The sequence below is a fragment of the Podarcis vaucheri genome (genome assembly GCF_965113315.1).
Source record: "Podarcis vaucheri genome assembly, chromosome: 17".
NCBI classification, from domain to species: Eukaryota; Metazoa; Chordata; class Lepidosauria; order Squamata; family Lacertidae; genus Podarcis; species Podarcis vaucheri.
In genome coordinates this window covers 35,312,189-35,383,401 of record NC_138755.1, presented here as the reverse complement: position 1 = coordinate 35,383,401, position 71,213 = coordinate 35,312,189, and the positions used below count along the sequence as shown (strand labels likewise).

Sequence of the window (71,213 nt, the reverse complement as noted above, 5' to 3'; positions counted from 1 at the left end):
GGTAGTGGCGCCCGCCTTGTGGAACGCCCTTCCAGCAGATGTCAAAGCGATAAACAACTACCTGACATTCAGAATACATCTTAAGGCAGCCCTGTTCAGGGAAGCTTTTAACGTGTGATATTTTACTGTATTTTTGGTTTTTATGGAAGCTGCCCAGAGTGGCTGGGGAAACCCAGCCAGATGGGCGGGGTACAAATAATAAATTATTATTATTACCCATTTTGCTTTGCTGCAGCAGTCAAGGAGTCAATTTCATGCAAGGCTCCCCATTTTCCCAACTAGTAGGAAGATCTATCAGCAAGTGCTTATCATGTGTCTGTTTTGTTGGCTGCATGTACACCATATATTTAAAGCACTCCCTCCTCCAAAATAAATAAATCCTGGGAGTTATGGTTTGATGATGATGATTTTGAGTTGTGGGGGGCAGACCCCCCCCATCTCTACATTCAGCAAAGGGTCAGATTTTGAACGCACTCATAAGTTCATGAATTTAGCAAGGGCTCAAAATAAATCCCTTCCTTGTGAGGCCAGCCTGGCGATACCTTCTGGGGGCAGGAGTCAATGAAGACACAAAAAGCTTATAATGGTTGGTTGGTTGGTTTCCCCCAATAAATTTTATTGCTTTTCACGTAAATACAAGAACAATGGTTTGCTTGATAATGGGAGCCACCAACCAGGCAGAAGACCTGTGCATGGAGGGGGAGGTTGCCAGGGTAATGGAGGGGAGTGATGTCACCACAGGAAAAAGGTGTCCCTTTGAATTGAGAGGCTTGGAGCAAGGGTTTTGAGGAAGGAGGGGCCAGAACTTTGTTCCTGCTAGCTAGGAGAGGCTGCACCAAGAGACCAGGAGAGATGGCTGGCTGCAGCTCAGGACGCAAGCTTGCTGAAGCTATAGGAGGAACAACATAGGGTGCAATGTTCTGCACTCTCTATCAAAGCCCAGGTTGCAAATACGTGTGAGATAAACCATATTTCTTGAATACACTAATCTCCACTGTGCCTCCTTCCAAAGGAACACAAACCCTAGTTAAGTGCCAAGACCTAGAATCTTCTTACTGCTCAGCAATGATGGGGGTGACCTGTAGCAATATTTATTTGCGTGTTCAGACCCAGAAACCTACCCCCTAAATAAATTCACACTTGATTCAAAATTTTGGTTTGGTTTTTGGCAGAATTTAGACCACAACTTTATTGATTACAGAAAGTGAGTGGTTGCATAGGCTCTGGTTTGACTAGCTCCCTGCCGTGCAGGTAGCGCTGACCCAGGGTTCCAGCATAGGTCAGCCAAGGGTGAACAGCTGGATAAGAGGAAAGCCGGGAACGGGCTAACTCCGCCACCTAAATGTCCCCCTGGACTCAGGCACGGGCACAACCCCCTCTCAGGGGTTGACCAAACCATCAAGTCCCTGGATTCCTTTAATGGAATTCTCTTCACATAGGGATGGCGAGAGTGTTCTCCCATCCCTATCACCTGAACAAGAGCCTATCCGCAACCTTACAAGTTGTGACGATTTGCTACGTGGCAGGTGAAACCCAAATGGCATCAGCCAAGTGGGGAAAATTCCTGCCGTGCCCCTGTCCCAATGACAGATGACACACGACGGCATAGCAAGGTCAAGCGCAAAGCCTTAAAAGTAGGGAGAGGTGGGCGGGTGTTCCGAATGCACGTGCCGAAAGAGGAAGCTCAAGGTCACGTGAATGGGCATAAATAGGTCCCTCGAACCCTTTGGACTGCATCCCATTGGCCCAGACTGTACCCAGCTTCGAGGGACCTATCAACCGGGTGTTGTGACTGACCAATCGCACCCATCCACAACACAGGGTGTTGGTTTTCCAGGTCTCACCGCAATACATGCCCTCTTTAAGGGAGGACCCGATATCCCGCCTGGTCCCCAGATGGGGACTGAAGGCAGCTTACAGATAAAATAGTGGAGACCTTTGTAAAAGCCTCCTCCAGACGACCTATTTATTGAGCATTCATGTGTTCTCAGTGGCGTAGCGTGGGTTGTCAGCACCCGGGGCAAGGCAAGTAATTTGCGCCCCCTAACCCGTGGATTTGCGCCCCCTAACCCTAACCCCCAGATGTTGCACCCAGTGCAGCCGGGCCCCCCCTGCACCCCCACGCTACGCCAACTGTGTGTTCTCATGTTTGTGAGGCATTTGTATGTTTTCCTGTTGGTCAGTTTCTTGTCCCACACTTTTTAAAACCGCAAGGAAAGTTTCTTTTTAAAAGTGGATCTTTGGTGCTAAGGCCCTGGGATGCTTTTATCTCCTTTCATTGTGCAAACTTACATTTACGATATGCACTTGAATCCCAATAGGCCCAAGGAATTTGAGCTTTTCCTCTTTCCCTCTAGCCCCGAAGGAAAACCCCTTCTCTGAAGCTGGAGTCTGCACTGGGAGGAAATCCCCAATTGACCCACATTCTTGAGGCATCACAGCTTTCTCGCTGGCAAAGCATCTCTCCCTTTGCACTGCCCGTACATGCCGGTCTGTGACTCCCCCTTCCCCTCTTTAGCTTACTGTCTCCTGGGTCTGTCTAAACAAGCATGGTGGGGAAGTAAATGTTGCTGATTTCTTTGGGGAAAGCAACGGCTTCTCAGTTATGCGGAATTCGGCTGATGATTCATATTTGTTTTTGCAGGATTCTTCAAGCATTTTCTAGGAAAGAACGGGGACCTCAAAAAGCGACATTCTGCTCATGTTCCAACCCAGAGTGTTTATTTACTTAGCTGAAGGCGGCTTTTCCCCTTAAAGGAAAGCCGTGCCTCAATGCCAGCTCTTTCAAACGTGCAAAAACCACCTGCAATCAGAGAGAAAGTGAGAGAGAGGAGGTTTTCCATTCAAACAAAACCTGGACCTTTTACTGGGGCAACTGTTGTTGATGTTAAGACTGGGAAGGGGGGGTTGTTGGATCTTGGAGCTTGTCTGATCTTCAGAAGCCCCATTCAAAGTGTAGGGCGAGTGGGTGCTTTAAGAGGAATGTCCGTTGACTGGCAGTGCCAGAAGCCTTTCAGCCAAGCCCTGCCCTTCCCTGCCCCACACCTGACAACAGGTGTAGAACAGGTGGGTGTGGCTCAGCCAAAATGGCTCCACGGGCCAAATGGGAAAGTCTGGCAGACCTAATTAGCCGTGTGGGCCAGAGACTCCTCACCTCTATTCTATACCTGCGGTGCATTCCTAGAATCATAGATCACAGAACTGTTGGAAGGGACCACGAGGGTCATCTAGTCCAACCCTTCAATGCAGGAATCTTTTGCCCAAAGTAGGGCTCAAACCCATGACCATGGGATTAATAATAATAATAATAATAATAATAATAATAATAATAATAATAATAAATTTTTATTTAAATCCCATCCTCCCCAGCTGAAGCCGGGCTCAGAGTGGCTAACAAAAATAGAAGTAACACAGCATTCTAAAATCAATTCATTCTAAAATCAATTCAAAATCAAATAACCGTAATGGCAACCATTGGACTAGAGTTCTGTGAAGAATTACCAAAGGCTGTGCCTTGGCCAAAGTCCTGGTGGAACAGCTCTGTCTTGCAGGCCCTGCGGAAAGATGTCAAGTCCCGCAGGGCCCTAGTCTCTTGTGACAGAGCGTTCGACCAGATTGGGGCCACAGCCGAAAAAGCCCTGGCTCTGGTTGAGGCCAGCCTAACCTCCCTGTGGCCCGGGACCTCCAAGATGTTTTTGTTTGAAGACCGTAAGGTCCTCCGTGGGACATATCAGGAGAGGCGGTCCCGTAGGTACGAGGGTCCTAGGAATCTCATGCTCTATCTACTGAACCATCCAGATTTTGTCGTACTAAAACTCCCATCATCCTTCGCCATTGGCTGTAGTGTCATGATTCCCTCTAAGAATTCTGGCCAGCAGTTGGAGGTGATTGAATGAGAGGAAGGTGTGGGGAGATGAGACAAGAGAGCAGCCAGATAGTAAGGCCATGGGAGCCCCAAAGGCTGCTTTTTCTCCGTGGAGAACAAAGAGGGCTTTACCATTGAGCTCCAGCACTTCCCCTAAGTCAAGTTTCTTCGAGCCTTAAAAGCCTGGCTCCTCTGTTCCTGAACTTGTCCGTGACATGCCCGGCGTGACACATGACAAGAAAAACCACGTGCTTCTTTCTTAAACCTCCCTTCCAGAGGAAGAAAAATGCATGAGAGCTCTGCGGAGAAATCCACTCCATTGTATCCCTGGGAGTCAGAAAGTTCATGCATTGTGGATCAGAGAAAGGGCGGGTGCACCTTGCAGGAAATGCACTGACAATGGTTAGTAAACACGGCTCAGTCCGTCAGAAAAGGGGAGCTCCCATTATGTCAGGACAAAGAGGAGATGGCATGGAGGAATAGGACTGGCGCTCTCAGACTCCAAGAGTAAAACAATCTGACTCTCTTGGTTGCCTGGGTGTTCCTGTTCCATGACATCAGGACAAAGCGCTTCGGTGAATAATCCTCCTAAAATACCTGTGGCAGATGGCACAGCCAATGAAGCACCCTCCTTCCCATCACTCTGAATGGGCTGGATAGGTTTCAAGACCTTGCCTTAATCCCTTAGATAACTGAACAGCCTCTCCTTGCCTGGCTGCTGCCAGGGAGATGAGAGTGGGGTGTGGCTCTGTTCACCGCCCACAGGTCCTCCTCATTGCCGTGGCTCATGCAGAAGCCCCGTGGACACTTGGAGGGCACGCAGAGTTCACCCCACATCAATCCAAGCAGTTCGAGGGATGGAAAATGTCTTCTCTCTTTTTTCTTCTTCAATTTTTTTTAACGATTTTCCAAAAAAACAAACAAACAAACAAACATAAATCTCAACCGTATTTAAACCAAACTTAGTAACATTGTTAAGTGACTTCCTCGTATCCCCCTGGTTGAATTTCAGTGTATATCATTTTAACCAATATTCTTATAAAATTAACTTAATCACTTAACATCTTTTCCCCCCCTTTCCAGTTCAACATTAAACATATTAATTCATCACATTACATATTTAAATCCTAAGCCTCTCTTGTATTTGCAAGCTTCTCCAATTAATTTAACTTAACATATGGTAACTAAGTAGTCTTTAAATTTCATCCGTTTTTCCTGGTAATCCTCCTCCTTCTGGTCATGGACTCTTCCAGTCAGGTCGGCTAGCTCCGAAAAATCCATCATCTTTATCTGCCAATCTTCCACTGTTGGTACTTCTTGTGTTTTCCAATTCTTAGCTAATAAAATTCGAGCAGCAGTTGTGGCATACAAAAGTAATTTAACATCTTTCTTGGGCAATTCCAAACCTATTATTCCAAGAAGAAAGGCTTCTGGTTTCTTGATAAAAGGGATGGAAAGTGTCTTCTCTACCATGCAAAAGTCCATCTAGGTCAGCCTTTGCCCAACCTGCCACCCTAGAGATGTTTTGGACTACAACTCCCATCAATGCCGGCACATCCTGCTCTCTGGGGCTGATGGGAGTTGTAGTCCAACATGTCTAGAGGGCACCAGGCTGGTCTAGATATTTAATCCAGTGGCATTTTATCCTTCCCAACATCTCTGCAGATCCTGGACATGTTCACCCCTCTCAGGGCTTTTTTTCCAGCCGGAACTATCTGGAACTCTCAGATGGGCACTACTGCCATTATAAGAGAACAAGGGAGGCATTTGTGGTGAATTCCAGCACCTCTTTTTCTAGAAAAATAGCACTGACCCCTCTCAGACGCCTTGTTTTGGGCTGTCTCTCTTCTCCTTATTTCTCTAAAGCAGTCTTCCTCAACCTGGGTACTTTTCAGACGTTTTGGACCACAACTCCCATTGCCCCAGTCAGCCTGGCCCTGTCGCCTGGGGCTGTGGGAGTTACAGTGGTGCCCTGCAAGACGAATGCCTCGCAAGACAGAAAACTTGCTAGACGAAAGAGTTTTCCGTTTTGGAGGTGCTTCGCAAAACGAATCTCCTATGGGCTTGCTTCGCAAGACGAAAATGTCTTGCCAGTTCCTGCTGGTTTTTTTCCCTCTCCCCCCCTTTTCTAAGCCGCTAAGCCGCTTATCAGCTGATCCGATCAGCAGATAAGCCGCTAAAAGCCGCTAATAGCGCTAATCCGCTAATCCTTCAATGGGCTTGCTTCGCAAGACGAAAAAACCGCTAGACGAAGAGAATCACGGAACGGATTCTTTTCGTCTTGCGAGGCACCACTGTATAGTCCAAAGCACCTGGAAGGCCCCAGAATGGAGGAAACTTTCTTCCAGCCTCCCTTTCCTAGGCCTCTGATTCTTCTGCTTTTCTTTCCCTAGGACCTTCTGTCTGCCCTTTACTTCTCTAAAGTCGGACCAGTTCATCCACTGGCAGCTGTTGAGATGACAAAAGTCCCCCCCCCTCACACAGTGGCATAGTGTGGGGGTGCAGGGGGGGCCGGCCGCACCGGGCGCAACATCTGGGGGTTAGGGTTAGGGGGCGCAAATCCACGGGTTAGGGGATGCAAATTACTTGCCTTGCCCCGGGTGCTGACAACCCACGCTACGCCACTGCCCTCACAATAATGTTTATTAATTTTCATACAAAAGCGTAACATAACAAAAAAGAGAATAAACAATAATAAAAGAAAAAGAAAAAACAAAGAACATAAAATACTTCCCACATCCCATATACTGCCACATACACTAAAACTTAATTACCGTAGTTAATTAAAATCCATCTTCATAAACATATTACTTGACTTCCTCTGATCTCTTCCATCTGAATTTCCTTGTAATTAAATGTAGCAGTTCCCATTATCATTATTTGAGATGACAAGAGTTTAGCCAATAGCAACTAGAGATCTAAAGAAAGAACTCAGCCAATTGGTGTCAACGGCGTTCCTGGTTGCTACTCCCTTTGTGACAGCTAGGCAGCTCAGCCAATCACTGTTACAGACCACATTGCCACCACAAAATCCGGTAGTTATCTTACAGCATCTCTTCCTTGAATCCTTTTGATGTGATTTACACATTTTATTAATGCACAAAATTCATATAGGCCCTACCTCTTCCTGCACAGTCTCCCAAGTAACCAACAGCTGCTTAGCTGAAAGAGTCCTTTATTGGTGACTATAGTGAACAACAGCAACTTAGCACTGATTTAAGTGCTCTTTCAATAGTCAGAGAGAACAACTTGCCTGGTGATTTCACCTGTTAGGTTTGAGGCATGGACTGTATAAGCCAGGGGTCTGCAACCTTTAAGACAAAAAGAGCCACTTGGACCCGTTTCCGAAGAAAAAAAAACTGGGAGCCGCAAAACTCGTCATTATAAAAATAACTTTTTTGTCACTTTTTAATTATTTCTTTGTTTGACCCCTCAGAATTACTCCTCCTCATAGAAATAAACGTTAAATTAACAAGCTACCTTTTTGTGTGTGTGTTCTTCACTCCCCTTCAAAACAGTGACCAGCGTACATGCCCCCTTTCAATGCAGTGACCAGCGTACATGCCCCTTACAATGTAGAGGGCGGGCAGGCGGGAAGGTGACGTCGGGACGGTGCGTGACTAACACACGCACTGCCCCCATGCGATGTCACAGCCAGTACAGCGCCCCCCACAGTGAGGAGTGTCGGGGCGCACAATGCGCCTCCTCCCCTCGCTAGTATCCGCCCCGGAGCCACGGCAAAGGTGTAAAAGAGCCACATGCGGCTCCGGAGCCGCGAGTTGCTGACCCCTGGGATAAGCTAAATTTTACTTTAAGTGCATATTTTAATTCCATACTTGGCAGGTGCTGGCTGGAGCTGATGGGAGTTATAGTGCAAAACACCAGGGCAACACCAGGTTGAGGAAAACAGCTCAAGGATCACAGGAGGTGGCAGCCAGAAGGATGGGGAAATCCCAGGGTGAAGGTTGCCCAGAGGCTTATGGATGGGGTATGGCAACTAGCCTGTTATCCAAATGCATCAACACTACCCCCCCCCCTTAGTTACTAGGTAAGCGTCAGATTGGCTGTGCCCCAGGCGAATAAGCCATCAAGGGCATGGAAGTAATAGGTACCATTATTCCCTGCCAGGCTCAGTCTTGGTGGAAAATAAAGTTTATTCACTTGGGACTACAGTAGCATCCTCTGTAAAGACTGTGCACACACACAACACACAACACACAACACAACACACCACAACACACACATGGCTATACTCTTCAGATTCATTCATGCTGCAGATGTTATTTTGGAACTGTAATAGGTATGAGTTACTCGTGCGTAAGCTGGTGCCTTTCTCGGTTAATTTGCCTTGTTAAACCTTTCTGACTGCACAGCCCCTTCTCATCGTGGCTGCCTCAGTCACTGGCAGAATCCGTCAGTGGGCGTTTCTTGAACCTCTTCCAACATAAAAGTTGTTTGACACCCAGTCTCCTCCTCCTCTCACTGCGCGGGAGTCTTCTGCGCAGGGAAGGCGTGGGTAGCGGAGGACCTGGGCTCTCCTCACTGATGTCCAGTGAAGAGTCCTGGAGCCCTCTCTCCACTTCCCCCCGTCTGCCCCCCTTTATCCCTGGTGTTGCGCTGATTGGCTTCCCCTTCTACTGAGCTGTTTCTCCCCCAGCTGCTGGGTCCTTCGCCAGCATCATCTGGGAGCCTCCCTTTCGCCTCTCGCTCCGATGTCAGTTCCCTGACAGGAACATTACTTGTTTCTTTTTAAAAAGAGGCTGCATCAGCATCATACATTTAAAGCATCCCCCTCAACCCTTGGGAAATGCAGTTTCTTAAGGGTGCTGGGAATTGTAGCTCTGTGATGAGTAAACTATAGTCCCTAGATTATTTTTTGCATGGAGTGCTTTAAATGTATCTTCTTCTTCTTCTTTGGCGATCACTCGTAGCTGAGTAAGTTTGTCTTCCATGAACACAGTCTTAACAGTGAGTCCGTAAGTGACTGTGGAGGCCAGGTCTGGATCCACACATCCTTCCACAGTGGGGACATCATAGGTTTCCAGGTGGGAGTTGATCATGCTGAAGATTTGCCAAATGTGCCTTCCTCTAAGCACATTCCTCCCTTTTGTCCTGAGTTTTAGCATCTTCAAAGTCCACGACACCTTTGGTAAAGGCTGTTCTCCAATTGGAACGCTTGCAGGCCAGTGTTTCCCAATTGTCGGTGTTTACGCTACATTTTTAATTTTGCCTTGAGAGAGTCTTTAAACCTCTTTTGATGACCACCAGCATTACACTTTCAGAATAGAGTAGTTGCTTTGGAAGATGATAATCAGGCATCTGAGCAATATGACCAGTCCAACGAAGTTGATGTTGAAGAATCATTGCTTCAACGCTGGTGATCTTTGCTTCTTCCAGTATACTGGCATTAGTTCGCCTGTCTTCCCAAGTGATGTGTAATTTTTTCCCGGAGACATTGTTTATGGACTCTTTCAAGGAGTTGGAGATGGCGTTTATAAGTGGTCCATGTTTCACAAGCATACAGTAATGTTGGCAGTACAATAGCTTTGTAAACAAGCAATTTGGTTTCCCTGCAAATGTCCCTGTCCTCAAACACTTTGCACTTCAATCTGGAGAGAGCTGCACTCGCAGAGCTCAGGCGATGCTGGATTTCGGCATCAATGTATGGTGTGTATACAGCCTCTGTTACTCAGAGTCAAAACTGTGGCGACAGAATAATATGAGAATGACAACCCAAACATCCAGTAAAATCTAAAAGGTGTATTTTGCTGTGATTCCTCATGGGTGTAAACTGACATCGCTCTAAACCTTTCTCTATAGGGAAAACCCTATGTAGTTTCCATTGGAAATTAGTTCAGCTTTAAACTGGAAGTGCTCAATAAAATCTGCAGTGGTTTTTGCCTCTGTTTCTTTCTATATCTTTGTGCACAGCCTTGCTAGCGGGTGCCGTAACTCAGGATATAACATCTCTTTTAAACCAGCAACAAAACTTCAAACATCCTGAGTGAGCTATTAACAGTTTCGTGCATGAATCAAGGTCTGAAAAACTGAGAAACCCAAAACATGTACTGATCGTGTGACTGTTGTCTGGGGAACACTCCCTCCCGCTCGCTTGAAGAGAGGTTTTTGCAGTGACGCAAGTTTGTTGTGATTTCTGACTTTCAGTGCTGTATAAGCTATTCTGAATAGAATGGAATAGTCCTTACAAATGCACATTAAGGACTGTGGATTTTAACAGCCTTAAATTGTATTAAGTACAAATACAGGTATAAAGAACACAGATAAGTATCAATACTCAACAAAGCCCACTGTAGTGAAATAGCGCACTTTCAAAGAATAGCACTATAAATACAGTGGCTGTCTAAGAGCCTAGCAGCATATTACCATACCCTCCAACATGTTCCCATTAAAAATAGAAATGTCCTATTCAACAACAACAACAACTTTATTATTTATACCCCGCCCATATGACTTGGTTGACCCAGCCACTCTGGGCGACTTCCAACATATAAAAATACATTAGAAAACATTAAGCATTAAACAACTTTCCTATACAGGGCTGCCTCCAGATGGCTTGGGGGTCAGATAACTCAATTTCTCTGATGAAAATAGGGACAATCTAAGGAAAAGCAGGACATTCCGTATCAAATCAGAAACTGGGGTGTCTTCTGTAAATCCAAGACTATCCCTGAAAAATAGGGACTGAAAATAGGGCTTGAAAACAAATTTCTTCCATCTGCTATGGAACATCTGCTGACTCCACTACCTAGTATTTTATCTAGAATTTCCAATTGGCCAAAGTGATTTAAATTTACAAAGCAGGAGCGTGTGTTCTCAAGTTCCTTTAACGAGTGGCTAATGGTGCAGCAATTCTGCACCCACGTGCTTCATTTTATGCCATGTTTGTGGCGCAGTTGCCTGGTGTGCTCTGCAAGCTGAAATTACATTCCAAGGATTAAAAAATTAAATAAAACCAGTTTGATCAAATGCTTGCGAGAGAAGGCACTGTTCCGAACCACTGCACTTATTTGGAGTCAGTCAGACTTCACTAAGTACACAGAAATGTGTATCCTACATTTCAACAGCTGAAACAAGAGGGCTACAGAAAAATGTAGGCGCAGCCATTTCCCCCACAGTCCTCTCTAATTAGATCCTTCTCTCCCCCCTGCCCCCCCCCAGCCAAAAAAAGTCTCAGAGACAAGCCTATGTCTAATCTCTCTCTAACCAGTCAGTACATGCACTTATCAGGAACCTTGGATCTGGTGAGTTTCACACTTTTCCTTCTCTGGGTGTGTGATTAAATTAAACCTGCATTTGAATTTAGCAGCTATAGTTTTTTTTATTAAACAACCCCATCACTTCAAGCTTTTGCACCTAAGAAGACAGGCTTCATTAAAGGCATTCAAGGCAGCGGCAACTAAGGCCATCGGAGTGGCTTATGAAATTAAAAAATGAAGGTCTTATATGTATAATAAATATTCATAAATGTACCAGTCAAACACGTACATAAATATATAAACCACATGTCTGAAGCAGCACAGGAAAATAGCCCTGAAAACCATTTTGACTCCCAAACTGACCAAATGATTTCTCTGCAAAGTCAAGGAAAATTGAAAAGCCTCCCCATTGTCTTTTCATTCACAAATCATGTCTTAAGGATATGTCTGTGTATGAATAGGGTGAGCCTGTGACCTGGCTCAGGAACTAAGTATTTATCATTACAAAAGACTGGCCAGGCTCCCCAGGGTATCCAATCAAGTAAGCATCAACAGGTGACCTGCCAGACAGGAGGTAAACAATGCACTCAGATTTCTGTTGTAGACCGCCCTTTCTGTGATGTAGGTATGATGTATCGGGGGGGTGGTCTTTGACTCCAGGGTGGGCAATTTAAAATGTCTATATAAGGGCGGGCACACCTTCGTTCAGGGTCCTCCTCCTTTCCTGCGGGTGAGGGGAGCACCCTGTTGCAACAGTTCAATAAAGATCAGGCTTACTAGCTGCTTTGCTTCTCAATATTCTCTGGTTGGCCTCTGTTATTTTCTCCGACCGATGGAGAACCTGCAAAGGACTCTATAAGGGGTCTTGTGTCCCCCATAAGGGAATAAGGGCAGATTTTCATTTATTACACTTATGACAAAGTGTATATCAAATCATAACTGGAAGCAAGTTACACGAAGTTTGAGTGTCCAAAGCATACCCTGTACTACCCTTACAACAATCCTTCAAGGTAGCTCAGTATTATTATCCCCACATTGTGGTTGGGGCTGGGGATTTTAAGGATGAGAATGACTGACTTACTTAAGCCACCTGGTGAGTTAATGGCAGAGACAAGCATCAAAGGAAGGGGTCAGTGTCTTGCATTGTTTACTCAGACCTAAGTTCCACGGGTTAAACCACAGAGCCTAGGACTTGCTGATCAGAAGGTTGGCGGTTTGAATCCCTGCGACGGGGTGAACTCCCGTTGCTCAGTCCCTGCTCCTGCCAACCTAGCAAAAGCACGTCAAAGCGCAAGTAGATAAATAGGTACCGCTCTGGCTGGAAGGTAAACGGCATTTCCGTTCACTGCTCTGGTTCGCCAGAAGCGGCTTAGTCATGCTGGCCACATGACCCGGAAGCTGTACACCGGCTCCCTTGGCCAATAAAGTGAGATGAGCACCGCAACCCCAGAGTTGGCCACGACTGGACCTAATGGTCAGGGGTCCTTTACCATTACCTGTAAGTTCCACTGAGGGAGCTTATCTCCAGGTAAGTGTGCATATGATCTGTAGACACGATGGCATACCAGCTCTTTGCACCCCCTGGTTGCTAAGAAAATATTATTCTCTCTCATCCCTAAAGGCAGTGGCTTTCAAGCAGTGCGCCGTGGCACCCTGGGGTGCCTTGAATGATGGCCAGGGGTGCCGCGGGAGGACGGGAGGAGAGAGGCCCAGAAGAAGAGGCGAGCATAGGAGCCAAATCCAGGGGGCCATGGGTCCTTCGGCACCCACAATCCTGAGGGCGAGTTGGCACCCATGGAGATGAGTCTGGCTGATGAAGAGTCACAGGTGTCTCCCCCTCGCCACTGTCTCCCAGAACTAGAAGAGACGTGAAGAGGGCGGAGGAGAGATTAGCGACACCATGGCGCAGTCTCCGATTGTTGGGGGGGAAGAAACCCTGGAGAGGAGTGGATTTAGACAGCTGTGGGGAAGTGAAGATCTCCAGTCTTCTTTTATATACAGTGGTACCTCGGGTTAAGAACTTAATTCATTCTGGAGGTCTGTTCTTAACCTGAAACTGTTCTTGTTATTGTATTTTAGTGTTTTGTTGGAAGTTTTGTGGGAAACCCAGCCAGATGGGCGGGGTATTAATAAATTATTATTATTATTATTATTATTATTATTATTATTATTATTATTAACCTAAAGCACCACTTTAGCTAATGGGGCCTCCTGCTGCCGCTGTGCTACCACTGCACGATTTCTGTTTTCATCTTGAAGCAAAGTTCTTAACCCGAGGTAATATTTCTGGGTTAGTGGAGTCTGTAACCTGAAGCATATGTAACCTGAAGCGTATGTAACCCGAGGTACCACTATATATATATATATAGTTTTTTTAACATAACATTTTCAACAATTATTAAACATACTTTTATATCTTATACAATATTTTTGACTTCCATCAATCACATCTTAAAATTTTCCAATCTTTTCACTTAATTTACATTTCTTACTTTCACTATTACATTTAAATATCATAACTGATGTCTCTCTTCTTCCTCTTCTTTGCAATATTTCATATATTTCTCCTGACAAAACTTCTTGTAGTCCTACTAGCATAATTTGTTGATTACAGTTGCTCTTCAAATAGTTCGTATATTTCTTCCAATCTTCTGTAAATCTCTGGTCCCGCAGGTTTCGAATCCTTCCTGTCATTTTTACTTGGTATTATAAGTGAGGATATTACAATAGACAGGATGTTAAATTGTCTTTATACGCAACAACAGCAGCAAGAGTATTGTTGGCCCAGAAATGGAAGCAAGAAGAAAAGCAGACGAAAGAAGAATGGCAGACAAAATGAATGGACTACGCAGAAATGAATAAAGTGACAGGGAGATCTCTAGTCTCAGCATCCGCTTCATGGGGGCAAGACCTGCTGGGCTCAGTAGGCCTAACACTCCTGTGCCGATTGTGTTTTTGCTAATAGAGAGTTAATTCCAACTTGCACCCTGGGATTTACTGCTGGCCATAGCTGTCAACTTACAGATTTGAAAATAAGGGACCAGCAGCCTCAAAAATAAGGGATCAGCAGCCAAAATAAGGGATTTTCCAAGCACGGGTATGTTCAACTTCTGAGCCCTCCGAGCCAAAGGCAGAAAGCCCAGCCAGCAGCCAAACAAAACCTCAAGCGGTGGTTCCCCCGGCAAAGGGGATGCAGCAAGGGAAACCACCGTCACCTCTCCGCTGGGAAGCGCTGAGCAAAGGCGAGTCCCCAGGCAACGCGGCCGATTTGATCGGCACAAGGCATGCAAGCTCCACCCTCCCCCAGTCGTTCTTAGACTCCTTATTGGGTGAGCAACGCAGCCAAGCAACACAGTTGGAGCCGGCAGGGAGGGAGGGAGAGGAGCTGCTTCCTTTGAAACCCGGGAAATTTAAGGGACATCATCAATCCAGGACAGCAGCGGGACACAGCGCTGGGATAAGGGACTTTCCCACCAAATAAGGGACGGTTGACAGCTATGCTGCTGGCTCACTCCTGACACTGCGGCATCAGGGGCTGGTGCTGGGTGCATGTGCAGTCTTCTTTTGCGGTTGCCAAGTTGCACACCCCACCCTTTTGTCACCTGCTTTGCCGCAGTCACCAACCCAGTACCCTCCAGATGTTTCGGACCACAGCTCCCATCAGCCTCCTGCCAGCCCTGGTTGACAAAGGCTGCTTTACAGACTGATCAGATGATGAAGAGATGAGAGGGAGCGATTGCATTCCCATCATCCGCCAGCCTTAAAGCCTCTCAGCTCACAAGCAGCAGAAGCCGTGGCCCGATCAGCGCCACCTGCTGCTTTGCAACAACAACAACAACATTAAAATAAAAATGCACCTTTGACTTTGCTTCCACTTGGGGGCTGTTTGTGACTTATATGACCAATCTCATGGTTGGCACATTCCCACTAAATAGGACTTTATTTGGCAACATTCATGATTGTCTGGTGCGTTTGGTACTGACATTAACCTTGCATTGCACTATGGAATGTATTTTGTACCACTCATTCTTGTTTAAGCTTTCTGTGATTAGGATAGTTATTATTTTTCTAGCATGCAATTTTATTCTTCCTGCCTTTGTGGCTGTGGTTGCTTCTAGCTTGATGTTTTGTTTGTTTGTGGGGGGGAATTGGGGGGGGAACAAAATAAAATAAAATACCCAGACATAGTAACCAATTGTGTGTAAGGAATAAAGGCTTCTAAAAATGACTTTGGAGGCCAGATATGGAACATGTGCCAGTCCTGCTTTAAAACTATAATTCAGTCACCTTTGGAATAGTGGGTCCAGATGTAGCTACCCACCTAAAAAAGCTGGAAAAGGCACCAGAAAGGGAAATTATAACTATAAAGGCACTGGAATGCATCTCTTTCACACACACACACACACACACACACACACGGGAGGATGCCTAAAACACTTGGAACTTCTTAATTTAGAAAAACAGTTGACTAACGTGGCAATCCTATACCAGCCCCATTGAACTCAATGAAGTTTCCTTTTGATAAGATTTCTCTATCTATATCTATACAGTGGCACCTTGGTTCTCCAACTTTATCCGTTCCGGAAGTCCGTTCCAAAACCAAAGTGTTCCAAAACCAAGGTGCGCTTTCCCACAGAAAGTAATGCAAAATGGATTAATCCATTCCAGACTTTTAAAAACAACCCCCAAAACAGCATTTTAACATGAATTTTACTATCTAACGAGACCATTGATCCATAAAATGAAAGCAATAAACAATGTGCAGTCATACCTTGGGTTCCAGACGCTTAGGTTGAGGTTTTTGGGTTATGGACCGCCAAAACCCGGAAGTCCCGGAATGGGTAGTTCAGCAAAATCTTATAACAATTTGTGAATCCGGGATGTATGGTTGACATACCACATAAATGGGCACCATTTTGCATAAGATGCTCCTTTTGCAGAGAGGAGAAGGTGAACTCTCTTCTCTGTACATATTCCCAGACTCAAATTTCCCCACCCAAAGGTGCTATTAGCTTCCCAGAGGATAATACACAAACATATGCTGTTTCACCTCTGAAATTTGTAGCGAGGGGTAGAGGAGGATCTGTATGGGTGCTAAGTCTGATTGTTTTGGGATGTTGATCATGTAAAAACGGAATCCTTGGTTTGAATGCGCCCACAGTGAACTTGCCCATCAGAATGCAGAGGCCTTGTGCAGCAGGTTTATTATTATTATTATTATTATTATTATTATTATTATTATTTGATTTTATAAGGTAGGTAACAAACAGAGATAACAATTATAACAATGGGCAAAATTTAAAAGATGAAAAACAAAACTATAAAATAGGCACGTAGAATGAGCAGTTGCACATGCATTAAAATAACAAAGTCCAAGTAAAGACTATCACAGACCCTCTAAGTGTCCTTATTTTCCAGGGACAGCCCCGGATTTACAGAAGCCATCCCAGTTTCTGATTTGATCCCAGAATGTCCTGGTTTTCCTTAGGACATCCCTATTTTTATCAGAAAAAATGTTGGGGCTATGGAGTTATGCGACCCCCGAGCCAAGGAGATAAGTAACTATGCAACCTTTAGAAGACATCTGAAGGCAGCCCTGTAAAGGGATTTTTTTTAATGTTTAATGTTTTATTATGCTTTTATAGATGTTGGAAGCTGCCCAGAGTGACTGGGGTATAAATGAGGTATAAATAATACGTTGTTGTTGTTAAAAAGGATGTCCCTGTTTTCACCAGAGAAATGTTGGAGGTTATGCCAACTTTTTCAGATCATCAAGTGCAGCATCAATCTGTTTCCCTCTGCTAATAGGTAAAAAAAAAGGTAAAGGACCCCTGGACAGTTAAGTCCAGTCAAAGGTGACTATGGGGTTAGAATCATAGAATCATAGAGTTGGAAGAGACCACAAGGGCCATCGAGTCCAACCCCCTGCCAAGCAGGAAACACCATCAGAGCACTCCTGACATATGGTTGTCAAGCCTCTGCTTAAAGACCTCCAAAGTAGGAGACTCCACCACACTCCTTGGCAGCAAATTCCACTGTCAAACAGCTCTTACTGTCAGGAAGTTCTTCCTAATGTTTAGGTGGAATCTTCTTTCTTGTAGTTTGGATCCATTGCTCCGTGTCCGCTTCTCTGGAGCAGCAGAAAACAACCTTTCTCCCTCCTCTATGTGACATCCTTTTATATATTTAAACATGGCTATCATATCACCCCTTAACCTCCTGCTTGGCAGGGGGTTGGACTTGATGGCCCTTGTGGTCTCTTCCAACTCTATGATTCTATGATTCTATCCTCTTCTCCAGGCTAAACATGCCCAGCTCCCTTAGCCGTTCCTCATAAGGCATCGTTTCCAGGCCTTTGACCATTTTGGTTGCCCTCCTCTGGACACGTTCCAGTTTGTCAGTGTCCTTCCTGAAGGACACTGACAAACTGGGTTGCGACGCTCATCTCACTTTCAGGCCGAGGGAGCTGGTGTCTGCGCACAGACAGCTTTCTGGGTCGTGTGGCCAGCATGACTAAACTGCTTCTGGCAAGACAGAACACCATGACGGAAACCAGAGCGCACGGAAATGCTGTTTACCTTCCCGCCACAGTGGCACCTACTTATCTCCTTGCACTGGTGTGCTTTCAAATTGCTAGGTTGGCAGGAGCTGGGACAAAGCAACAGGCTCTCACCTCATCGCTGGGGTTCAAACCCACAACCTTCTGATCGCCAAGCCCAAAAGGCTCAGTGGTTTAGACCACAACGCCACCCGCGCCCCTTTTCCTCTGCTAATACTGGGGCAGTGATGTCATTCCACAGGAGAGAGGGAAGAAGTGTAGCTCATGGTACAGCAGATGGACACTAAAAAAATATCTGAGGTGACACTCACAAAAGCGGAGTCCCTAACCAGGCTGTTTTGTTATCGATGGGAAGGCTTGAGGAAGTCAAGATTGTTCACAAAGACTTGGTGTTGCATCTTCTCGTGGCAGCAGCATGCTCAAATTTTTTTTGCATGACTGGTTTGAGATACCGGTAATATGGGATGCAAACTCTGCAGCAATACAACAGAGTCCTAAAAGACAGGGCCGGATGCGACAGTTTTGCTGTTTTTGAAGCACCTGTATGTTAACAAGAACTGTCTCCAGCATCTCATGTCAAGCTATGGAGAGTACTGATTCAAAGTAACACCTAAAATGTCCTTCCTAAAGAGAAAGAAACCAAGAAAATGTAGCAAAATCTGTAATTTAAACAACTTCATTTTGAATGGTCCACAGTCATAATTGTACTCTGTGTTTTTAATTTGAATTTTTTTATGTTACAGAAATATAAAATAAAAGCATGAGTGTTGTTGTTTTAAAAAAGAAAAGCACACTCCCATCTCTAATCCCCTTGACTATCAAGCAAAGGGAAGAGCAAGACACTGGGAGACTATAGGAATTGGACTACAATGGTACCTTGGCTTTCGGACGTCTCCATTAATGAACATTTTGGTTTTCGAACGCTATAAACCCAGAACTAAATGCTTTGGTATTCAAACACGCCTCGGAAGTCGAACAATGCCAGGCAGTTTCTGTTGAGTGCAAGCCTAGCTGTCGGCTATTGAGTTTTCGGTTTTTGAACGTTTCAGAACTTGAATGGTCTTCCGGAATGGATTATGGTCAAAAACCGAGGTACCACTGTATTTCGGTTGCTTAGAGGGTAGCATTTTGCTGTGAGATTTGGAAAATACACGCACGGATCTCTTTTGGTGTCAGAGTAAACTGAAGTGAATCCAGAAAAGAAGTGATACTTCTGTCATTTGGGGAAAATGCTTTAAAATTGTTGTTGTTTATATTGTATCATAAGTAGCATTTAAGGAAAAGGGGGGGGGGAGAGAAATTATCTGCCCCCAGAAGCTTGCATTCTACATTTCAATAATGGAGGACAAAAAAGGAGTAGAGGAAGGAAGGAAAAGATAATAGTGACAAATTACTGAGCAGTATAGGATTGGAAGAGTTAAGTATAACAAGGGATGAGCGAATGCCAGGACGAACAGGGTAAAGTAAACACAGCCTGTCAAGTTATTAGTCACTTCACTGATATAATTATTGCGATCATGCTCTTTTGTTTTCCACATGTGCTGAATTGATTTTGTTTAAAATAAAAGTTCAGCAATCAAATGCATACAACTTGCAGACCAATCCTGTAGTCAATAACCTAGCTTTTCAAAGTCATGTAATTAAATGTTTCTCCTTTTGTACACACATGCTGCACCCTCTTTTGTGATGAAGTGCGTTGAAATCATGGCAGTCTCTGAGAGGACCACCCAGAGTCAAACGGAGGAATGCTTTCACACAACTGACAGCCTCTGGGCTGCTTTTTTTCATGTTCCTTTCAATCTGTCATTCATAAAACAATAGATTCCTGTACTGGTGGCAAAGTTCAGTTTTCTGCTTATTCATGCTGTTGACAAAAAAACCCAACAACCCCCAAAACCCTACATCAAGATTCGGGGAGGGGCATTTTTCCAAGGAGAACTTGACTGGGGTAAGATTAGCCAGCTACTAATTTATTTTCTGAAGTTAGGCCACAGCTGTACTCTTCAGAATTGCAAACAAAGGCCACACTTCAGCAAATCCACAAACTGCTAGTCAGTGTTTTGCACATGACAGTGTTGATATGTTGGAGAGGCCCAAAAGATGTTAGCAGATAATATGGCCTGTCGCTTTTCTCAGCTTCTGTAAGACCTCCCCTCCTGGTCTTATTGGCTTAGCCCATACATTATCAACGTGATTCTGTTGATCCGCTGTTCTGTTGATACCACTGCATTGCCATCCCCTAATTTTATGTTTGTATTAATTAAAGGAATAAGTGTATTCCTGTCTGCTAAGAGCAAGGATGCGGAAATCCATCATCCTCCAGTTGTAGTACAGCAACATCTGGAGCAGCAGAAATTCCTCATCCCTTGCAAAGAGCAGCAGGATAGCTCTGTGCTGATGGATAGCTGAGTTGGTTAGAACGTGGTGCTGATAATGCCAAGGTTGTAGGTTCAATCCAACTGCATATTCTGCATTACAGGGGGTTTGGACTAGATGATGTTCAGAGTCCCTTCCACCCTTCCAACTATGATTCTATGAATAGTATCTGAAGAAGTGTGCATGCACACGAAAGCTCATACCAAGAACTAACTTAGTTGGTCTTTAAGGTGCTACTGGAAGGAATTTTTTATTTTGTCTATGAATAGTCTTTAGCTTATTCAGACTTGGGGCCTGTCTTTTATCGAAACTTGTACATAGTACCCACTTTTAAGATTTTTGCCACTGCATTTGCTTGTCTCTCCCCAACTTTTCTTTCTTTAAGAACACCCTAAAGAAAAGGAATGGGAGGTGATGCAGTTGACATGCTTCACTGTAGACCACATCCCAACTCACAAACTGAAAACTTGTGTTCTAACTTGATCAGTTCCTCAGGAAAGAAAGAAAGAAAGAAAGAAAGAAAGAAAGAAAGAAAGAAAGAAAGAAAGAAAGAAAAGCTTCTGCTACCTTCCAAAAGTTTCCTTTTGGAATGTGGGATGTAATCCACTGGGAGCAGTCAAATACAACATTGCTTGTTTTGCTAGAGTGGACATGCAAGGGAATGTTTGGTCCAGCCAGTTAAAACTTCCTGTTCCTCCTGGCCTGGAACATCCTTGCTTGCATGTGACTAGTGGGTGGGCCAGGAAAATATTAGAACCCAATTCAGTCTGGACAACCCAGATTGAATTGCACGTTGTCTTAAGGATCTGGCAACTTCTGTTTCAGTGTATCTGAAGAAGTGTGCATGCACACGAAAGCTTATACCAAGAACTAGCTTAGTTGGTCTTTAAGGTGCTACAGGAAGGAATTTTTTTATGTTGTCTTAAGAAACTCACACGAATTTGCAACTAGTTTCCTGCTGTGTAAAGGGGAATGCACTCTGCTAAGTAAAGGAAGTTGTGAAGGATATGAATAAACAATATATCCTCTCCTGCAACCCTGAACATTCCCACATGGAACTGCCATTGGGGTATACATATGTGATTTCCGAAAGAAATGAGCTTAAAGTATAAGCTCATTTGGAAATCTAAAGATTTCATTCATACAGAATACTCTGAGAAATAAAGCCTGGAATTGATTAGAAGCCGCATCATTCATGATGGTGTTTGATGCCACTAAAAACAGAGAGGAATGGCTTATGCCCTTGGTCCTGATCTTGCGAAGAGTTGCTGTGTTTCATCGGCCTGGGTGTCCCTGCCGGACTGTACCACGACCAACTGCAAGAGGGGACCAAAGGTCTGAATTATCTCTCTTGCTAAAAAACAATAACACAAAACCTCCCACTGCGGATGTGTGCCTGGTCTACTCAGACATCATGTTAGGGAGAGGGCAAAGATCCTGTGGGTGCACGTGGATGTCAGCTCCTAGACCTTGGGGTATAGAAAAAGCGTAGAATGGAGTTGTTTTTCTTTTTTCTTTTAGCAGAATGCCTGCATTTCAGTACCTGTGTGGCATTTTGTCACAGTGCCCAAAGAGTTTTGGTCTAGGGAGACTGAAAGGCAATCTTTGGCAGCAGCGATTCAACTAGAAAATCACAGCTTTCTTACTTCCCGGATTACCAGCTGACAACGAGAGCGTGCTGAGTACTTCGGTGGCAGAACAGCAAGCACTGACGCAAGGGTTCATGTGTGTGATGGAGAGGGAGGGAACGGGACAAGTGAATCCCAGCTTTTACCTGACTCAACCTCCTGCCACTTTCTTGTCCAGAGATGTTGAAGCACCTCCCCTGATCTACTGGAAAGTGATTACGCTGGGATGTAAAACCCTGTTGAATAACAGTAATAATAATGACAAGCCACACAGTGGTGTTTTTTTCTTTTAAAAAAAAAAGACACAAGGCATGCTCACATCCTGCCATGTCCTCCTGTCGTCTCCTGTGATAATAACAAAAATAACAAACTTGCATTAAGGTTGCCTGTCAGGGAAGAGTGCCAGTTTTTTTGCCCTTGAATATTTACACTTCAGTTTTACTCGCATACCTCGGCTTTTCAGTTCTGGGGCAGGAGCTTTCAACACTTGACGTGCTTCCTTAATTGCCCATCTATCAGCCAAGTTCACAGACAATAGGTGGGAGATGATAAATGAAGCAGAAAGACAGCAGAAAGACTACAAAATGAGCCTTCCCACCAGGTGGCAAGCAAAGCCAAAATATATTGGAATAGGCACCGTTTATTTATCTAATTAATTCAATTTCTAAACCATCCTTCGTCAACTGTGATCACAGGGCAGTTTGCTGCAGAGGCACCAGCCTTAAAACAATAACTTTCCATAAAATAACAGGAAAGCAATAACTAAAAGTAAGTCATCTTAGCAATACCAGAAAACAGACCTCTATCAATCTATAGCTGGCCAGGTCAAATCGACTTTTTCCAAAATCCCAGGTGAAAAGGTATGGCTTCAACTGGCACCAAATTGACAGTGATCCCAGTTGTACCTCCAAGGGAAAGGAGTTCGATAAATTAGGTGCCACCACAGAGAAAGCCCTATCTCATGTCTTCACACACTGGCAGGACATCAAGAAGGGCTTCCCCTGCAGATCTTTATATATGTGGGCAGGCTGCTATAGGAAGAGATGCTATTTGGTTCCTAAGTCACTTAGGGCTTTGTAAGTTAACAATGAATTGGGCTCAAGAGTATACAAGGTGTGACCGGAATGTTCAGTGAATGGTCACAGAAATCGGACAGCGAGAAATATTTGAACACACATATCTTACAGGTCTTCAAAGTAGGCCCCCTCTGATACAATGCACCACTGACAACGTTCGTAGAACTGTTGAAAACTTCTGGATAAGTCCTCTTTTTGTACTGCTTTCAGTTCCCTCATCACAGCAGTGACGTGTGAAATGTTGGAAAACCTGTGCCCTTTCAGTGCAGATTTCAGTTTTGGAAAAGAAAGAAATCTGGTGGGGCCAGATTGGGAGAATATGGAGGGTGGGACAACTCAATAACCTTAGTAACGATTTCACGTGGAAAATGCAATTCTTCCCCCATCTTTCAGATAGACAAACGCCGATCCCACATCAATAACTCACGAACTCTGTCGTCATTTGCCGCCGTTCTGCTCGTCAACGGTCTGCCAGATTGAGGGTCATCTTCAATGGTTTGCCCCCCTTCACAGAAACGCTTGAAGCACCCATACACTGTCTTTCGAGTTACAGCTTCATCTCTGTACACAAATGTGAGCATTTCGTGGGTTTCTGATGTTGATTGTATGTTCGAATATTTCTCGCTGTCCGATTTCTGTGACCATTCACCAAACTTTCTGGTGATATCTTGTATAAACGATCAGTACAGATCCTGCAGAATCCATACTGTATAACTCTGATGAGCAGAACAACTCAAAATTCTGCCAGTTGCCGGTTCTGAACTGCTGTTGTTATTAATTTAAAATTTTTTTAAACCCCCCCCCCCACAATTTCACAGAAATTTTTAAATGTTTTCTCTGTGCAAATGGCACATAAAATCTGACTAATAATTACTGAAACCCTATATGGCAGGCCAAGTTATTATTAATAGTAGTAGTACGAGTAGTAGTAGTAGTAGTAGTACCCCGTCCATCTGACTAGGTTGCCCAAGCCACTCTGGGTGGCTTCCAATGTATATAAAAACATGACACATTATGTAATTATGTAATTAATTCCAAAATAACTTAATCCACATGTTGGTGATGCTGGGACTTTTAAGGCAATTTGCACTCTGAACCCAAAAACTGTAGTTGAAAACATGTTCCATTGACATCAATTAGACTAATTTCCAAATTACCTTTTTTTGCTCTATAAGACTCACTTTTTCCCTCCTAAAAAGTAAGGGGAAATGTGTGCGCGTCTTATGGAGCAAATGCAGGCTGCGCAGCTATCCCAGAAGCCAGAACAGCAAGAGGGATCACTGTTTTCCTCCTCCAAAAACTAGGTGCATCTTATGGTCTGGTGCGTCTTATAGAGCGAAAAATACGGTGCCTTTCTGGAAGCCAGAAAGAAATGCCATTATGTTGTATGGGGATAAACGAGGTTTCATTAAAAATCTGGATCATTTTAGTTCACATTGAACTGCTGGTTAGTATATGATCACCATTAAGGTACATGAGTAACACTGTCTGATTACAAGCATTCATGTATTAGAATACTGTACTGATCTTATGACCCATTGCATTTGAATCCCTATGTTTGGATCTTTTAAATTCAGTACTCTCAACTTCCAGTTTAGTCAAACAATGTGTTTCCTCTCACCTCACGTCAGGTCAAACAAGAACAAACAAAAAACTTCAGTCCTAAATACAATTGCTGTCCATTCCAGCACCAGTTTTGCTCCTGAACTCAGTGAAACTTACTCCCAACTAAATGGGCACAGGGTTGCAGTTTAAGGCTATTATACCATCAATTCTACATTTGTATGAAAACTGATGTACAATTCCACAATGCTTTTAGCGCACTCTGCTGTCTGTTGTCATGAGTGCCACACATTTATTTTACCTTCCTTGCCCTAAGCTACTGAAGGTAATGGGACCCTTTATATGTCCAGCTGTCCTTTGTCAACAACAAATTGTCGCTGTTTTTTGTGTTTAATATATGCTATATGGTAATTTATGGACCTAATAGGTATGTAACACCATTTGCACATACGTAATGTAGGCATCCTATACAGTGGTACCTCGGGTTAAGAACTTAATTCGTTCTGGGGGTCCATTCTTAACCTGAAACTGTTCTTAACCTGAGGTACCACTTTAGTTAATGGGGCCTCCTGCTGCCGCCGTATGATTTCTGTTCTCATCCTGTAGCAAAGTTCTTAATCTGAGGTACTATTTCTGGGTTAGTGGAGTCTGTAACCTGAAGCGTCTGTAACCCGAGGTACCACTGTGTATAGAAACGAGCAAACCAGTGATATTTTAGGGAGCGGACTAGCAGGTGGGGCCCATTATTTACATCAAGGGAGCCTAAACAACACAAGACACCGTTGCTGTATGTAGGTTTTATTTTATTTTATTTTTTATCTTATATTTTGGAAATGTACATTCAGGCTTTTTCCTTTAAATTTTTTGGGGGCCCCCAAGAGAGTGGAGCCCTAAGCTATAGCTTGTTTAGCTTATACGTAAATCCGGCACTATAAGGTGGCCATCCAACCTATGGACCGTGTTTCATAGAATCATAGGACTGTTGACTTGTAAGGGATCCCGAGCGAGGATCATCTAGCTCAGACATAGGCAAACTTGGCCCTCCAGATGTTTTGGGACTACAACTCCCATCATCCCTAGCTAACAGGACCAGTGGTCACGGATGATGGGAATTGTAGTCTTAAAACATCTGGAGGGCTGAGTTTGCCTATGCTTGATCTAGTCCGACCCCTCCATCCAATCTGAAACCATACTTTACAAAAAGTGCTAGTAGTTTTTACTGCTGCACCATCTTTTCTTGAAGGTGGAGCCCTTCTGCTGCTCAAGCGCAGCCACGGTATGCTCTTGATTGATACGGCTCTCATTTGTGCCTGAAAGTGTTGTTGTTGTTTAGTCGTTTAGTTGTGTCCAACTCTTCGTGACCCCATGGACCAGAGCACGCCAGGCACTTCTGTCTTCCATTGCCTCCCGCAGTTTGGTCAAACTCATGCTGGTAACTTCGAGAACACTGCCCCACCATCTCGTCCTCTGTCGTCCCCTTCTCCTTGTGCCCTCCATCTTTCCCAACATCAGGGTCTTTTCCAGGGAGTCTTCTCTTCTCATGAGGTGGCCAAAGTATTGGAGCCTCGGCTTCAGGATCTGTCCTTCCAGTGAGCACTCAGGGCTTATTTCCTTAAGAATGGAGAGGTTTGATCTTCTTGCAGTCCATGGGACTCTCAGGAGTCTCCTCCAGCACCATAATTCAAAAGCATCAATTCTTCGGCGATCAGCCTTCTTCACTACTGGTAAAACTATAACTTTAACTATACGGACCTTTGTTGGCAAGGTGATGCCTCTGCTTTTTAAGATGCTGTCTAGGTTTGTCAGTGCTTTTCTCCCAAGAAGCAGGCGTCTTTTACATTTAAAAAAAAACACACCACACACAAAATAGTCCTCTGAGTAGGAACGAGGAAGTGGCGTCTCTAGGGACGGCCGCCTCTATCCTTTCGTACTTCTACAGTCACGGAAGTAGCCGAGCGCTTCTAAAGGGACGGCTTCCCTCCAGGAGCATGCGCACACGGCTTCAAGAAGCCAAGCCTTTGTGTGGGCAGGTAAGGGTCCTTTTTCCGGTCCTGTTGATGTTTTCTTCTCACTTTTGCAGAAGGGCTGAAAGCGGCTGGCAAAGGCAAGTCCACTTTCCCCCTGCAGTTTGATCTGGGCTGGAGTATTGTTTGTTGGGTTTTGTGGTTGTTTCTGCTGTTATTCATATTTTGCATCTTTTTTTAAAAAAATCAAAAAATCTCATGCTTTTATTTGATATTAATATTTTGATATTAATATTTTTAACCTCTTATTACGTGGCAATTGCTCCATTTTGTGGACTTTTCGATGTGTTGTACTTATTGTTTGTGACTGCTTTGCTTTTGTAATTGCGTAAGCTGCTTTGTGCATGGCCTGAATTATACGAATAAAATGATGATCTACCGGTTTGGTAAGCGCAAAACAAGCACTTGCTTTCAGATCTGCTGTTGGGACAATTGCTAGGAAAGGTCTCGTTTCACGGTGCAATCCCACACCCTCTTCTACCTGAAAGTCCCACTGAATCAGGGTGGATTTGATTTAAATCAAATCGATTTAAATCATGATTTAAATCACTACTCAGTAAGACTTGATTTGATTTTGATTTTTTTACAGAAAGGCATTCCTGCTGGTATAATCTTAATATTTACAACCAGATGAAGTTTTCATTTTTGGAACAATAACTTTTAAGAGCAGTTTTTACAGTTATAACAAAAATGACTGATTTGGTTATACTATTAGAAATACATAGATAATTATGAAATTATTGTGAGGTTTAGTAAGTTAACTATTTATATATGGACAACTTTTCTGCTGTACTTTATTGGAAGGAGGAAAATAATCAATTCCTTAATAACAATTTAAACAATTTATTTCACTAATGCAATAACGTTATAGCATATGTATCCATGTTTGTTAACTGATGTGGTTAAACATTTTTTTAAAAAAAATACTTAGACTGATTTTCAGCACACATGAAAAACTTAAAACAAATCCTTATTTCCTGGACTGTAATGTAACTTAAATAGAAAGCTATCTTTAGAACGATATTTTCCTCCAAAAAAAATTTATTTTAAAAATCTGATTTTTTAAAAAAACAATCATTGATTTTTATCCACCCTGCACTGAATTCAGTTTCAGAAGTCATGCCTCTGAGTAGCCATGCATAGAACTGTATTGTTGGAGACTTGGAATTTTTTTGGCGCACGAGGTGTTGAGGACTTTACCAGACACATGAAGTTGCAGATGGTCCGGAATGATAGGACCAACACCTGCTGCCTATTCCCCTGGTTGGTAGCTAGCAATCCTTTTGGCTACTTTTATGATTTCCACCTCCTCCGTTATCATTATTATCATCGGTGCTTTTTTCCCAGGTGGAACTTGCTGCAACTCTGTTCCAGCACCTCTCAAGTGGGCGCCATTGTAAGAGAACAAGGGAATGGATACAAAAGCTTATGGGTTATGCAGAAATGGCGAAACTTACTGAAAAAATAAGAAATCAAGATAATGAACTTTTTATAAAAGAATGGAAATATTTACAGATAAATTGTAAACACAAAAAATTAGCAGGATTAATATAATAACCTTCAGTTTTATAAGAGTATATATTTACTTTAGATTATTAAACGAGCAAGCTAAATGAATATGAAGAAGATATTAAAAAATGATTTTAAGGAACCGCAGAAAGAGGAGGAAGTCAAATTTTGAAATGTTCAATTGATTGTAAAACTAATGAAATGTATAAATTGAAAAATTAAAAAGAGAAGAAGGGAGGCGTTCATGGTGAGTTCCAGACCACTTTTGATAGAAAAATCATTCTTATTTCAATTTAGAGCAGATTTATGCCACAAGGTGCCGTAGGAAGGCACTGGACATAGTAAAAGATCCATCGCACCCTGGTCACTGTCTCTTCGAGCTCTTGCCGTCGGGACGGAGATACAGGACGATGAAGACAAGAACGAGCCGTCTTAAGAACAGCTTCTTCTCCAGAGCGATCTTGGCCCTGAATGGGAAGCCCGGACTTTGAAAGTCATCTAATCTCCCTTGCTGTATTATACTGTATTGTTTTAATTAGTGTTTTTATGGAGCAGTCAAGTAATTTCGTTGTCCCCGAAGGGGGCAATGACAATAAAGATATTATTATTATTATATTATTATTATTAACCTTTCTAGGTTTCCGTCTCTGAATCCGGCCATGGAATCTTCTACTCCTGAAGGGGAGAAACCCGCACTCTCTGCCGCGATGAGGGCAAAGATAGAGCGGAATCGCCAGCGGGCATTGATGCTGAGGCAGGCAAGGCTGGCAACTAGGCCCTACCCTCCTACCGGCGAAGGTTCGCTTGGCACTGCAGTGTAATACACTAAGGACAGGTCCAGGTAGCTTGTGCAGGTTTAGCCTCCAGCTGGTCAGAGAGGCATGTGGATAGGGAAGAGGGAAATCTTAGAATTTTGGAATGGGAAGGGACCTCCAAAGCTCATCTAGTCAAACCCCAGCAGTACAGGGTTGATGCTGTGGCCAAAGGGCAAATTCTCATGCTTTTCGACCTTGGGCTTGCCTCTGAAGCTTCTGCAGTCTGAGCCAGTTGTGCAATTTATGGCAGTTCATAAAAAACTTTTTTTTTAAAAAAAAGCCTGCTCCAAAGGTCTTCTCTTACTACACTAGGGATTATATAGCTAGATCTGAAATTTCACGCACATCAGTTAATATCTTGACCCTGCTCCACTGAATTGAAATTTCAGCCTTCACGACATAGGAAAACGTCCAAGTAAACAGCTATTTTCTTGAAATTTCAGGCCTTTGGGGCAGGCATTTTTTTAAAAAAAGTTTTTTTATGAACCGCCCTATCGTGCATATGGCTAGCAAAAGTATACTGGAAAGTAAAAGGCCCATTACGATGGGAAGTTGTGGTTTTCCTTTGTGGCTGTGTGATGCTGAAGTCTGTGAGCTCCTGAAGGAGGCTAATGCAGTGCTCCTTAAAAACATTCAGGCAAGAAGGGAAAGCCTTCAATCTGTAATGCTACCAAGCAGAAATCTTAGGTGGTTGCCACCAGCTTTGGAGTTATGATCCAGGGATAGAAAATACCCGGGGTGATCCTTGATGTCGACAACCCAAAAGGAAACTTTTCAGCGGCCTCAGGCCCATCTTCCCTCGTTAGTTTTAGCAGTCTAATCCTTCGTCGTCTTAAAAGTGAATGGGGATCTCTAAATGTATAGAGAGCCAGTTTTTTTTAAATACTTTATTCGGCTATAAGCCCACAGGGTAAAAACCAATCAGTAAATAAAATAGCATTTTACATTCTAAAATATCAACTAAAATATTTCAACGCATAATCTCCTTCACATTACATACAGTCTCTAGATGTACCATATTGTGGCCTTGATTGTAAAGGTGGTGGATAGAGTTTACTAGATTTTAATAGTCATGCAGCATTCCATGAAGTCTTTTATATGAAAGAACTGAATTCAGGAATCTGGCAACCTGTAATGTTGTATAAGAATCAATGTCCTGGAGTAGATAGGCTAGATGTGATTCAGGTGGTTTTGCAAGAGTTTCCAAAATGATTGAACTCAGAATCCTTGATCGGGGAACAATATATAAAGGACAATTAAACAAGATATGATGAAGGGATTCTATTGATTTGTTGTCACATGCGCATAAAACAGAGGTTTTACCATTAGAAAATCTATTGTTCAGCACATTTGAGGGGAACACATTAAATCTGTCTCTAACAAAAGCGAATCTATGCGACGCAACCGACAAGGTAGACAAAGGTAGCCCTCCCTCCGAAAGAACAGTCGGCGATGATGCAAAGATTTGACACGCTTAAATCTCAGCTTTTGAAAGTCCAACACAGAGGGGAAGATACTAACGATGCTTCAAATAACCCCCCTGGGGCTCATCGGACAGAAGTGGTCGATAGAGAGCCAGTGTGGTATAGTGGTTAGTGTCAGACTAGGATCTAGGATAGGCCTTTGGACTACAATTCCCATCATCCCTGACTACCGGTCCTGCTAGCTATGGATGATGGGCTGTAGTCCAAAAAACCCAGTTGGAGACCCAAATTTGGGAAATCCTGATCTAGGAGACCAGGGTTCAAATCCCCAAATGGCCTTGAAGCTTGGCCTTGGGTCAGTGACCAACCCTCAGCCACACAGGGTTGTTGTCAGAATAATATGGAGAGAGGGAGAACCAAGGATGCCACCTTGGATGAAATATAGGATATAATAGGATATTAAAGCAATGCAATAATAATGTATTGGATTTCAATAGATACTCCTTTTTTTGGATTGTGGGCTGCTTCTTAACATTTGAGCAAGGTTAGACATGGCTGCCTCACCTACCCATAGACTTTATTACATTAGTGTCAGGTACTGATTGCAAAGTTTATTTTTGTTGTTTGTCTCTGCAGGCAGTTCCAAAGTGAAAGCGCCTCCAAAGATAATCGATACCGGGGGAGGATTCTTTCTTGAAGAGGAGGAGGAAGAGGAAAACACAGCAGAGAAAGTTGTGCATCTCCCTGGTAAATATGGCAGTGAGGAAACGCCTGCTGTTGTAGTTAGTGGAAGGTGCCACGATAGGGGAAAATGGGAACTGAGCCAAAAGCGAAATTCCTTACTTGCAGAGACATAAAAATATTTGTCTGAAAGGCTGGTACAGTGGACGCTCAGGTTGCGAACATGATCCGTGCGGGATGCATGTTCGCAACCTGCAGTGGCAGGTTGCGATTTGGCGCTTCTGCACATGCGCAAAGAGTGATTTAGCTCTTCTGTGCATGCGCAATCGCCGAAACCCAGAAGTAATCTGTTCCGGTACTACCGGGTTTTGGCGGTCCGTAACCCGAGAAAACGCAACCTGAAGCATCTGTAACCTGAGGTATGACTGTACAAGCACACATTGCAATGTGTTCTTCTAGAAGAGCTGATGAACATTACAGTGGTACCTTGGGTTACAGACGCCTCAGGTTACAGCCTCTGTTAACCCAGAAATAGTACCTCGGGTTAAGAACTTTGCTTCAGGATGAGAACAGAAATTGTGTGGCATTAGCGGGAGGCCCCATTACCTAAAGTGGTACCTCGGGTTAAGAACAGTTTCAGTTTAAGAACGGACCTCCAGAACAAATTAAGTTCTTAACCCGAGATACCACTGTATTGTGCATCAGTTCATAATTATCTAACAGTCTGGTCTTGCAGGGCTGGGAATGTAAAGAATGTTAAAAGGAATATGAAGGCTGCATGCATAAATACTATATTTAGCTGCAGGACAGAGTCAGAAGTCCTTTTATTCTTCTTTCTTTCTTTCTTTCTTTCTTTCTTTCTTTCTTTCTTCCTTCCTTCCTTCCTTCCTTCCTTCAGGTTTTCCTTTTTCTTGTCTTTTCTCCTTTCTGCCTTTGTTCTTTTTTAGACTAAGTAGCTGTTTTATATCAGTGCATTATAAAAAGATACTTTGCAATGGGTATTTTTTGTGTAGCTCTGAATAAATATCAATAAATAAATTTAAAATTAAAAAAAATACTTTTGCTATCTTGAATGCACTTTAACAGCTTACGCCCTGTTGTTGTTTATTCTTTTTTTAAACAGGGCCTGTGTTAGAATTTGATTACATTGTTTGTGAAGAATGTGGTAAAGAATTCATGGATTCCTACCTCATGAACCACTTTGATCTAGCAACATGCGATAATTGCAGGTATATAGCAAACAAAGAAAGGGGGAAATAATGGCTTGTATTCAATGCTGACCTTTAAAGCCCTAAACAGCCTCGGTCCAGTATACCTGAAGGAGCATCTCCACCCCCATCATTCAGCCTGGACACTGAGATCCAGTACTGAGAGCCTTCTGGTGGTTCCCTCAATGCGAGAAGTCAAGCTACAGGGAACCAGGCAGAGGGCCTTCTCGGTAGTGGCACCTGCCCTGTGGAACGCCCTCCCACCAGATGTCAAGGAGATAAGTTACTATACAACCTTTAGAAGACATCTGAAGGCAGCCTTGTATTGGAAAGCTTCTTATGTCTGATGTTTCAGTGTGTTGTTTTGTATTCTGTTGTAAGCTACCCAGCGTGGCTGGGGAACCCAGTCAGATGGGCAGGGTGCAAATAATTGTGACCTCGTTTCAGAGATGTTGAAGAAAAGCATAAACTCATAACAAGGAGTGAAGCCAAGCAAGAGTATCTTCTGAAAGACTGCGATTTAGACAAGAGAGAACCGGTGCTAAGATTTATTCTGAAGAAAAACCCTCATAATCCGCGATGGGGTGACATGAAACTTTACTTAAAGCTACAGGTACTGAACTTTCTTCAATAATGTGTGATCTCTCTAGAAAAAAACACCCAGTTTTTATTTACAGTAGGGAAGACAAAATGGAGGGTGTGACCCTCCAGAAAAGGTAATTGGGTACCTGGCGGTGAAAGAGCAGTGGTGGTTTCACCCAGGGGGCACCGCCAGGTGGGGCTGCCCTCACGCTCTGGTCCTCAAACTGAGGGAAAAACAAGTTGCGAAGTGCTGGAGCTAATTCAGCTTGTTTTTCCCTTAGTGCCCGGGCACAGGGGGCAGAGGGAGTCCCTCTGCCGCTGGTGCCCCGTGTGGAGGAACAAAATGAATTGGCTCACTGGAATGAAATTGCCAATACTCCTGCCAAGCAGCTGAGGCAGTTTCACCCCAGCGCTTCACGGGACTGGGCCCATTGCAGCTCATTCCTCACTTTGCTTTTCAACATCACAGTGTTTGGCTGGTGATACATCACGATGCTGAAAAGCTGCTATCGCCAAGCCCTATTCTGAACACTTAGGGACACGGGTGGCGCTGTGGGTTAAACCACAGAGCCTAGGACTTGCCGATCAGAAGGTCGGCGGTTCGAATCCCCACGACGGGGTGAGCTCCCGTTGCTCGGTCCCTGCTCCTGCCAACCCAGCAGTTCAAAAGCACATCAAAGTGCAAGTAGATAAATAGGTACCGCTCCGGCGGGAAGGTAAACGGCGTTTCCGTGCGCTGCTCTGGTTTGCCAGAAGCGGCTTAGTCATGCTGGCCACGTGACCCGGAAGCTGTACGCCGGCTCCCTCGGCCAGTAAAGCGAGATGAGCGCCACAACCCCAGAGCCGGCCACGACTGGACCTAATGGACAGGGGTCCCTTTACCTTTACCTATTCTGAACACTTGTGTACATTCCACAGCATCCCCTCCTTTACATGCAGGAATCCCTTCTACATGTTAATTCAGAAGGGCAGCATTGTTATAAATGCCTTTGCTGGATACAGGTTGTGTGTCTAGTTTATTAAATGTCACACTACTTCTGTACCAACATGAATAAAACTAATGAGGTGGGTATCTGCATAGTTTTGTGTCCCATTTTTATAGTGTGGAGGGAAACAGAGGAATTCCCTTGGAACAGATCCATGCAGGCTTGAGGCCTACACAGATCAAGCCTCTGGGCGTAGACCACAGTGCGCTGCAACAGAGATCAAACTCCGAGACCGCTTTTTTGTTTGTTCAAATGTCTTATTCTGCAGGTGATCAAGCGCTCTCTTGAAATCTGGGGTAGCGAAGAAGCGTTAGAAGAAGCGAAGGAAAGCAGACAAGACAACAGAGAGAAGATGAAACAAAAGAAGTTTGATAAGAAAGTTAAAGGTGAGTGTGAATTGAGCGTTCTCTGGACCACCCCACCCCACAAACCTACCAGTTAAACAACAGGTGTCTTCATCTTCTAGCACACTGAACGGCTTACTGGGTACTTGGACAACGCGGGTGGCGCTGTGGTCTAATCCACTGAGCCTCTTGGGCTTGCTGATCAGAAGGTCGGCAGTTTGAATCCCCGCAACGGAGTGAGCTGTCCCAGCTCCTGCCAACCTAGCAGTTTGAAAGCACACCAGTGGAAGTAGATAAATAGGTACCACTGTGGCGGAAAGGTAAACGGTGTTTCTGTGTGCTCTGGTTTCCATCACAGTGTCCCGTTGAGCCAGAAACTGTTTAGTCATGCTGGCCACATGATCCGGAAAGCTGTCTGTGGACGAACACCAGCTCCCTCGGCCTGAAAGTGAGATGAGCGCCACACCCCAGTTGCCTTTAACTGGGCTTAACCACCCAGGGGTCCTTTATCTTTTTATCTACAAGGGGGGGCGGGGAGGGAGTTAGTCCCATCTATGGGATAGTTTCTCTGTAATTTGGTCCTCTGGAATATTTCAGTTTGGTATAATTGTTTTGGAACTTGAAATGTTGGGAAGACTTCTGCAGTTTTTCTGCCCCTACAAATTCTGGATTACAATATACAAATCGGGGATCGTGGTTGAAAGCAGGAGCCAATCTCCAGGACACAAAAGAAAAACTTGGAGGCTTCTGGTCTGCCTTGAATAATTATCTTTTTCTGTTATCTCTTTATATATCTGACTTAGTATCTGTATCTGGAAAAAAAATGCAATAAAAATATTTTTTTTTTTAAAAAAAGAATAATTATCTTCTTCATTTTGTATTAGAACTGCGTCGAGCTGTAAGGAGTAGCGTATGGAAAAAAGATACAAGCGTTCATCAGCATGACTACGGGGCTGAAGAAATGATAGATGAAGACCTGTACAAAAAAACCTGCACGACGTGTGGTCATGAATTAACATATGAAAAAATGTAGTATGTTCTTAGTGTCACATTAAAATGTACCTTTTGTAATTTTTTTTAATCCAATGAACTAAGTTCTCAGCGACTTTTTTTACACGCAGTCTTCCTCATCCACAACTGAAATGCAATGTTAAAAATCTGATTTAATGGGAGAACTGTGCAGCCTGCTGAATCATGTAAGTATTGAATTGTATTGTGTATCACTGCTAATAAAATAAAATAAGTGAAAACAATGGTATTCTCATCCCTTTATCTTTCATTGCACATTATCTTCAGTAATTCCTGCTGGATATTCTAATAGCGTGATACAAAGTGTTAAGACTTCCACTGGGTGTACATCCCAATAGCATTTTGTTCATTTGGGACTAAAGATGCTACTGAAGTAATTTTCTAGGGCTTGGTAAGGTAAAGGTAAAGGGACCCCTGACCATTAGGTCCAGTCGTGGCCGACTCTGGAGTTGCGGCGCTCATCTCGCTTTATTGGCCGAGGGAGCCGGCGTACAGCTTCCGGGTCATGTGGCCAGCATGACTAAGCTGCTTCTGGCAAACCAGAGCAGCGTACGGAAACGCCGTTTACCTTCCCGCCAGAGTGGTACCTATTTATCTACTTTGACATGCTTTCGAACTGCTAGGTTGGCAGGAGCAGGGACCAAGCAATGGGAGCTCACCCTGTTGCCGGGATTCGAACCGCCAACCTTCTGATCGGCAAGTCCTAGGCTCTGTGGTTTAACCCACAGCGCCAGGGCTTGGTAATGCTCTACAAAAGTTGGAATTACAGGAAGTGGCCCCCCCTTAAATTATGCACGTGTATGGTTTCTAGTTTTGCTGGAGAGGAAAAGCCAGCAGATCCCTTCCCTTAACCACTTGAGATCTTATTTAGCCGGCAGTCCTTAGCACACTTAAGTACATGTAACTTTCATTAGTTAAAATGAAAGCTGAGAAGCAGCAGCTCAAGTGCGAATCCAGTGGCATCTCACATACGTACACAAAGCAGTGATTTTATGTCCACCACAGCAAGGGCTTTTAAGCCAAGACAATCTCAAGCTTTTCAGTTAAGAAACAACTTAAATGGTGAAGGCATTCAGTAACGAGGTGTGTAGAGAAACCAGATGCAAATTAAGTGCTTGGGGAAATTAATCAGAGAAAAATGGTTCTGTGCAACGAGGAAAGGTAGGAACACCTAGCAACACTTGGGACTGCAAATACTGATGTACACTCCTGTGAGAATGCCTCAGGAGGCAAACCTCTGAGACAAGTTACATAATTTTGTTAGATCACAAATTCATTCTGAATCCTTTAAGATACCATTCGGATCTGGCAATCTGTCAGTTTTTCAATGCAGCCTAATACTTTGTTTCTTGTCTTAATTTGTCCGACTCCATTCCTGAGTTAGTCAAAGATTAGGAAAAAGCTAATTTAGACCCGTAATTTAGGACTGCTAAAATACTCTTTTCTAATATGAGACAGTAGCCTGTCCAGTCTTTACTATCACTCTCAAGTTTTGCCTATCCTTTATAGTTGTTCATGGCAAAGATGATATAGGTGAGAAATACAACAGTATCACTGAATTGCAGAATGTGAGGTCTTCGGAAAAACCAAGTCGTCTTCACACAGTCCTTGGGCAGAGAAACAGGTTCATAGCATGTGGGAATACAGTTAAGCCCTGTGGTGGATCTGGATAGGTTGTTTCTCCCAGAGCCAAGAGGGGTGTGACCAAGATGCCTTGCAAAGGCATTTCTAACTCAGCACTTCATCCTGGCCAAATTCCTGAGCAAGTAATGAGCATTTAGGACGATGCACAACATGCATCGATGCTTTATAAAATTTATTATTATTATTATTTTACAGCAGACCAGGCTGCTTTCTTCTTCACAAAGTGAGATGGTCTGGAGACAAGGTTCTTCCCAGTCCAGCTCACAGTCAATTTGCTTTTTTCAGAAAGTTACCCTGTAATGGTGGCTGGAGCAGAACACACTCCGGAGCTTGGGCTGCCAACTTCTGCTAAGTAGGTGAATGCCACACTTCCCACTGTTACAAAGTCATAGGAGTCAAGGGCATCCTGATCAAATTTGCAGATGACACCAAACTGGGAGGGGTGGCTAACACCCCAGAGGACAGGATCACACTTCAAAACGACCTTGGCAGATTAGAGAACTGGGCCAAAACAAACAAGATGAACTTTAACAGGGAGAAATGTAAAGTATTGCACTTGGGCAAAAAAAATGAGAGGCACAAATACAAGATGGGTGACACCTGGCTTGAGAGCAGTACATGTGAAAAGGATCTAGGAGTCTTGGTTGACCACAAACTTGACATGAGCCAACAGTGTGACGCGGCAGCTAAAAAAGCCAATGCAATTCTGTGCTGCATCAATAGGAGTATAGCATCTAGATCAAGGGAAGTAATAGTGCCACTGTATTCTGCTCTGGTCAGACCTCACCTGGAGTACTGTGTCCAGTTCTGGGCACCACAGTTCAAGAAGGACACTGACAAACTGGAACGTGTCCAGAGGAGGGCAACCAAAATGGTCAAAGGCCTGGAAACGATGCCTTATGAGGAACGGCTAAGGGAGCTGGGCGTGTTTAGCCTGGAGAAGAGGAGGTTAAGGGGTGATATGATAGCCATGTTCAAATATATAAAAGGATGTCATATAGAGGAGGGAGAAAGGTTGTTTTCTGCTGCTCCAGAGAAGCGGACACGGAGCAATGGATCCAAACTACAAGAAAGAAGATTCCACCTAAACATTAGGAAGAATGTCCTGACAGTAAGAGCTGTTTGACAGTGGAATTTGCTGCCAAGGAGTGTGGTGGAGTCTCCTACTTTGGAGGTCTTTAAGCAGAGGCTTGACAACCATATGTCAGGAGTGCTCTGAGTGTGTTTCCTGCTTGGCAGGGGGTTGGACTCGATGGCCCCTGTGGTCTATTCCAACTCTATGATTCTATGAGTCTCAACCTCCATCCCACCCTCCATCCAGAACATATGTGAAGCAGTAAGAAATTGTTATGTATTGTAGTTATTTCTTACAGGATGTTTGCGACCCAAATAGACGTTTCACCTATTCGTTGCGACCCAAAATAAGTACAATAGGCAGATTTAAAAAACATATTCTGATTGTATTTCAACCATGTTTCATACAACCATGAAAATTAATTTTGATAACAAACATATACTCTAGGCTACTCTGGAGGCTTGACCTGTTTAGCATTTCACATGTCCTATGCTCCTGTCCCTCAGAGAGTTTAATCTTACTCACTGGGAAGCTGCTCTTCAGATTCACAAGTCTTGATGCTTGCTTCACATTATTATAATGAGGGAATTCATTCTTATGTAAGGGCCAAGCAAAGGTAACCAATCCTATTTATTCCCTATTTTTATTTTTGTACAAACAACAGAAGGGGACAAAACAAATGCCATGACGAAGCCAGCATTCAAACCATTTCAAAATTAGAAATCCACACATTATTCCATTCCAGTCACCTAGCAGTCGTAAAACAAGAGTTAGGCCTCTACTGCTAAAAGAACTGCCCCGTTTGAGTGCCGAGTAGCTTATCTACGACAGCACGGCAAGCTTGTTTTCCAATTAAAAGCTTCTTTCCTCCTCTTCCCTCATCAATTTTCCCATTTTTGTTTTAAAAAGGTGAAGTCAATTAAGTCCTGTACAAAAACGAAGTTTCTCAGGCCTGCAGTGCACAGAACTGCTGAAATACAGCCAATATATGATGATCCAATTCTGCTGTGAAGAGAAGATTCTCCAACGTCACCATGTACTGATGGATGATCTGGTGATGCTGCAGACAGAAAAGAGCTGTCTCAGTTACTCATTACTGGTCTTGGCAGAACATAGTGAGAGAAAGCACATTCCCCCCGCATTCACTCGGCAGCTGAGGAACACCAGAAACTTATTATGAATGGATAAAATACACCGAGAATGTCGCCTGCAATTCTGGTCATTCCACTTAAAAAATAATAATAAAAGAACCCGAGAAGAGCAGCCAGAGACAGGGAGAAGAATAGTATAAAAATGGTTGAAGGGCTGGACAGTCTTAATCACGGGTAGGCAAACTAAGGCCCAGGTGCCGGATCCGGCCCAATCACCTTCTCAATCTGGCCCGCGAACGGTCCAGGAATCAGTGTGTAGAATGTGTCTTTTTATTTAAAATGCATCTCTGAGTTATTTGTGGGACATAGGAATTTGTTCATTCCCCCCCCCCCCGGTCTTAATCACGACAGTGACAAGAACAATCAGTCAGTTTAAGACAAGCAAGATGTGCTTCTGTATAGAAAGAGTAAGTGAATCCTGCCCCAGGGTTTATATTGGATTCTAGTATAAACGATTTTGAAAAAGCCCATTTATACGGACTATCAGCCGAGTATAGCTTCCTCCTGAACATTTACCTCAAGCAAGTACTTGCAAATGCAGAATTATCATTTCTGTGTGACCACATTTCTATGCAATTTCTAGTTACCACGTTTGTGACTTTGGAAAGGAATGAGACCTACCTGTAAGAAGATCTGCTGCAGCCTCTCTATGCAGTTCTTGTACCAAGGTGTAATCACATCAATGCCTCCCGTTTCACAGCGCACTAAGTGCTCCGTGAGGATCATAATGAAGCGCTGGAAAGGGCAATATTAGCAACATCTTTCAAATACAGGGAAGTCAACGTCCACAGACAAGACGAGAGAATGAGGACATGTGAGAAATAGTATTTCTGAATTAAAGAATGGAAATTTCATGACAGAACAGCGCCACTTAGCACAGAATTCATCGCTAATTTCCGGAGATCTTTTCCCGGGTTCAACGAGCGTGAGAACACGCCAGCACAATAGTTCCACTTCTTGAAGCTGGTTGTGCAACAGTATGAGGGCTATAGCAATCTGTTGCTTAACTACAGCTATGAGACCATGCTGCCGCCTTCCAGAGCTTCTCCAGCACAAGCCATTCTGCTAGCACATGGGTAGAGGCAAACTAAGGCCCGGGGGCCGGATCCAGCCCAATCGCCTTCTAAATCCGGCCCGCGGACAGTCCAGGAATCAGCGCGTTTTTACATGAGTAGAATGTGCCCTTTTATTTAAAATGCATCTCTGGGTTATTTGTGGGGCCTGCCTGGTATTTTTACATGAGTAGAATGTGTGCTTTTATTTAAAATGCATCTCTGGGTTATTTGTGGGGCATAGAAATTTGTTCATTTTTATTCCCCCCCCAAAAAAAAAATATAGTCCGGCCCCCCACAAGGTCTGAGGGACAGTGGACTGGCCCCCTGCTGAAAATGCTTGCTGACCCCTGTGCTAGTACAACTAGCAGTAGAGTTCAGGGACTTTAACTTAGCACTGCAATGAATTCCTCCTCAAGTTCCCAAATACTTGGAATTGCTTCCTCTACTTGAAACTTTTCATATCATTTCTTTGGTTCCATTTATGAATCGCTTCCCTTAAAATATCTCAAGCAATTTCACACCAAAAACACCCACAGTAAAACTGGTTAACTTAAAGGGTTAAAATACAAATTATAAAGTTTTGCAAAGCGGAGGTTCATAGCTTCCCCAACACTTAACAGTCCATCTTCTATTACCGTACTTTTCCATCTATAAGACTAGGTTTTCTTTACTCTAAAATAATTTTTTTAAAAATGGGGGTCGTCTTCCCGCATTTTCATAAATTTCAGTCCCCCAAAATAAGGGTCATGTTATACACGGAAAAATAGGGTAACTCGTTTTCTAAAAGCCAATGAATATTTCTGCATTTACCTGGAATATTACAAGGAAGAGGTTTTTTTGTTCACTTTGAGCCGATTCAACTTTTTCTTGCAGGCGTTCGATCTGCTCTTCAAGGGGTCCATCTTCCCTGTCACTACTTCGATCGTCATCATAGTCATCATCATCACTGTCTCGCTGGGGAGGAATAGTTAACATTTAACAGGGGGATCATAAGTGTGCCGAGACCAAAAGGTTAGCTAGGGCACATTCTGTTCATTCCCTTTTTTAGTTTATAGAGACCTGTCCCACCAAAGTGCTGAAAGCTTCTCTCTTCCAGCTTGAAGTGAGCTACAGTCATGGTTTTAGCATGCATCTATAGCATTTACTAAAAGAATAAATGCATCGTGTAAGATATAAGAAAACAAAAAGGTACTGCTGCATGTGTTGCCTGAAGCCATGAAATATTGATCTACAGTAAAGATAAGCTGACCCAGCCCAGGAAACCACTTGGGATTCCCAATATAAGCTGCTCTGGGGTTCTCAGGGAAAGAACAGGGGTTGTCACAGTGGTAAACAATACAATGAGAAACTCAAGTCACTGCAAGCATTTCTGATCTCTGCATGTCCTATTAGATTCCTAGCATAATTTAGGCCAGTATTCACTGCACAAACTTTCTACCAGTGCAAGGACTTTTGGCTGGGCAACAGAACTTCCTCTACCCTTGAGCCCCCTAACTCTGTTCTGGGGTTTCCCCCAGCCCCATGGAGCAGATCTGGGAGAATGCACAGAGTGTGTCAGAGGTGTATGTGTGTACTGTGCAAAAATAAATCTTGCACTGATGGAACGAGTGGTTTGGCTACTGCCCAATGTTGCAGCTGCAGAGGTGGCCAATGTCATCGGGAACAGCGTGTGCAAGGCAGGAGTCTTAACGAAAACAAAAGCTTGCACTGGCATCAATGGGAACTTCTCATGTAAGCCTCATAGGTAAACTAGGGTGCAGCAATTTTAGTCAGGATCGCTGCTAGGAAGGAATGGGGTAAACCTCTCCTCTTTGTATGTGTTCCTGATCCACAATCAGTCAATTGTGCCTGCGATTAAATAAAGAAAAAGCTCAGATGTAGCTGCTTGCTACACAATGAAAGTAACGGCCTAATTTGGTCCTTTGTCTGCCAGACATAACACTCATAATCAACATATTGCCTCAAGGTGTGGTGATTGCTATTTGCTTGATGGCTTTTTAAAAAAAGGAATGGGCACATCCATGGAAAAGAGGTCTACCAATGGCTATTTGCCAGGCTCTCCCCCATTTTTCAGAGGCAATGTATCAGATGATGGAGACAAACACACGATGACGTTTACAGAAGCCTCTGGCTGGCTGCTGCTGAAAACAGAGTGTTGGGACTTTTACACAGTATAGCAATTCTTTTGTTTTTATTGTTGGTGGAAAAGAGTTACAGTACTGCTGGTTTATACACATCTTTACATCAAGTAACGTTCTTTTCACAGCCCTGGAAAATGGTTACCTACACGTTTGTGCTGTTTGGCTAATCTCGCTTTGGCCTCCTCTAGCTCCTTTTGGATCATCACCACATGCTTGTTCATCTTACGGATTGTTGAGTGCAAGATTTCCCAGATATAAAACCTAGCAGAGAAAGAAACAGATGCTCTAGTTCAGACAATATACTTTGGCTCGTTTCAGTCATAATGCTAATGTACACATCGTATATGCTCTCTTGTAAAGCTGGCTATTGACTGCAAGATACAGGAGGCTGTGGATTAGGAATAAGCATCCTGTACCATCAATGAATCTTCCCTACAATTCATTTTAAGGGGCATTTCATAAATGATGTCTTAGACGTGCAGTAAAACCTCAGTTGTCAAACTTAATCTGTTCCGGAAGCCTGTTCGGCTTCCGAAATGTTCAACAACTGAGGTACAGCTTCTGATTGGTTTCAGGAGCTTCCTGCACTCAAGCGGAAGCCGTGTTGGACGTCCAGCTTCCGAAAAATGGTTGAAAACTGGAGCATTTACTTCCAGGTTTTCGGCGTTTGGGATATGAGGTTTGACTGTACTGTAAACCACATCTCCTGAAGTATCAAGCATGAATGTAACAATTCTGTTTGCAACCTGGAGTGCATTGTAGATGTACATGAGAAAGAACTGGCACTGGCTGTGGCCTATTGTCATTTACACACACTGGCAAATCCAGGTTTGTTGCAGCACAATGTGTGTGAATTGGGCCCAACGCACCAGGATTTTGCTCCCTGCCATAAACAGAAATGGTTGAATTACCAAAAATTCTGTAATTTCTTCATGTGAGTTTTGAAAAGCTGAGTGAAAGGCTGTTAACTCAACGCGAGTATTTTGAGAAAGTTAAAAGGTGACCTGCTGCCATCATCATTCAAATCACAACCCAAACAATTAAAAAAGGGGGGGGGGTGGAAGAGGGAGATTTACATCTAGTTACCTAGTGAAATCATGAGCCAGCTCTGGAGAGAAAATCCAGTTTGCTACTGCAGCACAATCCACAATCTGTGTGCGAATCATCTTATCCACCAGCACAGCAATCATCTATGTGAAAAGGGAAGCAAAGGGTTTCTGGATCAGCTTATCAAAAGCAGGTGCTTATTTGCTACTGAAAAGAACAGATTAGGCAAAATAAGGGCACACCCCTGTCTCTCCTGCTCAACTATCTTATAGTAGTGACAACTCAGGAAGCGTAATCTAATGCTGCTTCCTAAATTTTTGAAAGCTATGGTACACTTTTAATTCAGAATAAAAAAAAGTTTCAAAACCAAAACCGTGAGATGAGCTTACTCCCCTGTGCTTTGGTGCCAGTCACAAAAGAGAGTTCACGGTGCGTCACTTAAGAGAGAAGTCTCTGCATTGGGAGGCAATATTAGTTGTGTTATCCCTGCTGCCTGCAATTTAAACCTAAAGAAAACTACACTCCAAGTAACAAAATAGTACCCTTAATGGTTAAATCTGCATGCAGGGTTTATTCCAGCTTAATTGCTGTACAGAAACAGGTGTCTAGGGCACTTTGTCTAATTATTCAAAGATTGGGAATCATTGCTGTATGCGGTGATAATGAGCTATCGTGAAGATTACAGGGAAAATGCATGTGGAATGTTGTTTAATCCTACAAAAAAGGTACAGTGGTACCTCTGGATGCGAATGGGATCTGTTCTGGAGTCCTGTTCACATCCTGAAGCGAACGCAACCCACTTCCACGTGTGTGCGTGATGTCATTTTGACCATCTGCGCATGTGCGAGCGGCGAAACCCGGAAGTAACGCGCTCTGTTACTTCCGGGTCACTGCAGCGCAACCCGAAAATACTCATCCCGAAGCTACTTCAACCCAAGGCATGACTGTATTGACCCGACTACAAGCCGCATCCGCAAATAAGCAGCACCTTTAAAATTCAAGGCTTATTTGCGGGTGTGGCCTGCCTCCTGGCACTACCACGCTGAATGGGGGACGGCCGGCGCTTTGTGCACTGCTCCCCAAGCCACATATCTTATCCCAAACGCATCACTGATATATTCTAATGTACAATCAATGCAGAGCCTGCAAGAGAAAGTGAACTGCAAAACGGGCAGCGGAAAGCGAAAGGCAACACTGAAATAATCTCCCACGGATTTAGGGCAGGCTTTCTCAACCTCGGCCCTCCAGATGTTCCGAGACTACAATTCCCATCATCCCTGACCACTGGTCCTGCTAGCTAGGGATCATGGGAGTTGTAGGCCAAAAACAGCTGGAGGGCAGAGGCGGAGCTTCATGCTCCAGCTCCGGGGGGGGGGAAAGCAGGCGGGGGCGGGGCTGGGGCGTGTTCTGGGGGCGGGGCGTACTGCCTGAGGGGGCGGGGGCAGCTGCACACTCCTCTTCCTCTGCCAGTGCTGGAGGGCCGAGGTTGAGGAAGCCTTACTTAGGGCCCGGTGCAGCAGCACAGACTTTACACCGAGATCAATCGATGGAATGTAAATGTACTTTTTGGATGAGTGGAAAAAGGAGGAAACCTGTAAGTCCATTCACTCTCACCTGTGGATGATTCTTCCACACTTCATACGTAACTCTGAGCACATGCAGCTTCCCTTCATCGCTTTCCGCCAGCGCTTTGAAGACTTCCCGGAATCTTATCAGAACAGGGAAAGATAGCAATGAAAGGCCGTTAAGGAGTAAAGTTATATTGCCTGCTCTTTCATCGGCTGTGACCTGACATTCAAAAGCTGATTGCTGAACAAGGGCTGCAGCTCACTTTGGACCTACAGCTGTTGTGTGGCAAGGAAGGCTGAGAGGGTGAGAAGAAAGCTAGATGATTCTGTCCCCTCCATTTTGATTCATACAGAGCAGAGTCTCTTTCAGAATGGGAGGAGGCAAGGACTCTGAGCTCTGGCAGTCTCCCACAGGGATCCAACATGCACTTGCTGTTGTCAACTAGCAAGGTGATTTGGGGGAACACTCCACCTCATCTCAAGCATCTCCTCCGCAGCCCACCTGCTGGTTACAGGTAAAATAAGATAGCGCAGCAGTGATAGCTTGTCTGTTACCAGGAGCACCGCACAAGGGCAGATAGTCCTGCTAACCAAGGCACCCATAGGTTCAGCTGACTGATAGTATGATAGAAAAAGAAATATGCCTCTCATCTCTCCATACAAGTACAGTGGTACCTCAGGTTAAGTACTTAATTCGTTCTGGAGGTCCGTTCTTAACCTGAAACTGTTCTTAACCTGAAGCACCACTTTAGCTAATGGGGCCTCCTGCTGCCGCCGCACCGCCGGAGCACGTTTTCTGTTCTCATCCTGAAACAAAGTTCTTAACCTGAAGCACTATTTCTGGGTTAGCGGAGTGTGTCACCTGAAGCGTATGTCACCTGAAGCGTATGTAACCTGAGGTACCACTGTAAACAATAATGATAAATACTTTAATTGAAGGTTTTCGCAAAACCGTCTGGCAGTTTCTGCCTTCTTGTGAATCAACTCCAGGCAGGCTCTTCATAAAGTAAGAAACAATTAAAACTGGTTATATGAGCCAGTAGCAGTGTGCTATTGATAGCACCGGCAACTTTGTGGTTATACTTACCTTCCCAGAGCGCTGAAGGAGTGACTGAATGACTTTGCGGCCAAATGCAGCAGTGTCTGAACAAACACCTCTATTTTTAAAGGATTAAAAGAGAAGCCTTCATCTGGAAAATAAAAGTTACATTTGAGTCAGTACTTCCAGTACAGCCTTTGATTCAGCACCCACATTTTTCTGCCTTTTTTTTTAATAAAAAAAGGACTATGCCTATGTAACCAAAGGCAAGTATGATCTCTCTGTGTGTTTAACTAAGCCTAAGCGTGTGTACATGAAACCGAAGAGGAGCCATTTTCTTCCCCAATTTTTCTCCATGGGAGGGTCATTCCATATCAAATGACCCATCTTTTTTACCTCATGTCATCCAGTTTCCTTAATATTTTGTACACTTGTTGAATGATGGAAACTAAGTTTAAATCTATGCATTCAGAGAAGATGACGTTGCAAAGTAGCACTTCTACAGAACAGTGAAAAACAGTGGTGCCTTGCAAGACGAAAAGAATCCGTTCTGTGATTCTCTTCGTCTAGCGGTTTTTTTCGTCTTGCGAAGCAAGCACATTGAAGGATTAGCGCTATTAGCGGCTTTTAGCGGCTTATCTGCTGATCGGATCAGCTGATAAGCGGCTTAGCGGCTTAGAAAAAGGGGGGAGGGGAAAAAACCTGCAGGAACTCGCAATACATTTTCGTCTTGCGAAGCAAGCCCATAGGAGATTCGTTTTGCGAAGCACCTCCAAAACGGAAAACTCTTTCGTCTAGCGAGTTTTCCGTCTTGCAAGGCATTCGTCTTGCGGGGCACCACTGTAAGCTTAAATACGGAAAGAACTAGGAGCACCTGACTACAGCTATCAGAAGTTCTTACCATCATCATCATCCTGATTAGGGTTGGGCACATCCTTCAAAATAGTGAAAATCTCATCGTTGCTTGCTTTGTTTTTAATGGCGATGTTTAAGCAGAGCGCAACGTTGTATCCTGGAAGAGACTCTACAAATAAACAAAGAAGCAAAGTTACCTTTATTATTATTTTTTTAAAGCCCTATTTCCTCCTAAAAGCCAAGACAGCAGAAACGCCATCATCTTGCAAACTTCCAGAATGAACAACCAAGTCAAACTTCACAATCCATTTTTCTGCCACCAGCTTAGATGTTAAGTTTTAAAACTTGTTGAGAATGAACACACTGTTCATTCCAGAGTGCCTGCACACTAATAGGCTGGCCTGGTTTTCTGCTCAGCAGTTTGCCAGGCTCCTCGAACTCTTTTGAAGAGCTCCAAACATAAAAACTGAACTGCCATGCAGGAAACTGGCAAATACAGTAGCACCTTGGGTTCACAAACGCCTTGGTAACTTGGATGTTTTGGCTCCCAAATGCCCAAAACCCGGAAGTGTTTTTGAAAGTTTTTCAGAAGTTGAACATCCAACGCAGCTTCTGTTTGCGTGCAGGAAGCTCCTGCAGCCAACTGGAAGCTGCACCTTGGTTTCTGAACATTTTGGAAGTCGAACGGACTTCCGAAATGGATTACGTTTAAGAACCAAGGTACGACTGTACATCTTTAAGGGCACCTTCTGCTATCATATTCTTGAAGCAAAGCAGATGTGGACCTGGACTGTAGATTAGGAGCTGCTTGTAGGCTGTTCTGGACCTTTTAGAGCAGCCTTTCTCAACCTGTGGGTCCCCAGATGTTGTTGGACTACAACTCCCATCATCCCTGAGATCTGGCTTTGCTAGCCAGGGGTGATGGGAGTTGTAGTTCAACAACATCTGGGGACCCACAGGTTGAGAAAGGCTGTTTTAGAGGAAGCTCAGGCTATTAGTATAACAAAACAAACAGTGCTAAAGAATTTCCTAGTTCTCTTGTAATCCTTACAGTTCTCATACTGCAGATGGAGGTTGTAGCTTTGAGAGAGTTGCTTGCTCAAGAATGCCTGTTGAGTCTATGGCAGGGGCCAAATTTGAACCAGGACCCCACCTCAATCCATAGCTCAGCCTCTCACCCACTAGACTACACACCAGCTCCCCAAAGGCAGATTCAAAAAAACTAGTCCAACTATTTAAAAATAGAAAGAAAACACTGCAGCAAGTGCATAACCCATATACATACTGTTGCTTTCATCTCCGTATTTATAAATACATGCTGGATTTGCAGGAGTTAGGACTGAAAAAGTAGCAGGAACAATATCCACTATTCGTTGGTGGTAGGAAAGCCTAGGGAAAAAAGATTTTGCATAAGATGAAGAAGTGATACTCCTATCACGATACAGGTCTATGGACAATACCCAGCCAAGCCTGAACCCTTACTCAGACTCAGTGAATGCAGATTATAAATCTAGATATGGCAAAATCAAAGTCTATGCTTTACACTGAAACAGGAAAGGAATAGTCCAAAGTACAATTATGCCCCTAACACCCAGCTCCTGAACATATTTACACAGAAGTCAGCTCCACTGATCTGAATAGAAGTTACTTCCCGGTAACTATCTGGGTTCATTTATTTGTATGCTCAATTGTTTTCCATTTAGTCAATTTTGTTTTTGTTGTTTGATCATTAGACATTACAAAACAAGGAATTAAACTGAGGGATCTAAACTCGGAGAGAGAATTTTAAAAATTCATTCAAAAGCACTATTTTTATTTACTGAATTTTCTCCCAGCAGAATACTTCCAACTACTGTTCCCCCTCCTGTTAGCGAGACAAATACCATCCAGATGATGTCTTAACTCATAATGAGTAAGTGCCCTATTCCTGGACAAACATACAAAGACTAAGCAAATACTATTGGTTTGGAGTGGGAGCTGATATTATTTCTTCCTCACTTTAGCAACTGCATTAAGTTGGAAAAATAGGCTAAGAATACTACCCCTTCTGCAATTCTGATGCCTCACTCACCTCATACACTTTTCCAAAACTTCTCTTACGAATTTAGGTCTGGGTTTGTCAAGGTCCTCAGAAAGACAATCTGACCTATCATTGGAACAAAATTGTGCAATTGCCATTACCCAGAGAAGCATATAAAGGCTTATTTGTCTAATATGCAGTGATTTAGGAAGCTTCAATCTTCAATGTTGTGCTTCTTTGGCTCTCTGCAGTGTCAGAGCCACTAGGAAGCAAATTCATACAGTACTGGGGATTACAGTTTAAGGCAGCAAAGCTTACATAATTTCACATAATGACATTTTAAACCACAGATACCTGTGGGCTATCTAGTCTTGCACAGAAATCATTGAAAATATATCACGTTTGTAATTTGACATTTGCAGAATTTAGCACCATTTGGATATTTCAGAAGGAGATAATAAGAATCACTGAAAAATTACAAAAGTATATGTGAAAGCAATTGAGAAACTGACAAGAAATAAACTTACCAGTCTTCCCAGCTCCAACGGAATTGAAAATTATTCAAATGGTGGGAAAACCAATTAATGAACCTTCATGAAAAAAGAAGGAAACTGTCACTAACTCCCAGATGACCAAACCACAGCCATTCACAATGACATTATTCACACTATATCCTAGCCATTACAAAGAATGTCACAACCCATTTTGTTGAAATGGATTCTTGGAAATACTGGTTATGAAGCGCATGTAAATACAGAACTCTTAAAAAATTAACATTAAGGTGCAGAATGCCCAAAGCTGTCAGATAACTGGATCTTCTGTAAGTTCTAATTATCTTTGAAGTTAGTAAAACAAGCTAATTATACAGTCATACCTCTTGTTGTGTTTGCTTCACATTGCGGTTTTTCGGGTTGCGAATTAGGCAAACCCGGAAGTGTATATTTCCAGGTTTCGCCACGTGCGCATGGGCAGAAGCGGTCTATCACACTCCGCGCTTGCGCAGAAGCGCCACTCTAGTTGCAGACTTTTCGGGGTGCAAATAGCGCCCCGGAATGGATCGTGTCTGCAACTAGAGGTATCACTGTAGTTCATATATGGACGCTTCAGATAATAGTTTTGTATGTAATACTTGAAGCGTATTTTCAGGTGTTCCTGGCTCGTCTTCCAAGCTAAGATGTACTTGGCTACCCCCACTCTTTGATAATCTCTGTGACCATAAAACAGGAAGCAACAGCTATAAATTTATTCAGTTCAAATAAGCTGATGCCACAGAAACCCACCTATCAGTAATCACACAGCTCAAAAATGGAGTTAACTTTTTATTAGCACAAAAACACGATCTCCACAGACTTTGTTGAGTTTCAGGCCTAGTGAGCAGAGCGGCTCATTCCCCGCGGCCTTCCTCCATGACAATCAATTGCCAAGACTGAATGTCCCTGCCTTCTCACAGCTGTCTTAAGTCCCCTGCTCTCCAGTGCTTTCCCGAAGCAATCGGAGACGGCATCAGCATGCAGCCAATTTCTCCTCTGCCCTTTTCATGCCTCTTCTGGTTCTGGGAGTCAGGGAGAGGGCAGACACCTATAACTCTTCGCCAGCCTGACTCATCTCTGCCTCTGGGCCTCCCTCTTTCCACTCTCCTCCTTCAGTTTCTGCCGGATTCTGGACTTCCCCCTGCCAGACTCTCCCAGATCACTAAGCCCTGTTACCTCTTCAGCTTCCAATACCTCTTCCTCCAAGTCTTCTCCCTCTGACCACTCACCGTTGTCCCCACACCCCAGGTTCTGAGCCTTCTTCCCTTGGCTGATTCCTCCCACCATTCCTCTGCATCCAACCGCTCCATGACCTCTGATGAAGCCTGCTTCACAAACTTCTTGGAAATCTAAAGGTAGGTGCACTTGCTTACCTGTCTATGCAAGTAGTGTTCATTGTATCCAAGCGCATGTACAGCATTTCTGTGGCTTGTGCAAGCTGCAAGATTCCATTTAAGGAATAATATGGACGAACCTTTAACTCTCCCTTTGTTAAGAGAGAAACTGTATGTGCCCAAACCTAGGGTGCTAGGCTACTGAATCAGACTCAAATCAAGTAAAGTGGAACCTCGGTTGTCAAATATCTCAGTTGACGAATGTTTGGGAACTTGAACGCCGAATACCCGGAAGTAAATGCTTCCATTTTTTAACGCACCTTGGAAGTCGAATGACTTCCACTACGTATTTTTCAATTTTCTCAACTGAATTTGCTGACAGCCCTTTGTGCCTCGGTCGTCAAACGTTTCAGAAGTCGAACGGTCTTCTGGAACAGATTACGTTTGACAGCCGAGGTTCCACTGTATCTTGGATTTAGACACTTTAAGAGGCAGGGCAATATTTTATTTGCCATGTAGAATTATTATAATTGTTATTTTAATTCATTACCTGCCCTTTACCCATAGGCCTCAGGGCAGGCTACAACCATTACGCTTCTGAGTAGCCTTCCTCTTTTCGCCTGATGAGTAAGATTGGTTACCAATGAAAACCTGTTTAGTCACAACTTTCATTTCAGCAATTAATCAAAATAACCTGTATCAGCAACCAACCGACTTCTAATACAGCTGTGAACAGTTATACATAATGCATTAACATTTTTTCCTACAAAAAATGTGCTAACTGATATCAGAGTTGTTGAGGAGAAAGGATACAACTTGGGGTAAGGAGCCAGGCTGAAGTTTGCAAAGTTCAATAAGAAGTGTTGTGTACATGACCTCAGTGTGTGGTGGAATAGGAAGCTGAAACAGCTCGGCAAAGATTACCTGGGGGGGGGAAACATGACACAGATACAATGAACTGTATACCTCTCTTATCTGAACTGATATCGGAAGGCATTATTAGTATTAAGTCTGGCAACTGCTGGGGTGTAGTGGTGAAATGACCCGTCTTATGCTCTAAGAACAACAGCAGCAGCAGCAATAACAATTCATTGATATCCTGCCCATCTGACTGGCTTGCCCCAGCCACTCAGGGCGGCTTCCAGCAAATTAAAACATCAAACACAGGAAAACATCAAACATTAAAAACTTCCCGACACAGGGCTGCCTTCAGATGTCTTCTAAAAGCCAGATAGTTGTTTACTTCCTTAACATCTGATGGTAGGATGCCACTACTGAGAAGGCCCTCTGCCTGGTTCCCTGTAGCCTCACTTCTCGCAGTGAGGACCTGCCAGAAGGCCCTCAGAGCCGGTCCTCTGAGTGTGGGCTGAACGATGGGGGTGGAGACGCTCCTTCAGGTATACTGGGCCAAGGCCGTTTAGGGCTTTAAAGGTCAGCACCAACACTTTGCACAAATATGCACAAACTTGCATATTTATTAAATTTATTTCCTGCCTTTCCTCCAAGGTCTAAGGCCCCCATTTTATCCTCACCACTGGCCTGTGAGGCAAGGTAGGCTGAGCGAGAGGGACTGACCCCAAGGACACCCAATAAGCTGGAAGGCTGAGTTGGGGCTTGAAAGTAGCCTTAGGTCAATTGCTCTAACCACTATCCTCAGCATTTATATATTCTATAAATTTCCCAGTGTGGCTGGGGAAACCCAGCCAGATGGACAGGGTGTAAATAAAACAACAACAATTTAGCCAGATATAGGTCATCAGTATTTAACATATTTATTTATATATGAGGTTTGACGCAGATTCAACCTCCTTTTCTGCATAGTTGGGTGTTGTTGTTTTTTGCAAATGAGTCTGGGTAAATTATAACAGAGTTTACAGCATAGGAAGTAAAGGCATTTTGAAAGAGGAAAAAGATAAATATGGTAAAGAGATGCATACCTCAACTATGTGGTAGTTCAGAGGGATCTTGTTATTCCCTGGGTAGCTCAGTAACTGAGCAGCACTAGAGGAAAAGGTAAACTCAGTGATTCAAAGAATGCAAATACAGAAAAAGGTCAGTTAGGAAGCAAACTGAAGCCTTGCTAAAGAACAGACTGTCAGTTAAATGCATGTGTATCCATTCACATGCAGCTGGCACTAAAGTGACAGTAAGACTCATAAGCATAGCAAAAGGACTATGCAAACTGAAGATGACTCCAAGTATCTGTATATATCTCCTCAAAACCCACCATAAGCTTTGGTTGACTAGAATGAGAGATCCATGTGCCATTATTTACAGAAACTGCAAGAACAGAGGTCTGGATTTTGAAAGCATTATTTTGTGAACTTATTGTCAAGACACAATTTGATAAAGAGCATTTCGCGCCCAAGTAGAAAGCAGCAATTCTCTAGGATGCTAAGTGTGTTCCTTTGCAGCTACCCAACTCTAAAATCATTTCCCTCCTGGATACATCAGTGACTCACTCCATTCTTACAGTTCCACAGTTTTACCTTTGCATTTGAAAGCAGTCAAAATTAGAGGGGCAGTTCTCCTTCCAGCCTAAATCTGAGGTGGCTCAAGAAGGAGTAACCCCAGAAGTGTTTTGTCCTTTCAGGGGACTGTATCCCAGGAGGCCCTTTCTTCTCAGTTTGTTTTCAGACACCCACTTGGCAACTGAAAATTTTATTTCAGGAGATATTTTATCCTGATCACTTTTCTTTACGAAGAATTCCTTATAGGGTTTCATTTCAAAGTTTAAGGCATTTGGGTTTTTGGTAGGTCACTGTCTGCCAGACCAGAAAGATACCCTTTCCCCCATTTATCAGATAATAGATCTTATTTTTATCAAAGGTTTGTAATATACTGCACTTGTGAAAGGGCTGGTTTAGGCGGTGGCAAGAGGTTGTGTGGAGACACTGTGAAATATAACTTTTCCAGATCAGTGCAATTTGCAGAAATTTGAGGCAGATGCAGCTGAAGAGTTTCTTTGAGGTTTTCACAATAGAAACTGGATGAAGAGGCAAGCTGCTTTTCAAATGAATTGGTGAATTGCAGCCATCCTCACCTCACGAGCAAATAATAATAATAATAATAATAATAATAATAATAATAATAATAATAATAATAATAATTTATTATTTATACCCCGCCCATCTGGCTGGGCTTCCCCAGCCACTCTGGGCGGCTTCCAAAAGAATATTAAGATACTATAATACATCAAATATGCTCTTTAGCCACACTCAGAAAACAGTGCTGCCAGGTAGGTAGAAAACAAAGGTCTTTTGATCTCCTAATGGTCGCCCTGCAGGAAAAGCAACTCCTACCATGTCTTCCTTTCTTTCCAGTGTGATTTAATGATGCAGTGAAGATTTTCCTCTATCACAAATCTTTCAGCGGAATGACTGCCAGGCATAACAGGACCCTGATGAAGGAATTATGAATTGGCAGAAGTGATATAACATAAAAGTCCATTTTAAACAAAATAAACGACAAAGTTTGGCTGCATTACTGGCACCATAGCTTTGACAATCGTTACAATACAATACAATTTATTGTTTCTAGGGGATTTAACATTTGCAAGTAATTTCAAAAAGCTAAAAAGTATTTCCCCCCGTAATAAATTTTGCTGCTGTTAAAAACAGGTCAAGATTCGAAGAACTGTGAAACCGGTTCCATGACCTCAAGGGAACTTTAGATTCTTTATTCTTTTTTTAGTAGCCCCCTATGTCCTCCAAAAAGCAACTTTTGAAACAAAAGTCTCAAAAATATATTTGTTTGTTATGAGCAGGGTGGGACAGGTTATGCCCTGAAGAAATCACTTGACTACTGCAAGCCTCTACTGTTGGTCTACACAACTCTTTGTCTAAAACTGTCCAGGACCCAAAGAAACCGCAAAAACCAAATTTTTAGAAGGGAAAGAAGACAATACTTTGTATCCCCATTATAAAGTGTCTCTCTTATAGTCAGGGACTGCAATGAATTAAACGAACACCCCTGCCCCCTGGGATTTAAACTGGAGGCACACTTCATGCTTGCAAATAATTAATAATAATTTACTTGTACCCTGTCCATCTGAATGGGTTGCCGCAACCACTCTAGTTAGCTTCCAGCAGAATATAAAAGAACACAACAAAACATCAGACATTAAAAGCTTCCCGATACAGGGCTACCTTCAGATGTCTACGGAAAGTTGATCTCTTTGACATCTGCCGGGAGGGCATTCCACAGGGCAGGCACAACTACCAAGAAGGCCCTCTGCCTGGTTCCCTGTAACTACACTTCTTGCAATGAGGGAACCGCTAGGCGGCCCTCAGGGAGCTGAATGATGGGGGTGGAGATGTTCCTTCAGATATTCAGGGCTGAAGCCATTTAGGGCTTTAAAGATCAACACCAACACTCTGAATTGTGCTGGGAAATGCACTGGGAGCCAATGTAGACCCCTTAAGACCGGTTTCATATGGTCTCAGCGGCCACTCCCAGTCACCAGTCTAGTTGCCACATTCTGGATTAGTCGTAGTTTCTGAGTCACCTTCAAAGGTAGCCCCACGTAGAGCGCATTGCAGTAATCCAAGCAGGATTAATCTGGGGCAGATAGGATCTCAGCTGGCATACCAGAGGGAGCTGGACACAGAATTGACCTGCGCCTCCATGGACAGCTGTGAGTCCAGAATGTCCCCAAGGCTGTGCACCTAGTTCTTTAGTTACCCCAATCAGGACCAGGGAGCCCCCACACCTGTCTGCCCCGTCCCCCAGAAACAGTGCTTCTGTCTTGTCGTGATTCAGCCTCAATCCATTAACCACCATCCGTACATACACGCAACTCACCTCGGGATCATCAGTGTAGTCAAACATTCTGAAGATAACTCTTGGCATCGGGTAAACGGAGTCTTCGGTGTGAGGTGGCGGAGTGAAGGGAGGCAAATTGTGCTGCAGTGCCTCGCAGAGGACGTTGTCAAAAGCAAGATATGGCCTTGGGATGTGCCTTTCTTGCCAGCGGTCTTTCTTCAGCTTCTGAACCTGAGCCCATAGGCAATCCAAGTACTGAAAAACAAAAGGGCCCATCATGCAGGAAGACGCCCGCTGCCAACAGAATGGCATTTCTTCTTCCATCCACTCCACTGCCCGACTTGGAAGCCAACTCTCCACCCATCTCCGCAAACTGCTGTTTTTGCCCTCTGCTGCTGTTAGTGCCTCAGGGAGGAAAGCAGAGGTGGCTAGCCTGTAGGGCTTCAGGACTGGTTTGACTGTAACTCCCATCAGGCTCAGTCAACAGAGTCCATGTTCAGGGGTGATGGGACTTGTAGTCTGGCAACATCTGGAGTGCCACGGTTTAGCCCCACCCCCTTGATCTAAAGAACCACTTAAGTACCGTATTATTTGCTCTATAAGACTCACTTTTTCCCTCCTAAAAAGTAAGGGGAAACTGTGTGTGCGTCTTATGGAGCGAATACAGGCTGCTCAGCTATCCCAGAAGCCAGAACAGCAAGAGGGATTGCTGCTTTCACTGCGCAGCGATCCCTCTTGCTGTTCTGGCTTCTGAGATTCAGAATATTTTTTTTCTTGTTTTCCTCCTCCAGAAACTAGGTGCGTCTTGTGGCCTGGTGCGTCTTATAGAGCCAAAAATACGGTAAGTTATGACTTGGATTTGAAAACAGCAGCCCACAGTGCCACATGACAATTTTATTTTTTAAAAAAACCGAGGACTTTATTTGAGGCCTACTGGGTACCAACATTTCTTCTCGTTGCCAGATAAAAACATCTTTTATATTTTTCCAGGGTTTATAATGTATTAATTTTTAAAATGCGCTCAATTAGTATTTTATCTTGGACTTGTAAACCACACCACAAGCTCTACAAAGGACAATATATTTTAAATAAAATTATTCAGATATATGTGGTGACATGTACTCAAGACTCCTGGCCACGTTTTACCTCTTCTTGTGGATGTGGTTTATCAGCAGACCAAACTTGTAGCATTGGTACGTGAATCTTTTGACGCCGTCTGAAATAGAGTGAGAGGAGATATAAAAGTTACTCAGATAAGCAAGTATGATCGACAGAGGGGTGGGCTTGTTGCCAGAGTATGGTTAGGTATGCATTTTCAATTATCCAATTCCCAGCTCAGTCCCCCCCCCCTTTTTCTTTTTTGGGGCTTTTGAAAAGAAAGTCAAAAGTCAAGACCTAAGAGCACACACTTTTAAAGTTACATGATAACCATGATGACTTCAGCACAATTCAAAAAACAAAATCTAATTAAGTTCTAGGGCCTGGGTTTCCAAACTGTGGTCCGTGAGCTTCGTTCAGGTGGCCTACAACACGTCTGTGAATTTGTCTTTGAGGACGTGGTGGCATGGTACTGAACCCAGTTCGTAACCATCTGGGTTGCTTGTTACTGTTTTAAGTGTTTTGCCTGGGGTTCAGGAAGCAGAGAGCCTGCTTCTTAGCTCTTTCTTCCTTTGAATCTTGGTGCAGTCTGGTAATCTTCTGCCCCAGACTGGTTGGACATAAGGAGTGATGACAGTTGTAGTACTTTGCACGGTAATGTGTCCTGTGTCCCCCCTCTTGGGGGCACGGGGAGAGGAGGGCAGGGACGGAGACTATGACAAAACAAATACTTTTTTCTACTCTGCTATCTAATAAGGCAAAGCAGATTGGTTACTGTTCTCTTACTTCAGGTAGTTTTCAACCTGGGACAAGATGCGGTCCATCTCAGCATCCTTCTTCTCATACAACTCCTTCCCCACCCAAGGTAAGGATGAGAGAAAAGCATACACATACCAGTCACAGCGTACCTGTGGCAAACAGAAGTGATGACAATGTTCAGGCGCATAAAAGGAACAAGGGTAAGGGGCTTGTATTCCGATATAATACTTCAAGCACAAATCATCATTATCAAGGAGGAGGAGGAGGAGTTTGGACTTGATATCCTGCCTTTAACTCCCCTTAAGGAGTCTCAAAGCGGCTCACAATCTCCCTTCCCTTCCTCCCCCACAACAAACACTCTGTGAGGTGAGTGAGGCTGAGAGACTTCAGAGAAGTGTGACTGGCCCAAGGTCACCCAGCAGCTGCATGTGGAAAAGCTGGGAAGTGAACCCAATTCACCAGATTACGAGTCCACCGCTGTTAACCACTACACCACGCTGGCTCTCTAAAACATAACAGGCCAATTTCCATAAACAGCTGTCTAAATATCTGTAACTAGACTACTAAACAAAGAGGGCAAATTCTCAAAAGTTGTTCATGTATCATACTGGTTGCATAAGCATTTATTTAAGTTCTGCTTTAATTGACCACATATTTTCCCCAATTTTATTTAGGATGTACCCTCACTTTCCCTAGATCACCCGTGACCTGGAAAATGCCCAATCTTGCCGGCAGTTGGCAGAAATCACCCCACAGATCTAGATATTTTAAACACCGATTCTAAAACTATACCAATATGAAAACAGCTGCAGAAAATACGCAGAAGATGATCAAGCCAGAGAACAGAAAGGCCATATAGCTCAGTGACAGAGCACATACCATAATGTTGTAGAGATGTCAGCGGGTGTGCGGAAGATGATCTAGTCTAGAAGTAAGCAGCTGGTGGCCCCCCCAACCCAAATCCAGCACCCTGGTGTTATTTGGTCTCCTAAGGCAAACTTTAATATGAATAAACAGAGTTTCTGGTAGAGGCACTAGCAGGATGTTCTGGTGATAAGTGATGGGTTCTCTGATCACGTGTTTGTGTCCAGGCTTCCTAAAGGGTAAATTCCTATCCCTGACAATTTGACATTTCAGTGTCTGTTTTATTCAAGGAGCTTCAAATCCCAACCCTGAATTAGGGTTGGCTCTGGCAGGTTAGAATTATAGATCCTTCAAAAATCCTGATGGAAAGTTTCTGACTGTGTTGCAGCATTCTTTTTCTCAGGCTTCCTCAACCTCGACCCTCCAGGTGTTCCGAGACTACAGTTCCCAGCATCCCTGACCACTGGTCCTGCTAGCTAGGGATCATGGGAGTTGTAGGCCAAAAACATCAGGAGGGCTGAGGTTGAGGAAGCCTGCTTTTTCTTCTTCCGAAGGCAGGTATCTTAAAAGCAAAATCATCAATGGAACAAGAGAATGTCCTTGCTTACCTGAGGTACATCCTCCTCCTGAGTCACAGCAACGAAATTTTCAAACATGGCCACCATTGATGGGGCAGCTATTACATGACAATTCACAAGATCAGACAGAAAACGGACCTAGAGAAAGAGAAGGGGGAGCTGGGAGTTTACTTGTGGCTAGAGTGGAATCTGCTTTGGGATCCTCCCTCAGCCAATAGAGAAAATGAGGCTCTCCAAAAGTCAGAGTCCCACTGGGACTGCACTACCTTCTGCCCTTGGTGAGGGAGCAGGAGAGGAAGCACACGAGACCGAGGCCCAACCTTATCATCGGCTGGAATCCCTTAAAAAGTCAGCAGCAAGACAGAAAACGAAAAAGCTTCACCTGTGAGTTGTAAATTACAGTTGTACCTTGGATCCCGAACGCCTTGTGAGTCGAACGTTTTGGCTCCTGAACGCTGCAAACCCAGAAGTGAGTGTTCTGGTTTGTGAACGTTCTTTGGAAGCTGAATGTCTGACGTGGCTTCTGATTGGCTGCAGGAAGCTCCTGCAGCCAATCAGAAGCCATGCCTTGGTTGTTGAACGTTTTCGGAACTCGAACAGACTTTTGGAATAGATTGCGTTCCACAACCAAGGTATGACTGTATTAAAAAGACGCAGTGAATAAGAAAAAAAATCTACCTGCTGGATCTTAATCCTTTGTGTGCCGTCAGTGTCACGGGGATGCTCCCTGAATGAGCACTAAAATCACACAACATGCCATGCCACTAGCACTGTAGTAAAGCTACAAATAGGTGGGCAAGTGTGGGTTTGGATGGGTGCATTGGGGAGAAAACGAGATTGAGTTTTCCACAACTGCACCCTGCAAGATGAAAGGTAAGCCCTTCAGATTCACTGGAAAGGAAACTAAAGGTTGTAAGATGCAAAAGAAACTTACTAAAACCACAGCTTCATTATACATGTTGACTTTGAAACACTCTTTGAGTTGACGTATCATGGCTTCTACAAACTCTCCGCCAAAATTGTAGTTCCTTGCGTTCAGGAGGCCGACTAGAGTAGTGTAAACCGTCAGCTTTATGGGTAACAAACGTGCCCTGATTTTTTTTTCCCATTAAGGAGGAGACACAAACACCAGGCATTAATTCAGATTGCAAACATTGTGTTATCATTCTTCAACATGGCAAATTCAAACCGTTAGGTGGGATACAGATATTTTTTGAACTGAAGAATCTATATCCTAGAACAAAGTGAGAAAAGGCTCTGCTTGAATTTGCCTTATTTTTGAAACTCTCCTTGGAAAACTAGAATGAAATACATATAAATCATGCAACATGATCTAATGTGTTTTTTCCTCTTAGGGTGAAATTCAACATAGCACTAAGGTGATCATACCACAGCGCAAGTATTTCTGCTTGCCCAATGGAATGATCACCCCACTCCTCTCCCTGCATATTATTTGGGGGGGTGGGGGGGTCTCCTGACCCTCCAGAGCAGATTTGGGGGAGAAAGCTCCTTTGCAATATCAGGAGTCCTCGTGCCGTCTTCCGCTAGCAGAACAGGGCAGTTGAGTCCGGCCTTTAGTTCAGCTCCACTGTAGAGTAGCAGTGTCTCTCCTTGTACTGCAGGGCACTGCTTGAAAAGAACAGAAGAAACAGGAGGCAGAGCAGGAGGCAGAACTGAGGCAAAGTTCTTACACTTTCCTGGAGCACCTTGAAATATCTCCCAGCAATCTGGAACTACAAAACATGCCTCAGTTGATTGCTGCAGTCAACAGACCAACTGTGGCATTTGCACTGCGGTGTATGTGGCTAAATGATCAGCAATAGCACTCCAGAAAGCACACACGCAAATACACACAAGGCAATACAGTGAAAAAAAGACATACCAACACACTACTGCTCACCTCATCATTGCCACCCATTGCCAACAACCACCTCAAAATATTTGGCAAGTGGTGCACTTTTAATAAAAACCTGAGGTCCTTTTTCCCATTTCTGACCATGAACCGTATGCACATTTACTCAGAAAGGCTAGGTAATGATTATCAGCTCAAAAACTTTCTGCCTAAGGTAAACAGACTACTCGTTTTACTCAGTTTGTTCATTTCCTCCCTGAGATTTCCTCTCAGTTTCAACATCTAAGACAGAAAACATCTAGGACAGAAAATTAATGACAAACATACACAAATATACAACGTAACCTTATGAATGTTTAAAAGCATTTAGTGTAGGTAATACATTATCACCTGGATCCATAAATCTTTTGCATACATACACTGTACAAAGGATTCTTAGTATCTTGCTTTTGTAGTTTGGTAAATCTGCCTCCAAGACGCCAGCCAGGCCTTCCAAGTTACTCTCCAAAGAAGAAGTACTCTGAGAGATTAGAAGAAGAAGAACTCTGTGTAAAGGTATTTGCACTGCAATGCACAATTTAAAAGCTTTTAAAACCACACATGCAAAACAGTATAAAGCTGCAGCCCCTCATACCTTTTCTCCTACTCTGCATATTAAGGATTCCAGCCGCTCTTCAATTTCAGATGGTTCAGATGTTCTCCTCCTCTTGTGTGGCTGCCCTCCTGTATCAATGAGATAAAGCAGAGGAGAGCTCAGCCCACAATATCTTCCAGGCTGATGCTTCACTCTCAAAGGTAGCAACAGCCAGAGACCATCAGTGAGGTGGTGAGCTGTTCATCTGGCCTTCCTCCATCTCTTGAGAAAGCCGGTCTTTTTGCACCTTTGGTCAGCAGAGAGAAGTCTGCTCAATCTACCGGGGGGGGGGGGCTATATCAAGACCTCGGCCAATAGGGGTGGCACCCCCCCCAAAGGGGAGCGACCTTAGGGAAAGGCAAGGGCCACAACATCATTTTCTCTGGGGATAGCCTTGCTCTAATTGTTTCAAATCCTGTTTCAACTGGTTTTTAATGTGTTTTTAAATTTGGGTTTTTTGTGGTGGTTTTTTAAATTGAAGGACGTAAATTGTGGCTGGGAAGAGTGGAACTGGGGAGAGCAGTGGGGAGGTATGGTATGGGGGTGGGCTAGGCCTGGTAAGGAGCAAACGGACAGGCAGCCACACTCCCTCCAACCTGGGGAATTGTGATTGTCCTATCATCCAGCTGTCAAGTCTGTGCCTGTTGCTGTTGAATGTCAGACTGGCTTTGAAGAAGGCCTCTCTCATCCATGATCTGACTGTGGATGAGGAGGCCGATTTCGTTTGCATCACTGAGACCTAAGTGAACAGCGTGGAGTTGGTCTTACCCAGCTGTGCCCACCTGGGTATCAGGACACCATCAGGGCAGACTTGAGGGTCAGGGAGGGGGAGTTGCGATAGTCCAGATATTCCAACTCTCTGTTCAGACTCTCTGTCCAGTTGAGTGAGGGCCCAGAGTGCCTGTCCCTGATGTTGGCCAATTCTGGTTTACTGGCTGCCTTGCTGCCCAACAGTCCCCCTGCCTGAGCTGACAGAGTTTGTCTCGGAGGCAGTGTTGAGGACTCCCAGACTGCTGTTGTTGGGGGTCATCCATGCCAAAGCAGTTACCTCTGGGGTGGCTCAGGATTTCATGGCTGCCATGACAATCATGAAGCTGTCCCAGTATGCCTTTGGCTCAACACATTTGGTAGGTCACACTCTGGACTTTGTTTTCTCAAATGAGAAGGGAAAGGGTGATCCGAGAGTGGGGGATATTGACACAAGTCCTTTGTCATGACCAGATCTCTTCCTGTTGAGATTTAGGCTCTCAGTGTCTTTACAGGTGGGAGACCTGTAAGAATGGATGGACCTATGAGACTGATGGATCCAACTGGATTCCATATGGCCCTGGGGGATTTGCCAGCTGGTATGACTGGTGCTCCTCTTGAAACCCTGCATGACTTGTGGAAAATCTGGATGGCTTGAGTCATTGACACACTCACCCAAGCGCTCTCTCCTGTTTTGTGGAGCCTGCTTGGCTCCCCTGGTATACTCCAGAGCTTAGGGAGGAAACAAGCTGAGAGACAGCTAGAACGTGAGCGGGGGGAAACTCTGGTCAAATGCAATCAAACCTTGAGCAGTGAAGGGAGCAAAGGCGGCATACTTTGCTGCCTTCATTACAAAGCTTTTGCAGGCCGTGCAGGGCCTCTTACAGTCTGGCCTGAAGGAAGTGGCAGAACCGATGGTATCTCACTGTGACTTGTTTGCTAAGCATTTTGAGAATAAAATTGCTTGCATCCACTGGAATACTGAATCCACTCAAGGAGTATCCAGAGCAGTGTTAGAAACTCAGAAAGGGAAGCTAGGCACCAAACTGCACCTTAAACCTAAGTTACTATCGCCACAACAGAATGTCTATTCGCCAGGGGGTTGGACCAGATGGGGTCTTTTCCGGTGCTACAATTCTATGATCTCAGCTACACTGCTTGACTGCAGCTTGCTCTTACAACAATTCACTTGTCCCAGTATGCAAGAAGGAGAAACACACACAGTGGAAATGGAATCAACTATGGACCAAGCAGTCGTTTTTAAACTGTGGCCTGTGAGATTCATTTGGGTGGCCTGTGGACAGGCTGCAACACAGTCAAATATATCTGTACTCAGCCCTGCACTTACTTTCCTTGATGTGATGATAGAGAACTGCATGTGAGTCAGCTGGCTCAATGGAGATGTCAGCCACCAACCCGGCACCCAACAATCTCCACGTAGTCGCAGTTGGACCCACACCAGTAGCAAAAACATGCCTGGCAAATTTCAAACTCTGGTCCATAGCACTGTCTGGTCCTGTTGTGTTGGATGAGTTTCAGTCGGTACGGCTTGAGGGCATGGACAAGGTACTTGGATCGGTCAAGGCAACTACTTGAACTCTGGACCCTTGGCTGATAAAACTACCAAAGAGGGGACAGCTGGCTGGGCCAAGGAGGTGATTAGTGCCTCCTCCACAATGCCACTGAAAAGTCGCTTTCATCCCTCCCCACTGTTCTGAATGTCCTATGAGTGGAACTCCACCCACATGATGTTCCTGCTGGCAGAAAGAAATGCAGGATCCAAGCCATTATTTATAGAGCACCTGGAATGTTCTAGTTGCTGTCCTAAGATGAAAAGCATCCAGCACTCTGCCCACAGGCTTACAACTTAACAGGCACAATACAAAAGGAGGGAGATCAAACAGAACAAGCCAATTCAGACAAAAACTCTTTGCAGATATAAAATGTTTGATGCCTACGTGGAAAAGTTCTGGGAGAGGAGCAGCCAAAATAGCAGTTGTAGCTAAGCTGATGTGAGTGGGCCATGCTGCCTCTGACCCTGCCAGGAGGAAAGCAAGACCAAAAAACCCCACCCCTATTGAGAATATAGCAGGGCTCATTTTAAAGGCTTGAAGGAAAGGAGAGTAAGCAATCAACCTTTTATTTCCAAAGGTCAAGGAGCTAAACAAGGCATGCAAAACTGAAATGCATGTATATAAACCAATCATTTTCCATCGCCAATCGGAAGTGAAAATGTTAGCTGTCAACATAGTTTTAGACTACCACCTCATTGTTGTTGTTTAGTCATTTAGTCGTGTCCGACTCTTCGTGATCCCCTGGACCAAGCACTCCTGTCTTCCACTGCCTCCCGCAGTTTGGTCAAACTCATGTTCGTAGCTTCGAGAAGTACTATGTACTTGCATAGTAGTATTCAAATGACTTAATAGGTGGCACCGGTCTAAATTACAACACAATCCTAACCATGTCCTAATTAATTCAATGGGGCTTACTCCCAGGCAAGCAAGGTTTGGATTGCAGTCTAGGTTTAAGTGACTCTTAAAGTGATGGCTGATCTGTAAATAGCAACAATCTTAATGGGTGATGCCAAAGAACAGCAAGAAACTGTTCCATGAACAAAGCTTATCAGCATCTTTTAACAAGAAGATTAGTTAAGGGAAGAAAAGCTACCCAACAGACAGAGAAACATAATATTCTTATTTTGCTTACAAATTCTGAATCTAAAGGAAGAAACACTGAGCAACACCAGAATAACCCTACATTTGGATGAAAGCCTCTAGAGCAGTTTCCCACCCAGTTAGCCTCCATATCCTTCCATATTGACCTATATATCACGGAGCCCCTGAGCATATAGGAAAGGTCTCTGGAGGACCTTCTAGGGTGAAGTTCAGCTTGAACTGGCCCTGAGGGAGGCCTGTTCCATACAACTACTGCATCCGTGCAAACTAACTGGGCCCAACACTGCAAGCAGCTTTGCACTTATAGGGAAAAATAATAATGTGAAAGTTTGTTAGCCCTAATATTTTTGTGCAGGAAATGTCGATAGGCTGTCTCCACAGACCAGGTTGAAATCGTTTGTTCTAGACCAGGGGTTAGCAACCTTTTTCAGCCATGGGCCAGTCCACCGTCCCTCAGGCCATGTGGTAGGCCGGACTATATTTTGAAAAAATTAAAAATGAACGAATTCCTATGCCCCACAAATAACCCTGGGATGCATTTTAAATAAAAAAAACATATTCTACTCATGTAAAAACACCAGGCAGGCCCCACAAATAACCCAGAGATGCATTTTAAATAAAGGGACACATTCTACTCATATAAAAACACGCTGTTTCCCAGACCATCCGTGGGCCAGATTTAGAAGGCGAGTGTGCTGGATCCGGCCCCCGGGCCTTAGTTTGCCTATCCATGAACTAAAGAATGCCTGACAAGTCTGACAGATTGCAAAGGCGTTTTGAACACCTCAGTTATTTTGCCAAATGCCTTCTGCTTTCAGCTCTCAAAATTAAGAGTAAGACAAGAAAATCAGGCACTCTTTTCAAAGCTCAACACTAAACTCCATTTCTTCCTTCTATGGAAACCCCACCACCAAATCCTATACTCATACAAAACTTCCTGCCATTCCTTTTACCACTCCTTCCTGCTCACACTGAATGAGGACAAGCCAAAGCTTATTGAACTGCTAATGGATTATCTTATTACTTAACAATGGTACCTTCTATGATATCTATGTTCCCAAGACACAGAAGAGGAGGGAACTGCTACTACACAATATGTGACATGGTACTAGGACACCAATGAAACACAAATGGTAATTACAGTTAGTTTTCTTTTCTTGATAATACAACTTGATTACTCTTTACTTGGCTGCCACTAAATTGTGCACTCTCTGCATAAAAAAGTACTTCGTTTGAGTCAGCAACAGATGGCATGGAAATCGTCTGTGAAGATAGTTTATTCATATTTGAAAATGGTCACTTTATTCTACAATCAGCAAACGGTGAAAATGCACATGACCTGGGACAAAGGGGTCTTGGCCCAGGGCTGGGACTGGGCAGCCACAACACTCCCAGCAATAACCTAAATAGCATTTCCACCCATTAAACAAACCACACATCTACCGCATTTCTTCCCTGTCCTCCGAATAATCCCTTTTCGTCAAATATATACATTAGTCTTACATTCTCTGGTTGGAATTGTTCATTTGATAGAGCACAAGACTCTTAATCTCAGGGTCCTGGGTTTCGAGACCCGGGCTGGGCAAAATATTGCAGGGGGTTGGATTGGAGACCCTAGTCGTCTCTCTGCATATGATTCTATGTTGCAACCAAGGTATCTTTAGGGTTAACAACACATACTCATGCCTGGGGGGGGGGGGCTCGGTCACAGTCTCCCCTAAATAAAATTAATCTACACCAGGGTTTCCCAAACTTGTGTCTCGTGCTGTTTTTAGACTACAACTCCCGTCATCCCTAGCTAGCAGGACCAGCGGTCAGGGATGCTGGGAATTGTGGTCCAAAAACAGTGCGACACCCAAGTTTGGGGAAACCCAGATCTCCGCACCCCTTAAATCCCCCACTCCTTCTTGCAGGAGGCCCATTGGCGCCCGTAGTTCACAGGCCCTCTCTCTCTCTCTCTCTCTCAGGTGGGCATCGAAAGAAGCCCTTTCCCCCAGCACCTGGCCAAGTGCTGCCAGCCAGAGCAGACACAACTGGGCTGGCCAAGTGCTGCCAGCCAGAGCAGACACAACTGGGCTGGCCAAGTGCTGCCAGCCAGAGCAGACACAACTGGGCTGGCCAAGTGCTGCCAGCCAGAGCAGACACAACTGGGCTGGCCAAGTGCTACCAGCCAGAGCAGACACAACTGGGCTGGCCAAGTGCTGCTAGCCAGAGCAGACACAACTGGGCTGGCCAAGTGCTGCCAGCCAGAGCAGACACAACTGGACTGGCCAAGTGCTGCCAGCCAGAGCAGACACAACTGGACTGGCCAAGTGCTGCCAGCCAGAGCAGACACAACTGGGCTGGCCAAGTGCTGCCAGCCAGAGCAGACACAACTGGGCTGGCCAAGTGCTGCCAGCCAGAGCAGACATAACTGGGCTTGGCATTGAGTACTGACAGAACTCGGTCTGTGGCGCCTTCCTGTGCAAGTTCAATTTAATAAAATAAATATATTTTATGCGCACGGTGTTGTTTAAAAAAATCGAAAAGTTGGCGTGCGGGAAGGCGCGCGCCGAGGCTGCCGTTGTTCCCCGAAGCACGTGCCCCAAGGACGGGTCCCCTGTGGGGCCAGGCGGAGGGAAGAAGCGGCCACCCCCGGACTCTTCTCACCATCGTTCTCGTCGCTGTGCCGCCTGCGCGACATGGCCCGGCTCCCGCCTCGCCAGCGGCGTCCAGGCGCGGGGAAGGCTCTGCCGAGGGCGTCCCGCGAACTCCCAACCGCCGCTCTCTCGCCGGAGGCCGCCGCCGCCGCCTCACAACGCCCGCCCCGAAACCGCGCGCGGAGAGCTCCGTCCTCCTCGCCTCCCTCCCTTCCGGTAGCCGCTCGCAGGCTTCTTCCGGTAGCCGCAGACTGTGGGCGAACCAGCTCAGCTCTGAGGTGAAGGGGCGGGACAGGAAGCGAGCAGGAGCTCTTCCGGGGCAGCCAGGAGTAAGGGAAGGTCTGCAAAGTGTCGGCCTTCCCCGGGAACGAACGAAACGCGCAGAACCGGTTTTTTTTTTATGTCAGCCTTCTTTGGACTCATGTTCCATGTTTTCATTCATATCGCAGTTTTAATTATTATTTTTATTTGGAGTCCTGTTTCATTTTTTAATTCATATTGCAATTTTAATTATTTTTCTTTCGAACCGTTCAATTTTTTAATTCATATTGCAATTTAATTTTTCTTGGGAATCATGTTTGGTTTTTTAATTCATATTACAATTTTAATTATTATTTTTCTTGGGAATCGTGTTTCGTTTTTTAAATTCGTACCGCAATTTTAATTATTATCTTTCTTTGGAATCGTATTTCATTTCTTAATTCATATTGCAATTTTAATTATTATTTTCATGTGCAATCAGGTTTCATATTTTAATTCATATTACAATTTTAAGTATTCTTTTTCTTGGAATCGTGTTTCATTTTAAAACTATTATTTATAAATAATCCTTCACCCTGTGATACAGCGGGTGGCGTTTTGCTGCTATTTGATTTTTAAAGAAGGCAAACATTTCAGTGTAGGCTGCAAAATCAGAACATACCTGCAAGGTGGAAACAGGCTCTAAATTCAGCAGCAGCTATCTCCAGGTTTGGTCTTGAACTCAGACCAAGGCTGCACTCTTATCATGGAATCATAGAGTTGGAAGGGACCCCAAGGGTCATCTAGTCCAACCCGCTGCAATACAGAAATCTTTCGCCCAACATGGACCTCTAACCCACAACCCTGAGATGAAGAGTCTCATGCTTTACCAACTGAGCTATCTCTCACCTGGGGGCATCACATTGAACTTTATAGGAAATGACACATTACTGTTCAAAAATTTTAAAAATCCCAGTGTGCTGTGGTCAAGGATCCAGGTCCGGGGTATGACTATGCAAATAAGAGTAGATTTGAGTGTCCCCATATCTGTGGCACTACAAATCACAAACACACATCTCCAAAAAAATATCCTTTATGAGGTAGCAGTGTCTGCTTTTCACTTAATTTTTCCTTACTTTGTGTAATACCCAGCAGCCCAATGAAGCTTGCTCACTATACTGTGGACATTTTGTTTGGGTCTGATACTGGTATTACTCAAGTGTGGATTTCAGAATTTTCTTACGCACATTCAGATTATTAAAAAGTAGACATGGTTAAGATCGCGCTATAATATTGTGTCTGCTCTTTGTGTATTTTTTCTCTTGATTTGACGCCATGTTACACACACACACAAACACACACACAAAATGCTATTTTTCTAGAAAAATAGGTGCCGGTATTCACCATGAAGTTGTTACAGTAAGTGTCACACTTTTAACAACAGCAAAGAGGTGCCAGTACTGCGTACCATTGGGTATCGTCTAAAAAAAGGACACTGTGTGTGTGTGTGTGTGTGTGTGTGTGTGTGTGTGTGTAAAACAAATTATCGAATGTTGAGATTGTATTATTATTATTATTTTTAAAAAGGTCTATATTTCCACTTGTCACCTTTCTTGGGTTTGGTGAACTTTTTCAAATATATTTGTTAATTAAAGATGTTAAAATCAAAACAATTTTAAAATAAATATATATTTATTCTTAAAGAGACAAGCACAACAAAATTTAGTATTCAGGTGTTGACAAACGTAGCTTAAAATACACAGAAGACGACACCTGGAAAAAAAATCCATCAGGGTTCTTTCATCCATTCAATATACAAAATTTAAGGCAGATATATGTGAACTGATAAACTCAAAATTAAAATTAATAATGAAGACTCCACGATTGGTTTTTAAAAAATCATTTGAAATACACTTTCTTTCATTTTCTATTAATCCATAAAATTACAAAATAAACCATTTATTACACATTGGAAGCATAATTTGTTATTTGAAGTACGTGGTTTGTTTCTCTAACCTTTTGCTGCAGGTTCTGCTTAACGATATCAATATGGAAATACTCAGTAAAACTGGCCAAATCTATTATCAGGCAAAATCCATCTCATAGGAAACTGGGAAAATATTCTTTTGAGGTGGAGTTTGCCCGATAATGAGCAAACTGCATTTCTCTGACCGGCTTCACGCTACTCTGCTCTTAATTGAAAGTTTTACTGAGTTTCTGCGCGTTGCAAAATGTCTGCATCATTTTAGCAAGTGAGACCTGCAGCGTGCAGAGTGTTCCTATCTAATGGACAATCCTGTTGTGTCTCTGTATTGTCTGGGATTGAGTGGAGACTGGCCAGAATTACCCACTCCCAAGAAGCCGGCAGCTGCATCTACATGAGTTTAGCCTCTGCTCTGGGCTTCTCTCCTTCCAAACAGACACCCCCAAGAACAGTAATTCAGGCAGAAGCATAGAATTGCAGAGTTGGAAGGAACCCAAGGATTATCTACTCCAGCCCTCTGCAATGCAAGACTATGCAGCTCAGGGCCGGATTGAGGTTTGATGAGGCCCTAAGCTACTGAAGGTAATGGGTCCTTTATATGCCCAGCTGTGCTTTGTCAACAATAAATTTTCGCTGTTTTTTGCATTGAATATATGCTGTACGGTCATTTATGGACCTAATAGGTATCTAAAGCCATTTGCACAAAACAAAATATGTATTTTATCAAAGTAATTGATATAGAAATGAGCAAACCAGTGACAGTGGCGTAGCGTGGGTTGTCAGCACCCGGGGCAAGGCAAGTATTTTGCGCCCCCTAACCCGTGGATTTGCGCCCCCTAACCCTAACCCCCACAGATGTTGCGCCCACTGCGGCCGGCCCCCCTGCACCCCCCACGCTACGCCACTGACCAGTGATATTTTAGGGAGCAGGCAGGGCCCATTACTTACATCATAGGAGCGTACACAACACAAAACAAAACACTGTTGCTGTATGTAGGTTTTATTTTGGGTTTTTTTAAATCTTATATTTTGGAAATGTACATCCAGGTTTTTTTCCCCCTTTAAATTTTTTGGGGGCCCCCAAGAGAGTGCGACCCTAAGCTATATAAGCTTGTTTGGGCTTTTCTGGCCCACGTAGGACCAGTCTGGATAGTTGGCCTTGGTGAAGATTTGACGTTCCCCCCCAAAAAAAACAGTTTTTGATCTGGGCTTCCACTGAAATGAGGCTGCATTTTAAGTAGTATTTTAATCTTGTTTTGAAGTTGTATTTTAATCCATTGTTTTTATACCTGATGTTAGCTGCCCTGCACCCGGTCTTGGCCGGGGAGGGAGGGTGGGGTGTAAATAAAATTAAATAAATAAATAAAACTTTGGCACTGTCTATCCCATAGAGGGATCGAACCTGCAACCTTGGTGTTATCAGCACCACGCTCTAACTAACTGACAAGCATAGAGAGTGGGCTCCCCTGCCACATAAAACCTCTTTCGGTGGAAGAGTGAAGGATGGCACTGCCTCCAATTTGCATTCAGTTTTGTTGTTGTTGTTTTAAAGGAAAGGCTGCTTCTGCTATCAGAAATTTTGGAAATACTGGTTTCAGGTTCCAGAGATTTGCCTGTTAGGATGTCCTTATAGGCTGCTAGCCTTTTCCCCTTGCAGAGAGAGCGCCACCCTCACCCAGCTTTTGTCTCCTCTTGCCATTGCAGGCTTGTTGTTGTTGTTTAGTCGTTTAGTTGTGTCCGACTCTTTGTGACCCCCTGGACCGGAGCACACCAGGCACTCCTGTCTTCCACTGCCCCCCGGGGTTTGGTCATTCTCATGCTGGTAGCTTCGAGAACACTGTCCAACCATCTCGTCCTCTGCCGTCCCCTTCTCCTTGTGCCCTCACAACATTATAGACAAACAAACACATAAAACAAACAAACATAAATCATAACCTTATTAAAAATTACACTTACTAACATTGTTAAGTGACTTCCTCGCTTCCCCTTGGTTGGATTTCATTGCATGTCCTTCTAACGGTTTTCCAAATCACA

The 71,213-nt window shown here is 44.0% G+C and overlaps 2 protein-coding genes across 5 annotated transcripts; one reads left to right on the top strand and one right to left on the bottom strand.

The window, feature by feature from the left end:
* Positions 1-26,280: 26,280 nt before the first annotated feature.
* XPA (XPA, DNA damage recognition and repair factor) lies at positions 26,281-35,110 on the top strand. Of its 3 annotated transcripts, none has more exons than XM_082205154.1 (7): positions 26,281-26,388; positions 28,455-28,615; positions 30,693-30,803; positions 31,861-31,966; positions 32,393-32,558; positions 33,782-33,899; positions 34,742-35,110. In XM_082205154.1, exons 1-7 carry the CDS (start codon positions 26,342-26,344, stop codon positions 34,888-34,890), a joined length of 858 nt encoding a protein of 285 aa, XP_082061280.1. In that variant the 5' UTR covers positions 26,281-26,341; the 3' UTR covers positions 34,891-35,110. The 3 variants fall into 3 exon arrangements, with proteins under 3 accessions (XP_082061280.1, XP_082061281.1, XP_082061279.1); XM_082205155.1 differs by having other exon boundaries at positions 26,373-26,449; XM_082205153.1 differs by lacking the exon at positions 26,281-26,388 and adding an exon at positions 27,483-27,571.
* A 2,859-nt stretch (positions 35,111-37,969) lies between these two features.
* NCBP1 (nuclear cap binding protein subunit 1) lies at positions 37,970-67,160 on the bottom strand. 2 transcript variants are annotated; one of them, XM_082204760.1, is made up of 23 exons: positions 66,966-67,160; positions 60,895-60,983; positions 60,680-60,780; positions 59,343-59,499; positions 58,439-58,546; positions 56,994-57,115; positions 56,256-56,325; positions 55,149-55,364; positions 53,648-53,745; positions 52,283-52,346; positions 51,159-51,269; positions 50,385-50,449; positions 49,009-49,071; positions 48,533-48,607; positions 47,747-47,850; positions 46,508-46,630; positions 45,655-45,757; positions 44,614-44,707; positions 43,039-43,142; positions 42,099-42,213; positions 40,622-40,765; positions 39,378-39,491; positions 37,970-38,665 (listed from the first exon to the last, which is right to left on the bottom strand). In XM_082204760.1, the coding sequence occupies exons 1-23, from the start codon at positions 66,997-66,999 to the stop codon at positions 38,552-38,554; spliced, it is 2,388 nt and encodes a 795-aa protein (XP_082060886.1). In that variant the 5' UTR covers positions 67,000-67,160; the 3' UTR covers positions 37,970-38,551. The 2 variants fall into 2 exon arrangements, with proteins under 2 accessions (XP_082060886.1, XP_082060887.1); XM_082204761.1 differs by lacking the exon at positions 66,966-67,160 and having other exon boundaries at positions 60,651-60,780; positions 60,895-60,934.
* Between the last annotated feature and the right edge of the window lie 4,053 nt (positions 67,161-71,213).

Bases quoted from the DNA above. Each gene is read 5' to 3' on its own strand.
- NCBP1 (XM_082204760.1), bottom strand. From the start codon at position 66,999: ATGTCGCGCAGGCGGCACAGCGACGAGAACGATG. The intron at 55,365-56,255 runs GTAAAACGTGGC...TTTGTTTTTCAG, and splicing joins AACCACATCCACAAGAAGAG to TACTTGGATTGCCTATGGGC. The intron at 50,450-51,158 runs GTATCCTTTCTC...GGAATCTTGCAG, and splicing joins CTGGCTCCTTACCCCAAGTT to CTTGCACAAGCCACAGAAAT.
- XPA (XM_082205153.1), top strand. From the start codon at position 27,516: ATGAAGTTGCAGATGGTCCGGAATGATAGGACCAACACCTGCTGCCTA. The intron at 30,804-31,860 runs GTAAATATGGCA...TTTTTTAAACAG, and splicing joins GAAAGTTGTGCATCTCCCTG to GGCCTGTGTTAGAATTTGAT. The intron at 32,559-33,781 runs GTACTGAACTTT...CTTATTCTGCAG, and splicing joins AACTTTACTTAAAGCTACAG to GTGATCAAGCGCTCTCTTGA.